Genomic DNA, 72,089 nt, shown 5'->3' with positions numbered 1-72,089 from the left:
AAAGCTAATAGGGAACAAGGCGCTACAAGATTTGAACTCAACCTTGCTTCCCTGAGGAACACAACTGACAATTAGCACAAGGATCAGCATCAAAAAAGAGCAACCCAGCATGAAGCCTGTCTAATTAGTCATATGAACGGAGGGCTTCCCCTCCACTTCCTCAAGGAGCACATGCCTGTCAGATCTGATACAGAGGAGGCAGCTCTCTGCAACATAAGGCCGAAAGGAGGTTGAGAACAGGTAACACCAGCTGAAGAATTTAATTAAACCTTTGCCCAACACCCAATTCTGTATGATTATCCTGGCTTCTGGTGCATTCCCTCCAAAATGTTTTCCAAATGGTGCAGAATAGGGCTGAAAAGGGTAAATACGATTGCCAAGTATGAAAAAAACAACAACACTTGGTTTATTACTCGAACATCTCCAGAACTTGGAGCTGTTATTTTTTTGGGGGGACGATAGCTTTCAAAAATCCCCCAACCTGCATGACTTTTCTATGCTTTTCTAAACAACTTTCCTGGTATTGATGGGCAAAAGCAATAAGTGAGTTACTGGAGATGACAGCGGTGCCGGATCTCAGAATATTTCACTTCAGAAAGACTGCATGTTGCTCATTTTCATTTTTAAAATGCATGCCAAGGATGATAACACTTCTCTGTGTTCTTGGAAAATGTTTCTACCATTAGTTTTTTGTGGGGTTTTCAGGCTATGTGGCCATGTTCTAGAAGAGTTTATTCCTGACGTTTTGCCAGCATCTGTGGCTGGCATCTTCAGAGAATCTGGGAAGAAGGAGACGAATGTCCACTGTGTTGAGTTCATTGGAGGAAAAGTAATACAGAAATGTAACTAACAGCTAACTCATAATAAGCAAAACAAATGAAAGTTTTATTTTAATACTATACAGATATAAATATTGGATTGTATGTTGGTTAATTATAAAATAAAAAAATAAGCAAAACAAATGTACTAAATGATCCACACAGAGAATCTGAAGATGCCAGCCACAGATACTGGCGAAATGTCAGGAATAAACTCTTCTAGAACATGGCCACATAGCCCAAAAAACTCACAAAAAAACTATGGATGGTGGCCATGAAAGCCTTCGACTTCACATTTCTACCATAATTTTGAGCTTTGTGTTTGGATGTCATGTTTTACAAATTTGCACCCAGTTCTTCCCGCTGAAAGCCTGGTGAAAACAGCTGCACTGTAAAGGCAAGTGTGTGGATCATTCTAGAACATTTGTTTTGCTTATTATGAGTTAGCTATTAGTTACATTTCTGTATTACTTTTCCTCCAATGAACTCAACACAGTGGACAGTCATCCCCTTCTTCCCATTTTATTCTCACAACAACCCTGTGAGGTAGGTCAGGTTATGAGAGATCCATGACCCAGGAGCACCCAGTGAATTTCATTGCCTTAGTACTAATCCACATCCCTGAACAGTAGTACTTATGCCATTGCAAAATATATGCGGTTAAATGGCTTGTAATACAATACCTAACTCCAACCTTTTGTTTTATCATATCAGTACACACTACTCTGATTTTTTTTGTTGCATATATGAGTGCCAACATGAGACACAGGAGTACACACCTGATCAGTACATACTAGAAACCTACATCAGACAGTGTGATTGCAATGAAGACATACTTATTTCCTTTTTCATCCTTCTATAAATGAGTTCCTGAACAGACGTATTTCAATCTGGTTTTATAGTGCTTAGGTTAAAAGGTGATTAATTGGGAAAGAATGTCAACAACTGTGGTAGAAGAATATTTCTGGAGTATGGCTCTCAGCATTCCCTCCTAAAGTGTCTATCAGTGAGAGGAAGATAACTGCTTCTGCTCTGAGAAACAATTATCTATAGCAATCATTATTGTTGAGGTGAAGGTTATGGTAGCACATGCATACAGTGACAACTTAATCTGCCTTGTGAGAGTGGTGAGCTTTGTATTTCTGATTATAAAAAGCATGTGGTTAAAACATGTGTTTGCTATTGCTTTAACCACACCACGTAGCAGCTGCTACTACATGGAGTTACCTTTCTCTGGTCATATGCCACCAGAACTGGATGGTTTTTTGGGGGGGTATCACAGCAAATGGCTTAAAACAGTGCTACTCAAAGTGGTGGTCCCTGGATTGATGCTGGTCCTTGAGCTACTGGCTGCTGACTCCTGGCAAGTTCCCAGGAATAAAAGAAGGAATTGTACTCAATGGGCACGTATTTAGTGCCAGTCCCTTGCACACTGGGAAAAAAATGAAATGAAATAATGGTTCCCCACATCAGCTAGCCTGAGAAACACAGACTTAGAAAACTGGGAGTGGTATGGAGAACTATCACCTGACCTATTGGTGAGTGTGGTAAGAACTACATTATAAGTTTTGTGTGTTTCACAACTTAACATTAATGCTGAGATTTTGTTTTTATTGTTGCAGAGGCGTAGGTATTGGGGGGGGGGGGGGGAAAAAAGGAGATTTTGCCCCCCAGTAAAAATTCTTCTTCAGCAAAAGAATTTTTTCTTCACTCCCCAAATTTCTAGTGTTGTAGACAGTGAGACATTAAGAACTGTTCATACATATAACTCATACTTGCTGTGTTCACATTTCCATTGTACCTTTGCCTGTCTCTTTTCTTTAGATGCCTAAAATTTATTTTTAAATGCTCAGTTGAAGTCTTAAGTTACAGTGCCCCCGCCCCTGTTCTGAACACATAAAGAAAATCCTGTGAATGCTCGTGCCCCCATAGCAAACAATGGAGCACATGTTTACGGCATGGTGTGGCACATGTGCCACAGGCATGTGCGCTATTTGTTTAATTGCCATGCAGCTTCAGTGTATGCTTGATGCAGCATATTTTGGGTCCACGTCCACTGCAAGCGCACTGTATTACAAGTTAGAAATTTCAGGATTGAAGGAAAATTTCAAGGGCCGGGGCACAATTATTATGGTGGGGCAAAGCCAACATTTTGCCCTCTGCACATAGTTACACCCCTAGTCTTTTATATAATCAGCAGCGTATTTCAAAAATGTTATTTTCAGAGACACATGGAGCAATTTTTCTATTTTAAAAGTTTTTTTAAAAAATAATTCTAATTTTTGCTAATGCACTACCCTTAAAATTGTGGTTAACATGAATGCTAATGCAGTATAACTTTTTAAAGGAACAGCTACAACTAATGTGGCCATTTTTATCAATTTCACCAAGCTTTACTTCAACAACAAAAATAATTCACCATTTGACGGTAGCTGTCATATGAACGAATGTGGGCACTCTTGTTGTGATCTGAGTGCACATGCCACCTCTGAGGTCCACAGAAACCCTTCCAATGGATAATTATTTTTAAATGGAATCCTCTTAGAATCATAGAGTTGGAAGAGACCCCAAGGGCCATCCAGTCCAACCCCCTGCCATGCAGGAAATCCAAATCAAAGCATCCCTGGCAGATGGCCATCCAGCCTCTGCTTAAAGACCTCCAAGGAAGGAGACTCCACTACACTCCAAGGGAGTGTGTTCCACTGTCGAACTCAAAGATAAAAATAAAATGAAACATAATAAATTGGATCCAGATTTAATGAGACAGATTGATCAAAATCAGTTGGACAAGTAAGACCTACCTAATTTCTGTTGAGTTCAGTGGCATAGTAACTACAGTAAAGCTAGATGCAACTCTATGTCAGAATAAAAACACCGTGGAGTTCTTGTTGGGACTGGATCATATGTGCTCTAAATAAAGCAGCCCCATAGAAATATTAACAGAATAAATCAATCACCTATTGGCCAATTAATGAAAAAACTCTAACCGAAGAACTAGTGAGTACTGGGGCTCACCAACCATTTTTAAAAACAAATTTGTTGAAAAGCCAGCAATCTAAATTTGTCATTGCTTCTGCAACTGCTCTGGATCTGGTCTTTAAAGTGTTGATAAGGCAACTTTATCTCAAAGCTTATATGGTTTTGGGAGACACTGGTGTTTTGTGCCAGCATTAGCAGTTCAAAGAACAGTAAAGGAGGTTGCCAAAAACTGATGACTATATATGGAGGGAATAAAAATGGAATGAAAGACCAAAAACAGTTGAGCAACATTCAAGACAGATTGTTTATCTAAGCCTTGGGGGATTTTTCTGACTACTGTTTTATTGGGATGGGGGAGCGCTCTTCCAAAATAAGTTTTTGCCAATGCTTACAAGACATCATTGGCAGATTAATTTTTAAATTATTATATTTGTATCCTGCCAAAGAACTCAGGATGGGCCCTAACCTCAGCCGTAAGCTCCATGTTTATTCAAACCTTTGTCTCCATGGTCACTCCAAATCTATGTGCAACATTGCCGTGATCTGTACATTGACTGTCAGCAATCCTTCTCCATCTTCAGCTCTGGAATTCTTCATAAATTATAAAAGGCTGTCCATCTGTCTCTCTGTGTATTTCTCCCACATATACACACCACTGATTTCTGGTGAATGAGGTTAGGAATCTCAGATGTGGACATGCTGATCTTAAGATTTTAGGTGTTATGCTAGGGAAGAACAATATGGCTTGCCAAAATACAAAACGGGCCTTTCAGATCTGTCTCATATTATATTATTTCTCTTGCATTCACTAAAGCATAGGCATGGCACTACTGAAACAGCATGCATTGACAAACTTGACAGTAATCACTGAGCTCTGGAAAAAAATGCAAATAGCTAGATCACTGCAGAAAACAATTACCTCTCTTTAAACATTTGGAAGTATTAATCAACCTGCTTTGCCATTTCAATAGCAGCAGGGATCAAACCTGCTCCAACTTGTTCTTTTGACTTGTTCTCCTTTGTATTTGTGCTCCTCATTTGTGGCTTTGCATTGTTTGGTATTTTTCAGACTCACTGGAGTTTTTTCAGCATATCTCCACTCCACCCACATACACACTTTTAGCAACCTTTATTCATAGTACCAAACTGTTGCACCATCAAGTGCTTGTCTGGGATGCCAGCCAGACATGCCTTTCTCCATGCATTGCAACATATTTCCCCTGCCCCTGATCAAGTGTGCTGTGCTTCCCTCCATGTTCAGTCCTCATTGGGTTGTTTGGAGTATGGCCTTCCTCTAATCTGTCCCCCCCCCCCCCCCCCCCCACACCACACATTTTAGGACTTCTGCAAACGTTTGCCCTTTCTCTGAGTCTTTTTTAATCATAGAATCAAGAATCGTAGAGTTGGAAGAGACCGCAAGGGCCATCCAGTCCAACCCCCTGCCATGCAGGAAATCACAATCAAAGCATCCCCGACAGATGGCCATCCAGCCTCCGTTTGAAGACCTCCAAGGAGGGAGACTCCACTACACTCCTAGGAAGTGTGTTCCAATGTCAAACAGCCCTTACTGTCAGGAAGTTCCTCCTAATGTTGAGGTGGAATCTCTTTTCCTGGAGCTTGCATCCATTGCTCCGGGTCCTCTTCCTCATGTACATGTAGGTAGCCAGTCTGGGCTACTTAAGAATCCATACTAGAATAATGAGTTCCCTGCTAGTATATAGAATGTACCCAGTCATTGAAGACAGTACATTAAGCATCCAAAGTAATGAGCTCTGGTCTGGTCAACAATTTTCCTCACCACAGAAAAGGTTTTTCTTCAATTGTGCCACTTTCATTGAGGTTTTGTATTTTTGCAATGTACAGACTTATTTAATGAAGCAGTCTTTTAAAAGCCAGAGAGAGCTAATTAATTAAAACCCATAACAGACTGAGGGACTTAACTGCAAGGCAAGGGAAAAGATTAACAAAGAGATCAGGCATCCCAAACAGGCAACAGCACTTACCTGCCTGCCCAATAAGATAGTAGTAAAAATAGGCTGTAATTCTAAACAGCCTTCCTCAGATGCAAATTCTGCATACATTGATGTGAGTCCCTTTCAACTAAGTGTGTCTAGTGTACAATATTTCATTTTATGTCATTTCACCAAGGTTGTGATCGCCTTGCAACCAAATCATGAGCCAGCTTTCCATTCATTTTAGTGGATCTGGTTTCCAAATGAGTTAGGGAACCGTAGTCAGCCTTCCATCCTTTCGTAGGTCAGTAAAATGAGTACCCAGCTTTTTGCAGGCAATTGGCTTACACATTTTGTAAACTGCTTAGAGAGTGCTGAGTTCACCATGAAGTGGTTTAGAAATGTACTTGCTATTGCTGTTACCCCCAAAGAAATGCGTACAAATTGTCACACATCCGGGGCAGCAGAAAGAAGCTCAGTAGTTATGGGGTAGAGGACATGGCCAGCAAGGAATGGTTAGCAAAAGACTCCTGACAGAAACCTGGGACAGTCACTTCCAGTTTAGACCAGCCTCCCTTCAACTTGGTACACATTCTGCAGCTGCGTTGGACTACAATTCCCATCTTCCTCAGCCAGCATGCTGAGGATAATGGAGATTAATGTCAGACTCATGAGAGTTAATGTGGTGTATACATAATAGGAATAGGACATTTTTGGCCCAATGGGTGTTTTGAACTGTGTGTTTACCTGTGGTTTTGTATAGGAATGAAGAAATACCAGACAGGTCGTGTGAGAGCCAGTCTGGTTAGTGGTTTGAGTGTTGGACTCTGGCTTAGACATGGAAAATCACTGGGTGACTTTGGACAAGTCACACTCTCTCAACCTCAGATAATGGCAATGGCAAACCCCATCTGAAGAAACTTGTCAAGAAAACCACATGATAGGCTCGGGTTAGAGTCACCATAGATCCAAAATGACTTGGAGGCACACAACACCAATTGTAGTGGGTCACATTCCCAAGTGTGGCCACTGGTTCTCTTTTACTTCTGGGCCTACCTCTTCTTTTCTGCCCTCAGCTTCCCCTGCCTGGCCCCTGAGAGTGAGCAGTCACTGGGAAAAGTGGGAATAATTTTCCGGAAGGAGTTACGCTAAGCGCCAAAGCTTTTAGCACATTATCTGCTGGAAAAAGAGCTATAATCTAATTGCCAGCCCAAGGGTCTTAATCCAGTTTTTCTCTCCATCCTTCCCCCTCCAGTCTCTCTTTCTGCCCCTTGGATTTAAAAGGTGGTTTGTTTTCATATGTGTACATCTCATTTGTCCTTTTAAATTGATGTGTGTTTTGACTGATGTGTTTTAACTGATGTTGTTTGTCTGCTAATTGTTGTTGTTCCCACCTCAATCCATGGAGAGTGGCAAGTAAGAAATCATAACCATAATAATAATCTGCATCTTGTGGGGGTGAGTAGAGTGAGAGTGAGATTTTCACATCAGGACCTGGGTCAGTCTCAGACACACTGCTGGGAAGGGGAGGACTACAACTCCCAGAATCCCGCAGCCAGCCCTGCAGCTGGACTCACCAAAAGGACATTCAGCTGTTCACATTCTCAGAGGTGAAAGGAAATTCCAAAGCTGTGCAACACATATTATAGGAACATGGAAACTGAAAAGTATCAATCCGAAAAAGCTAGACACAAACAAAATTGAATGTAAAACGTTGCAATATTTGGGGTGAGCATGCTAAAGTGGGCAGGAATGGGACATTTTAGATAATTACACAGGAAATGAAACTATAAGAAGAAATGGGGTGGCATTAATAAGGAGGAGAGATGTAGCAAAAGCAGTCAAAGGACATAATGTAGTCTGACCAAATCCTATTGATAAGAGTTTATGGAAAATCCAGCAAGATAACCATAATCCAAGTTTATGCTCCAACTACAGAGGCAGAAGAAGTAATTGAAAAAATCTGTTTAGGAGCCCAGAAGGAAATTGATCACACACCAAAACAAGGCTTCTTGTTAAACATAGGCAATTTGAGTGCAAAAGAAGAAAACAGAGCAGAATCAAAGACTGTGGAAAAATTTGGCCTAGGATCAAGTTATGAAGCAGTAGAGCAACTGTACAAAACAGATTTGCACTATTAAGGTTAATTGTTGAGGAGCCAGAAGAACTCTGGGCTGAAGCCAGGGACATTGCAGTTGTTGTTGTTGTTGTTAACTGCCCTTGAGTTGGCCCCAACTCACAGTGAACCTGTGGATGAGACATCTCCATCATCCCCAACCCTCCACTGCTCTGCTTAGGTTCTGCAGATTCAGGCCCATGATCTACCTAATTGGGTCCAGCCATCTGGCATGCGGTCTTTCTCTTTTTCTACTGCCTTCTACCTTTCTTAGCACTGTTGTCTTTTCTAATGAGTCATGCCTTCTCATAATGACATTGTCAGAGAGGAATGCAAAAAGACACTGTCTGTATCCAAAAAGAAAGAAAAGCTTCAATAAATGACAGAGGAAACTCTCCAAGCAATTAAGGACACACAAGGAGCAAAAGCTGACAGAAACAGAGTCAGAATCCTGAATGCAAAAGTCCAGCAACCTATGTGCAGGAATAAAGAGAATTACTCTAATAATCAATGCACAGAAATAGAAGATGACAAATAAAAAGGAACAACAAGAGACCTCCTCCACAAAATCCAAGAAATCAAAGGGAAATTTAAGAGTGGGAATGTTTTACCACCATCAGGGGAACACATTACATTACCCAATGGAAATTATAAAATGATGGAAACAATACACTGAAGAACAATATTAAAAAGATGAAAGGACGAAAGATTTATTCATAGAACTATTTGAAGATGAAGCAACAATTTAGAAAGTGAAGTGGAAGCTGTGCTGAGAGCCTTTAGGAGAAACAAATTACCACAAACTGATGGTATATCAATGGGACTGCTTCAGTCTACAGAGACAGAATCTAATCTAAATCTAATTAACGAATATGGAAAACAATAGAAAGGCTCACACATTGGAAATGCTCAAAATACATTCCAGTCCCCAAGAAAAAGCGGACACCAGGGACTCCAGTAATCAATAGACCATTGCATTAATTTCCCATGCAAGCAAAGTGATGCTCAAAGTATACCAAAAAAAGGACATTTACCATATATAGAGTAAGAAATTCCAGATGTCCAAGCTGAATTCAGTAAAAGAAGAGGCACTAAAGATCATATTGCAAACACAGATTGGGTAATGGAGTGCACCAAAGAATTTCAGAAGAAAATCTGTCTGTGCTTTGTGGATTATAATAAAGCCTTTGAATGTGTAGATTATGAAAATCTATGGATCACTCTAAAAGAAATGGTGTGCTGCAACATTTGGCTGTCCTGAGGTGTAACCTGTATTCAGAACAAGAGGCTACAGTCAGAAAAGGAATGGTTTCCAGTTGGCAAGGCGAGTCAGGAAAGGCTGCATTTTATCACTGTATCTGTTTAAACCTGAACACTGAAGGTATCATATGTAAATCAGGATTAGACACCGAGGAAGAAGGCATGAAAACTGGAGGAAGGAACATCAAAAATTTAAGAGTGTCAGAAGACACCATACTATTAGCAGAAAAGAGCAGATTTGGAACATTAGGGAAGCCAGTCAAGGAAAAAAGTGCAAAGGCAGGTTTACAGCTGAACATTAAGAAAATAAAAGTAATAAGGGCAGATGATTTACATAACTTTAAAGGAGCCCATGAAGACATGGAAATAGTTGAACATTTTCCATATCTTTTCTCAGTCATTAATCAGAATGCAGCCTGTAGTCAAGAAATCAGAAAAAGGCTAGGAGTTGGAAGGGCAGATAGGAAGGAACTAGCCAAGATCCTCAAGTGTCAAGATATATAATTGAATTCTAAGGTTTAGAATTGTCCAAGCCATTGTATTTCCAAATTCTATGTGTGGTTGCGATGTGAATGTTGGCATGTGAAGGAAGCTGATAGGAAGAGACGCAATTCATTTGAAATGTGGTGCTGGAGAAGAATTGTGTATGGCTGGTTTGGATTGCCAAAAAGACAAACCAAAGGGTCCTAGAGCAAAATCAAGCCTAAACTCTGCCTGGAAGCCGAGATGATTAACCTGAGACTGTCCTACTTTGGAGACATCATAAGAAGACATGACTAAAAAAGACTTTCTAGCGTTGGGAAAAGAGGAAGACCACATTCCAGATGGATATACTGTACTCCATGAAGGAAACCAGAGAGCCCTGAGTCTGATGATGATGACTTGGAGCTCTCTTATTCCTGAGGTGGCCACAAGTCAAAGGAGGAAAGGGCAGGAAGGAAGCCAGTTGGGGATGGATCCCCTTGATTATGGGATGACTTTCTCCCTTCCAATAAACAAAGTAAAGAGACCTGGGCTGGTGGGGAGTAGGGGTGTGTGGATGGCGGCCCAGGTTTTTCTCCCCTCTGGATTTTTCTGCCCACATACGCCAAGAGGGACTGCAAGCCTGCCTAGAGATGGGAGGTCTGCGAGGGATGGCTTTACTGCAGACTTGCTAACTGGGGTGGGCCAAATTAATACCGTTATGCTCCTTAGTCGACCTCATGTATAGTCAGGGCGTTTGGGGGCCAATTATGGATTTTGTTGGGTTTTGTACGTCGCGGGTAAAACTAGGCATTGTACAAGGGTGATGAGGAAAATCACCCAAGAAAAGTTCTGGCAGGCATCTGTTTGTTCTCTACGCTGGCTGGCTGCGATAGGAGGAACCATGCTTCTTTTCCATGCTTCCCAGGGACTGACTGATCTCACCTTTTACCATTCTATTCGAGGAAAGGGGATGCTCCTTTTATTCTTATAAGTTAAAGTACAGTACATTGGCCGTGGACCCGTGGATGTTGACCGGTTTTTTGGGTTATTTTGACTAAAATTTTCAGCCTACATGAGTATATACCGTAGGCTACACCTTTGGGCAGCAGTAGGTTTGAATTAAATATCTTATTATTTTTATAGTATTAATATTGATTTAATTATGTCTTCCACCTCTGGCTGGCCCTTCTCGAGAGATGGGTGGCAGAGCGTTGCCTGTCCTTCTCTGCTGCTGCCCAGTTTCTCCTTGGGGGGCCGAGCCGAGAGCGCACGCGGGAGCCTTGCGGTAAGTGTTTGCTGTCTCCTCCTCCTTTTCCTGCCAGCTTTCTTGGGAAAGCCAGGTGGCGCGAGCGCTTGTGCAGGCCCTGTCCTTCTCTCCTCCTCCTCCTCCTCTCCTCCTTCCTCCTCCTCCTCCTCCCGCCTCCTCCGTCCTCCTCCACTGCCCTTCCGGCAGACGGCTTTCTTTGGGGGGGAGTCCCGGTCCTCTGCCAGCAGCCTGGAGGTTACGTCCGTTACCACCTCTGATAATCTTTTGACCCTTTCCTGGCCGGGGCTGCTTGTTTCTGTGACGCGGTGGCTGTGTTGGTTTGTGGCCCGGCTCTGCCTTGCCTTTAGTGTGTCCTGGTGTTTGGCTGCGGATCGCCGTGTGTGCGGCCCCGTTTTTTCTTGGCCCTGCCCGGCTCGCGCGTCGCTGCGGCCCCCTCCTGCCTTGGTGTTGTTCCTCTCTCCCCTTTTCTTTCGATTTCAAGGCTCGCGTCGGCCTTCTCTTCCCCTTCCCTGTCCTCCGATCCCCTCTTCCCCTTTCATCTGCCTTCCACTTTTCGTTACCCGTCTATAAGCATCCCTCTTTGTTCCGCTCCTTGGTATTTGTCGCCCTTCCGCCTTGCCCCCGTCCTTCTTTCTTTGTACTTTTTTTTCTTGTTTGGGCCCCACCCCCCCCTCCAGCAGCCCTGCCGGGCGCGCCGTCCCGTGGGGTCCCCCGCTGCTTCTTCGTGTGGCGCGCCGACTCCCCCTTTGTCGGCTCGCTATGTCCGTGCCGTTGTGTCCCGGCTTGTGGTAGCGCTTGGGTTGCTCTCGGTTGTCCGTTGCCTTGTGGTTCCGCTGGGGTTGGTCTTCTCTTTCGCGCCCGCTGTGCCGTCCGGGCTCGTTTTTGGTTGGGTTTCGTAGATGCTCTTTCTCCTGTGCCGGCTGGCTCCGCTTCGTTTCGTTTCTTCTGGCGGGGGTTTTTTGTCTACGGTCTACTTTTGTGGTGGGTTCCCACCCCTTTGTGTGCTGGGCTCTTTCCTTCCTTCTTTTTCTTTCCGTCTTTTTGGTGGATTTTCTTCTTCTGCATGCGCGCCTCCCGGCCTGTCTGCTGCGCGGTTTTTGTCTCGCCTGCCGTGGCCTTTGCCGCCCGGCTGGGCGCCCGGTTCCGCCTCTTTTCTCCCGTGCCTCTCCTGCTTTGCCCATCCCCCTTCTGTCGCCACTGCGCCCTGCTCGTTGGTCTGTGGTACCGTCGGGCCTTTGGTGCCTGCTGTCGTGTTTGTGCGCCTTGTTTTGTCGGGTTGGGCCCTGGCCTCCCTCAGGATCTCGTCGCGCGGCCCCGTTCGCTGGGTTCTTTTGCGTGTTTTTGTGTCGGGTTTTTTTTTCTTCGGTTGTCGCTGCCCTTTCTTTCGTAGTTTTCTTCTTACCTGGGGGTCGTTCGGCGTTGCGCCTCGAGCGCGGTTGTCTTTTTCTTCTCTCTCTTCTTTCTTTCGCCCTCCTCTCTTTGTCTCCCCTCCTCCTCTCCCTCTCCTCTCTCCCTCCTGTTCTCCCTCTCCATTCTCCCCCTTCTTTTCTTCCCCTTCACTTTTTCTTCCTGCTATTTCCTTTCCCTCTCTCTCTCCTCTTCCCCGTCCCTTTCTTGGCCCCGATGACCCTCTCTTGTTGCCGCTTTGCCTTTGGGGCCCGTCTCTTTGTGCTTGGTTGGGCTCAAGGTATCTGTTTGTTGGTTTTGTGTGCTTTCCTCAGGCCCACGTTCCTGCTGTTTTTTTGTTGTTGTTTTTGCCATGGGCGGCCCGGCTGGTTGCGTGTTGGCTGTGCTTGGCCCTGGGGTGCGTTGTGTGCCCCCCTGGGTGCTTTTGGGCGTCCTCTTCCGTCCGCGGCTGGCCTGCCCCTCTGCCGCCCTTCCACGCCGCCCCTTCTGCCCGTGTTTGCTTCGGTTGGCTTCAGTACCGCCTGGAGGCCCCCCCCCCCTCTGGCTCCGCTTCTCGTTCAGCGGCTCCCGTGGGTTGCGGCCTTGTTTTGCCCGGCTGCTGCCGGTTTTCCGGTTTTGCGGGGCCTGGTTTGGGTCTCAGCGCGTTGCAGACGCAGCTGTCTTTTCCCCATCTGCCTCCTCCGGTTCCCGCGCGCGCTAGCGCTCGGGGGTCCTGGTTGGCTGCGAGGATTCCCGTTGAGCCGCTATCTGCTGGATCCGGCTCGTCCTTGTGGTGCTGTTGTGGTTTGTCGCGCCTTTAGCACCCCCTGCCGACATCGGTTGCCCTTCCTTCCTGCCTGCGGACTCGTGCGTGTCGTTCTGTCGCAGATCGCGGCCCCGTTCGCCCCCCGTTCGGTCCTGGATGGTCTCCCCGGGGTGTTCTGCGTCGTTTTGGGCCTGCCCGTGGGGGGCCCCCCGCCCTTCTCGTCTTCGTTGCGCGCCGGTCCCGCTGTGCGCGCTGCGTTCTTTTCCCGCGTGCTGCGTTCGTTCGTTCCCTCCCTTTCCGCGCCGCCTCCTTGTTGTTGGTGCGGGGTTTCCACGACTCTTTGTCCCCCTGGGGGCCTCGTCGTGGCCTCTTCAGCTAACCCCTTCCGCGTGCTCGCTCATCCTCGTTTGCCCGCCCTTTATTGTTACTGGCTCCCGGTAGTGCCTTTTGGTTGGTTGCTGGCATCCGCAGAGACGCTGGGGCCCACACGGCCCAGCCCCCCGACGCGTCGCCCCCCGGTGTTTTTTCTCGTCGGCGACGTTGATCTGCCCGCCTCCCTTTCCCTGCGGTCTGGGTAATTAATGAGTGCTGATGTTTCCTATCCCCCCCCAATTTGGTTACCGGTATGAAGCATCCAGCGCCTCACTTCATGTGTGTGTGTGTGTGTTGTTTGCTGTGTGACCCCCCCGCTCCCCGCCCTCAAAACTTTTCACATGTGTGTTTGAAGCCGTGTGGGTTTTCCCCGCCCTCGCTCCCCAGTTCTACTTTGGGCGACTCCTGTGTCCTGTGGTTATATGATAATTTCTTCCTCTGCCGTGCTTTTCTAGGATCCCTATTTCCCTATGTACTCATTGTGTTTTCACGCTTTACTTGTCCTCCTCTGTTGTAGTTATACCTTTGTGTGTTTTTTCATTTCAACTTCTCCCTTCCGTGCTGTCGTCCTCTCTATACCCATGGCGCTGGCATTATTTTTCACTCGTTCTTCTGTCGCTTGGCTTCCGTTCTCTTCCCTGTAAGACCCCCGTTGGACTGCTTCCGCCTGGCCCCAGGCTCTGGTCCCTTCTGGGTGGCGTTTTTGTGGTCTTCCTCGCGCGCCCGAGCCCGGGGGCCCCCCTGTTTTGGGGGGTTGGTTTTTTTGTCTTTCGGGGGCCGGGCGCTTTTCCGGGTGGTTTTCTGTGCGGCCTCCCTGTTTTCTCTGCGGTGTGGTCCCTTGTGGGACCGCGGTGTGACGGACTCTCGGAGGAGGAGACCGCTGCGCGCCCTGGGTCTTGTTAAGTTGGACGATTTCAGCATGTGCTCCTGTTCCTCTGTGGCCGCAAGCCCTGGAGGTTCCTTGACAGCGTGCGCTGGCTTAGATAAGGTACATTCTCCAAGAGTGTGGGGCACGATCGGTGTATCTCCGTGTTGCCGTTGGATTGCACGGGATTTTTTTTTTTAATGGCTGGCCTATTTCTAATGGGGTCTCGTTTTTTTTTTCCTTTTAGTGCCCCTTTTGTCCTCACAGCCCAGCAGGGGTGTTATTTGGGGGTTTGTGTTTGGGTGTGTCTATTAAGGGAACTTCAGTTGGCGAGCGACACTACTTGCCGCCCGCGGGATTTTTTTCAGAGGCGACAAGCCGTGCTAACAGGGCGACCCTGGCTGACGTCCTTCCGGGGGCTCCGGGTCGGCTGACTGGTGCTCGGGGGGCCACGGGATGAAGGGCTTGGCTCGCGGGCTGCGAGGCGGGCCTGGCCCCCGTGAGCCCGCCGGCTCCGGGTGCCGGCTCGCGGCGCGAGGCCCGCCGGGCGGGGGCTTCCTGGGGCCCGCAGGGGTTTCCGGGGTGCGCCGGCAGCCTCCGGCGCTGGCGGGCTTCTTCGTGGCTTTTTCTTTTTCTTCTTTTTTTTTTTTTCCTTTTTTCCTTTTCTTTTTGGCGGCCGGTTCTGGGGCGTTGGTGGTGCGGGATTTGCCGCCAGTGCGTCGCCGGGCTGGCTCTGCATATCTTGTTCGCCTGCTCGGGGGCGGTTTGGGGGGGCGGCGCGGGGGCGTCTCACTGCAGCCGGGGTGGGCTTCTTGGGGTCTCGCGTGGTTTCCTTTCGCGTTGTGCGCTGGGTTCCCGTGCCGCTTCTTGGGGCCGTCTGGGTTGTGGGGGGTCCCGGCGGGGGCGGGGCGCGCCTCGGGTTGGTGTCGTTTTTTTGCTTCGTTTTTTGGTTGCTCTCTCGAAAGGAGAACCCTTGTCGTCCCCGCTTCATCTCTTGCGTCTGGCATTTGTCGTTCGCGTTCGGTGCCTCGCTCGCTCGTTTTGGGCGGCTGTCCCGGGCTTTGCCCTCTCGTCTTCCGGCCTGACGTTTTTTGGGCCCCTTTCCCCCGCTGTTCGGGCCCGGTTTCGTCGTTTCCGTGCCTCCTGTATGGCTCCTCTCGGCCGCCCTCGCCTCTGCCTCTTCGTATAGGTGCCTTGCCCCCCCCGGGGCGCGGCGTGATTCCATAAACCCTTGCATTGCAGTCATCATATCCTCTTGCAACATTTTCTATAGTTGTACCCATCTGTCCCTGGAGGTTCTGCTGCATGGCATGCTCCAACCCGCTCCGCAACTGGTGCACCTTTTTTCACACGACTTCACAGGCGTGTGCACAGTCTGTCTTGTGTGTTGTTGCTGCTTGTGTCTGTGACGCTCTTCGATTCTTTTTTGTCCGCGATTTTGTGTGTGTCACCGCCTGCACGTTCCTTGTAAATCACGCACGTGTTAGCCCGTTAACTGCGTTGTCTCTCTCGTTCATGATGACTTATCTCTGTTTTCTCTCCTATTTGCTCTCTCTTCCCTTGTTCATATACCTACTAGTGACAGTTCTGATGTGTCCAGCAATGTGGACATCCCGAAGTGTGATACGCGTTCGATTTTTTTCCACGATGTGTGTGTGTGTGTGGTGAGTGCTGTTTGTTCGTGTAGTGTGTGTGTGGTATTTCAGTGTGTGACGCCACCTTTTTTTTGTTGTGATGCTGGTTTTTGTTGATGGTGTATTAATCTGTATGGAGACTCTTTGCTTGACGAGATAACGCATACACAGGTCGTGTGTGTGTTGTGTGGAACGTGGGTCTAATTAGACGGATCCCCGGCATTCGAGTGCGATTTGGCGAGCAGTAGTACGCCTTCCGATTGTGTGTGTTGTGTTACGCCACCGACACGAACTTTGGACCCCGCGCGCACATGTGCAGTCGCGCGAGTTGTATGGATTATTGTGTGGACGTTATAGCCTCTTTTTTCGGTTTCTGTCTTAGTTCTTTCCTGGTGTGTAGTTGTCCACGCGGCTACAACAGTGTGTGGTTGCCAACATCTCAGGCATATCTTGCAATGACACGAAACTTTTGGAGCGACCGTGACACCCCCATGTATTGGTGGGGCACGGCTCTGGTGTATGTGCCTTGGTGTGTGGGGCCCAGCTTTGTCACTGTGTTCTGTGTATATGTCCGTGAGTATTTTGTATGATATATGGCATACCCACCCAACGCGACATCGGTTTCTGAGTGTGTTTGTGTATGATGTAGTATCATGAGGTCGTCTATGTCCGTTTGTACTTATGTATATGTTTGTGTGTTGCGAGGTGTCTTTCTTTGGTGGGCCACTATTCTATATGTTTTGATTACACAGCTTGGCTGTGTCCACTCTAACTCACCTGTATTTTATGTGGACGATCTTTTTTATGAATTTGTATTATCGCGACTAATGTTGGACACTTTTATGTTTCTTCGGTTTTTATCGTGGCTCGCTATCTGCTCTCCTCAGCATTCTTTATCTATCTATTTCCTATCTGTTACTCATTTAAATATCCCTTTTTACTAACATCCATATTTTCCATAATTAGTACTGACTTTTATATACATTATATCCTCATATATACCTTCACTCTGTTTTGTCTCTCGCTTTTAATATTCTTGTATAATATGTTTTTTTTTCTCTGTTGCTCTATACGCGCCCAACCTACCTCATACAATTTTCTCCCATAATCTACAATAACAACCCACCCTTTATACTTACGTCACAATCCTCCCTACCTTTTAATATATTTACAATCATAGTCAAATCCTATTCTCATAATGTATTTTGATTTCACATCGCAAGTCACTTCCCTTTCTGAGCATCGCACTCTACGTTCTCATTTTATGCGCCCACATCCCTTGCCGCCGCTCAACCACCTTTCCAGGATCACCACACACGCCTAATCTTGCTTTGGATGTTGCTCTTATGTAACTCCAACTCTCTAGTTATTCGCACCATCTCTAGCTTATTTCTTATGCTTCACGATCTCATGTCGCGGTTCTCTTGCACACTCTTTTCTTTCCTCTTGTTACAACATAACCACCCCCCGTCCCACGCAGCTGTTCAGAGTTACCTGTTTTGTGCTCTGATTGTTACCGACGCTCAGCCCTCACAGCATGTGTTCTCTATCCGCGATAACCCCAGTGTCCCCTTATCTTTGTCGACCAGACACAGCGATCACCATGTTCCCACCATTCCCACCACACAGAGTCCCCCCACACAATTCTCTAAGCTCGCACGCAGTTTCCCAAACAGCCATCCTCCTTCCCCGACCGTTGCACAGTCATCTTTTTACAAAAACTCCCCCCCAGAAAGGCTTCCCTTGTTGTTGTGTGTTTGTATTTTATGAGTTTTGAGAGTGGACTAACAGTACTTGATGTCAGACAGATGGCAGTGACACCGACTCGGAACCCGCCCACCCGAGTGTGTGTTGCCCCAATAGCACATATCTTCTTACCGCACCTTTTGAGCATACCCCACGAACACCAACCCACACACCACACAACCTTCTGACCCCCCCACACCGGCACCTCGAACAACAAACAACCCCACACCCCGAACAACTCGCACCCTCACACAAGACCCTGCTAACGCCTCTCCCCCCATCACTACCCTCGTGTGACCGAAAAGGTTTAGAACTACGGTGCATGTTTGTCTAGTTTTATCCCTCGTGGGTCTCGTTTTTGTTTTGTGCTGTTACACTAAAACTACTCCATCTTCTAACACTTTCGTTAGTTTGTTTTTTACTTCTTTATCGTGAAATTCATAAGTCTACATTGTAACCAATTAATCTATTCCAATGTTTCGCTTTCCATCGTTCATTCACCTAAGCCGTCTGACGTGTCTCTAGTCTTCCCAAATGTTTGTACAATCTTAACGAAGGCAGGAGAATCTTCCCCTTTGCAACAAGCCAAAAGCTAACGACTCTGCCTGTTCGGAGGCCAACCGAAATTTCACCCGTTCAACCTTTCAACGCGGCTGTCTTAGCTGCACGAGCCCTTTGGCCTCTGGAGGCACCACCCCGAACGCACCGCCCGAACCCCCACACACCTACGACCCGCATACAACGCCACCATCCCACCACCCCCCCCCCGTCCACCACACCCCAACCGCCTACCCGCCAAACCGACACCCCCAACCGCACCCCGCCCACCCACTATAGCCCACATCCCCCCACAACACGTGGGGTTTTTTTGCCTTGTCTATAATTATTTCTGTTAATTTTTGACACAAAATGTGGTGTGGTGTGTGTGAGCCAACCCAATACGCCTCCACCCTAACCAAGTCAACACGCAGACACCAGACAGAACCATCGCCAACCACCCACAAAAAAAAAAGCCCAAGAGAGTACATACATCTATCCGACACGAAAAAACCAACACACGACACGCAGCCCACACAGCACAGACACCAACAGACCACAGAAAACCTAGCACACAAAAAACGGCACCGCCACTCTACCGCATCACACGCTCCTTAACTCCAAAACCACCACCACAAGCCGTCACCAGAATCTCCCTCATGCCGAACCAAGACCGACTGACGTCTACCACCACTTACAGAAAATACGAACAATCTTCTCACCACGTGCCAGATATGAGGCCTCATTCAGTGGCCTCTGCTTTCGGGTCCACCACGTTATATTTGTTCACACGTCCCCCGTTAATCCCAACTGTTGACCGCAGCCCCACACCCCACCAGTCACGGAACCCCCCCCCCCCCAGCGCCAGTCCAACTCACGCCGGCCCCAGACATGTACTCACGTTCTGCAGGCGGATGGCAGGTCAGAAGATCCGCATTCTAGGGGGGAGGATGGTTGCGCTTGGATCGAGGTCAAAAACCACTGCGGAATAATCCGTTTGAGACCGCTTTAACTGCCCTGGCTCATGCTATGGAATTCTGGGAGTCGGACTTGGCCCGGTCTTCTATTTCAGCCATGCTTCATTGGACAGGACCAAAACTGGCAGGGGCTTTTTCGCCTTTCCACTGTTTGTACTTCAGCACGTTTTATGTATGGATTGATTTCATTTTACGCCGCCTTTCTCCCCCAAGGACCCAAGGCGCCCTCACAAGATTTAAACAACCAAAAAGCCCTTATCGTCCAAAGCATGAGCTCTTCTTTCTGGGGCCGTAACCAAAAGGCCCAAGGACACGTCGCAAGCTTTCGAAGCCACACTTCATTTTGTGATGCCGCCTTTCTCCCCGAAGGGAACCCAAGGGCTCACAAGATTTAATATATAATAATATAATATAATAATAATAAATAATAATAATAATCTTTAAAACCATGAAAATAACCCTGTTAAAATGCCTTTGCCGGGGAAAGCGGCGAAGCCGTGCAGAAATGATCCGGTTTGATTCCAGGGCTATGAATTCTGGGAAGTGTAGTTTTCAGCTGTGGATCTGTGGGATCTGTGGCTATGAGGCCACGTTGTACTCTCTTGAGACCACAGCTTCTCTTTCTTGTTTTCCTGTTTGTTTATTATTATTTTATTATATTATTTTTTTTATTATTGTCTTATAAAATAAACAAACTGGAAAGCAAGAAAGAGAAGCTGTGGTCTCAAGACAAGTACAACTGGCCCTCATTAATCATCAATCACATCCAATCATTAATAAAAACTGGAACCACTGAAAGGCTGTCGTTTCTTTTCAGTCCTATCTGGAATGGCAGACCTCAGTCTGCACTTCCCAGTTCCATAGCCTTCAGCCTGGCATACCCAGATTCCTGGTCAAGAAGGGGACAATCCCGACCATGAGAACCCTTCTTTTCTCATTGTCCAGGGATTAAAATGAAGTGGGTTGTTATAGGCAATGATGAAAAAGTCCTGTCAGACAAGTAGAGAGACAGAGTCTGGGCCATGGAGAAAAGTGACAAAGCTGGGGGAAAATTGGAGTGGGGGGGGAGAGATTATTGGGCCCCACTTTTATTCCTTCCAGAGAGTCCAGCTTTCACATCCTGAGCCGGTCTGATCTTGGAAGCTAAGCAGGACAGCCTTGGTTAGTGTTTGGGTGGGAGACCGTCAGTTGTAGTTGGTTGTGGAGCACAACACTCTCCAGTCCCTGAATGGCCATAGCCTTGAGCCAGGGCAGTTAAGTCGTGTCAAAGTGGGTTATTTCTGCAGTGTGGACGGGGGCCTATCCCTTCCCAAGGGACTAGTTTCTTTGTAAGGCTGCGAAGCCCCAAGCTGCCTCCAGACTGCGAAAATAACCGGTTTGACACCCTTCGACTGCCATGCCTCTAGGCTTTGGGAACTGAAGTTTAGAAAGAGGGAAAGAGAAAAGGCGTGAGGGTTCTTTAGACAAGCTCCTGGAGTAAAAAGTCAATCGCCACACGGACTAGTCCTCCTGTTTTGCTAAAGAGATTGTTCTGAACAAATCAAAAGCCATTTGCTCTTAATTGAAGGGCTCCGGATTCTGGAAAAGAAGGGAATGTGCTCAGGTTTCACTTCTGTATGGACTCATCTGGAGGATGATATTTGTGTATTTTGTATATGTGAATATCTACGTACATGTATGTCTTTGTTTGCCTTCCCGTTGCTTGTCGCTTATGGATAGGACAGAACCAAAACACAAAAAAGCAAATGAACACAAATTGGACATGAGTGTGTTTGATTTTTTCCCCCTTTTCCCTTTTAATTGTTTTTAATTTCCAGTAATAGAGGTCTGTGTGCCTGGAAGCTATGTTGCTGTGTAAAACATAGAAGGTGCTTCGCTTTCACTCTTATTCAGACTGGGGCATACTTTCCTGAATCTAGATTCTGCCATTTTTTTATGGGGGGGGGGGGGGGGAAGCTACTTCTTTCCAAAGGGTGAATGCTTACTTAGGGCCTTAACAGACAGGCCAAAATAAAGCTGCTTTGGGTCACTTTGGAGGTATGCTATTAAATGTGCATGTGTCCAAAGAGGCTGGAAGCCATGCCCAGCCACGCTTGAGTCCTAAGAACTGGAGCACCAGCTTTGGCGCAGCTTTCTGGCCTCTTAAGTGCATGTGCCATTTAAACAGCATACCTTCAAAATGACCCGAAAAACGCTTTATTTGGGCCTGTCTGTTCAGGCCCTTAAATAAAGTGGGAAAGAGAGAGAAGATGCCCAATCGTCCAGCCTCCTTTGAATGTCTTGCTCTTTAGCCATAAGAAGTTGTCCTGCCATGTTGATCAATTTCATGTCTGGGAGAGGCAGGCTTTCTTTTGAGACTGTCCAAAGTCACTTCTGGTTATGGCTTTGTCCTGGATTCCTTCTTTTACTGCCTTTTGGGTGGTCTCTTTCTTTTCTTTTTTTCTCTGATGTGATAACTTGCTTCTTTATGGGGTTATTTTTTCCCCCTCTTGTCCTCCTTTCAGAGCAATTTGTGGAGAAGTCGTCTTGTTCTCAGCCCCTAACTGAATTGCCGGGTTAGAGACCCATGGAGATTTCGGCCGTAGCAGCAGCCCTTCCTCCTGTGTACAGAGCCCTCATCCCCACCACTCCTGTCTCCCCAGCGAAGGATGGCCAAGATCTCATGCAGTCTGGAGACAAGGGCTTTGGGACAAAATTCCATGAACTGGGCACTGAGATGATCATCACAAAATCAGGCGGTAAGATGCTAGACATAACTGGTTGGAAAGTCTTTAGTTCTTTAGTATTTCCATTGCTATGTACCCATTGTTGAACTACAACCCCAGAATCCCCCAGGAGTATGGCCAGTGTCCATGATGGCTGGAGTATTCTAGAGATTGTAGGCCTGTTACAGACTGCCAAATCAAGCTGCTTCGGGTCTCTTTGGAGGTATGCTATTTAATGATGCTGGGTCCTAGAGTCCGGAGTTCGCACCCAAAGCCACCACTCCCTTCCTAAGCACCGGAGTGCAGCTTTGTTGCAGCTTCCGGATTCTTAGGACCCATGCATCATTTAAATAGGCATACCTCCAAAGAGACCCGAAGCGCTTTATTTTGGCAGTCTGTAAACAGGGCCGTTAGTCTTAAGATATGTGTCTGAGGGGTGTGTATGTATAGTTGGGTATTTGACAAGGGACGCAAGATATAGGGCCGCACAGACTGCAGAAATAATCCAGTTTGACAACCGCTTAACTGCCCTGGCTCATGCTAGGGAATTTGGGGGACTGTAGTTTATTGTGGCCCAGAGCTCTCTGACAGAAAAGGTTTTTACAGATGTCTCAGAGACTCTAGTTCCCAAAATCCTCTAGCATTGAGCCAGGCCAGTTGAAGCGGTTTCAAGTTGGACTATTTTCTGCAGTCTGTTTCAGCCCATGAGTTTTAACAGTGCATCCTCTGAAAAGAAAGTGCCGTCAATGGGGCTTACGCTTTCGAGTCTGTTTGTTGTAACCTAAATTGTTTTTCTAATGGAAACTTGAGAGAAGGGGTTGACAAACATAATTCTTGGCATTAACTGAATTTTAAAAATCTGGAAAAGGAAGATTTTACCATGAGTAAGATTCATCCACCTCATGTTTTTACATCTGATTCTGTTTGTCTCCAGTCCATGTTTTCACCCCTTATACCGGGATACAAGATAACACATAACTGAATGTGTGAACTGTCACTCTTGGAAAGCGTTGTGTTTGAGGTATTGTGAGATGATACCAACACGTTTTGTCCTTTGTTGTGTATGGCAGCTGTTGATGTATATGGCCTGCTGTTTCAAAATGCATGAGAATGCTTGATGTTCTCGGATGATGTGAAACATGCACTGTATATCTGCGTGTACTGCGCAAAGATTTGGGGGGTGCCGATGCTATATTTGCTTATTGCAACACATGTTTTATTGTATGTTATCTGCCTTTGCAACTCATAGCGCTGACTGTAAGCATCTATACTTGTAGCTCATTCTCATGATTGTTCTGTAACATAACATAGCTGTCCAGTACAGCTGTGGGGCGAATCTCTTTTATTCCACAGAGTAGCTTTTGACCATTGCTTTGGATGTTTTAATACTTATTTTGTTAGGCGTATTTGACCAGCCTGGGACAGAAGAACAAAAATTATATTTTAACTATGAGCATCTGTAAGAACTGAAAATCTAGCAAAACAACCATTTTTTTTATTAAATCCAAGTGATTTATGAATATGTGAGGTATGTGAGGCATAGCAGAGGCCACCGCACAAGAATGTTGGAAGAAAGCAACAAAAGTGCTGTGGCATTCAACATTAATGCATTTGTACAGCATAGCTTTTGTGGACCAAAGTCCATTTTCGTGAAACGTTTCCTCTGTGCAAGCACAGTGCGCAATATTGTTCACTCAATATCAGTGTGCTGGAGGAATGGGAGGCTTCATAAACCTCCTAACAACCTGGAGTTTATCAAACGGGAGGAATTTCTTTTAAATTCGAATTAAAAGAAAGTGGGGCCAGAACGCATTCACTTTAAAGTCACTAGTTTAGCCACAGTTAATGAATGCGCATTGCGTTCAAACTTGTCTTCCCATTGCCTGAAAATAACATGCCATTGCCTGAATTTGTGTGTGGCAGTTCTATCCGCAATAACGTGTGAAACCACATGATTGTGTTCTGATTTGCCATGGATTATACTTCCAATTTCCCTTGTTGGATAAACTCCCCTGTGAGGCAAATTGTGGTTGGCTTTTTAATAGTCACTAATGCAAAAAAGCAAAAAGAAAGGGGTTCCCTTACATCCTACAGTTTCTAGATGATATGAAACTGAGCAAACTCAGGAGTTACCTACTTTTATGCATCCTTCCCCTTCCAATATTGCTGGAATGAACATGTCAATTATTATTTGGCAGACACATGATGCTTTTATTTGTTGTTTTTATTTTGGGGAGGTTGCCTGCAAAAGATCCTTAACAATCTCTGGCAAGTCTCATGCCCCCTCATTGCTCTGCTGCTGATCATGAGTTGTTCATGGCACAAAAGGGCAGTGCCTTCTTAGATACTTTAATTATGGAAGCTGTTTGCCAAAAGTTGTCTGGCAGATATTCTTGTGATCTAAAACAGAGTCACAAGGTGTGTGGATGATGACACTGACTATTGGGATGGCACGATCCATTCTTACTGTGAGCGGAGAAAACTACTGTACAAGAAAGTCTAAACGCCAAGTAATGAAAGGAGAAGCTGAACAAAATGGGTGTTGTTCCTTGAAGCCATTGCTCTATTTAGAAATGCTTCAAAGTAAGTTTTGCAATTGGGCGCTCCAGATCCAGCTTTCCTATGCTGTTTTACCCACAGGAAAGCTGGTGTTTGCCATAGGGTTATCAAACTCAGTGGAGAGCCCTAACACATGGAAAACATGAGACCAGGCTTACGTACACGATTTATTCATGTTCTGACTCAATATCAAAGCATCATAGGTATATGATGATAAAGTGTTTGAACCAGCATAATGTAGTGGTTTGCGTATTGAACTATGACTCTGGAGACCAGGGTTTGATAAGCTGGAAATGACTGACGGCACATAACAACAACAGCAACAAAGACAATATACATGGACAAAATCAATAAATTGTTATAGTAAATACCCAGTTGTTGCTTAATCGATACATGGATCCAGATAACACTCCTGAAAAGTACACTTCTGACATGGGGAAAAACTGCATTTTGCAGCACATAAGATAAATATTTTGTCAGTTGAAAGATGCTGGGGTTTTCCTACAACCTCTTGCACTCTGTGTGTGTGTCACATGTTACGATGGTTAGGCGACTGTCATAAACCCTTACTGATGGTGCTGTAAACATTAGTGAGGAGAGATTAAAATCCTTTCCAGCATTGCATTGTGATTGTAATCATTTTTTGTTCTTCTCAGCTGTCTCACTTAAACATAGGAAAATGTAAATATTTTAAAACATATAGAATTGAACAGTAGCAAGGTGTTTCATTCTCTGTTACAGTCTGACTGACATATGACATGCGACCGATATGCCTGGACTACAACTTCCATCCCCAGCTGGTGGAGATAGTGGGAACTGTAGTCGAAATCAGGATCGTGCCATTGACTCAGGCCCCATTCCCACTGCGCGGGTTTGCTCTGAAGGAACTGGAAGATTTGGCGGGGGCCCTCCCGAATTCTCCTCTCCTCTTCCTTCCGACCATCCCCTCCCTCTGGAGCTGCCCTGGCTTCCTTCCTCCTCCTCCTCCAGACTTTCTCCCACTCCCCCCCCCCCCCCCCGCACCCTCTGACAGACCTTTGCAGCCCTCATCACCCTGTTTCCCCTTTTTGCCTCTTCACCTTTCCTGCATTCCCCCTTTTCCTTTTTGGCTCTTTCCTCCTCCTTCCTCTCCTCCTCCCTCGATGAGGGGGCTCTGACCTCTGCCCACCCTCTGACCTTAATCCCTCCCTCAATTTGACCCGATCATGGTCGAGGGCAAGTTTATATTTCACGGAACTCGGGTCTTTTCAGAAAAGATGGATTTTAGCCCGAATCTTGATAGCCCGTGCTAAGGGGCATTTCCTTGTTCAAGCCTCGACATGGATTGTGACAGAATCGGGCCCGATATGAACTTCATGTGGAAGAATCGATTTCAAAACTGGGTTAAAAGGTAGTATGAATGGCCTCTCACATAGCAAGCTGTTCTCATTGGAGCATATCTATACAGTGACTCCCATGCTGTCATAGTGGAGAACCTAAGTATGCCTATGGTTACCCATGTGCCACTATAGTTCCCAGAAATCTTGATCATGGGCCATGTTAGGTGGGGGTTCTGGGAGTTGTAGCTCACCAACATCTGGAGACCCATGCTTAGGAGTTTTGATGTCATGCAATATTCTCCCTGGATTCCCTGAGAACCACATATGGCAATTAATCCACAGTGGGAACACCCACCCTCTCTATTATACACTTAAAAATGTTTAAAATACAGAGTGGTTTCAGCCAGTGTGTATGATAGGGAGATATGGCTTGTTTTAAATATCCCCAAACAGAGAAATACAGGCATGTTTGGAATTTCCCTGTCTTCCTCTGGTGGCTCTACTAAATGTCTGTTTCTGATCAGGTTCAAAAGGGCTATTTTCTCTGGTCTCGTATTTATATATTCATCATCTCGTTTGCTTCTGTCTCTTTCAGAAGAATGTTTCCAACCATCAGGGTTTCCTTTTCGGGAGTGGATCCAGAAGCAAAGTTCATTGTGCTTATGGATATAGTTCCAGTAGACAATAAGAGATACAGATATGCCTACCACAGATCTTCATGGCTGGTCGCTGGCAAAGCCGACCCACCTCTGCCTGCAAGGTCAGTACATTTGCAAGCAACATCCACAGAGCTCTATTTCACTAATCCACAAAATATCTGCCTCCAGTCTTTCATACCACATCGTACAAACTGACAGGAAAACAACCTAAAGATTTGTGCAGAACTTGGAAGTGACTAGTTCCCCCCATTGACGGTATAAATGCATTACATTATGACTGCTAGTAAGGAATAACTATTTCAGTTTAACTACAACTTTTATATTTATGGGTGTGTGTGTGTGTGTGTGTGTGTGTAAGCTTATGCTGGCATGGTTCAACCACTGACTTTCTTTGTGCTGCTGTCTTGTTGTGAGAGTGGAGATGACAATGTGGTGGGTGCAAGATGAATGCATTTTAAATCATAGTTCAGTGGCTTCTAGAACTCAAGTTGTTTTTAATAAAAGCAATTTTGTTTTTTTTTATGAGCAAATAAAAAAATAATTACTTTTAAAAATGAAATAATAATGGTAACTAACTATTGTTGGGGAAGTTGGAGTGATAACTGCAACTAATTACTTAGTAAAAATAATGTTCCAAACTCTAGTTTTGTATACAGTGGACCCTTGTTATCCGCTGGGGTTTGGTTCCAAGATCCCCCATGGATAACAAAATCTGTGGATGCTCAAGTCCCATTAAATATAATGACATCGCAAAATGGTGTCCCTTATAAAAATTGGAAAATCAAGATTTGATATTTGAAATGTATACTTTTTTGAACATTTTCAAACTGTGGATGCTTAAACCCATGTATAAAAAATCTGTGTATAAGAAGGGCCAGCTGTATAGCAATGAGCATGGCACAGCCAAATATAAGTAGGTTTAATGGGAAAGTTATACATATCTTGAAACTCTCTGTTCATGACACAGCCACACTTAAACAGATCTTTAACTAGAAGAAGCATAGGGAATCTTTGCTTCTCTGATGTTTTGGACTTCATCTCCCAGAAGCCCAAACCAACATGGGTAAGGATTTGTGGGAACTGTAGTTGAAAACATTTGGAGGGCCATAAGTTCTCCATCCCCATGTTTGTTCAGAAAACTGAAGAATTCGCTTCTTCTCCCATTATATATATATATATACCTTTGCATGTCTTTTGCATCTAAAGCAGGGACTGGAAATGTATGGCCCTCCAAATGTTAATGGATTTAATCTCCCATCATCCCTCACCACCGGTTATGCTGCCTAACAAGGCTGATAGCAGTTGCAGTCTAACAATATATATAGTCTAACAATATCTTGTCATCTCATCACCATACCCACAAGTTTTGCATTTCTCTTGCTAATTGCACATAGAACCTGCTCATTCATAGCTATAAAGGTTTCTTCCTAGGCCCTTTGCTCCATGTATCTAATGAAGCAGACTTAAGCCTATGGACGCTTATGATATCATTTTCTTTCAGTTTCTCTCAAAGATACTACAAGATCCTTTTGCACACTAACATCTAAAGGGCCACACATTCTCCACCCAGGGTTTAAACAGAAGTTTTTAAAAATGCATACATTTCTACTTCTTGCTGCAGTTCTTTCCATTTTCTCATTTCAGAGAAATCCAAACATGTTTAGCCAAGTGCAAGCCAAAAAAAATATTAGATTACAACTTGATGTCATTTATAAAACAACATAACTTTGTCAACTGACAGCTAACCCATGATTTTTGTTTACCCACCATAGTCGATTAATGGTTGATTTGCAATGCAAGATGATGTCAGCTGGAGGTGCATGCTTTTCAGCTCCAGTGCTATCACAACATCTGTATAATACATGAGGGGAGGGAGACATAGATAATATTGCTTAGATTGGTTATTTCCTGTTAGCTGAGTTTGGAATTACATTCAGCAAAGCATCTCCCCTCCCCCCAGAAAAAAAGTGCTATTTTCTCCAAGACCAATTCCAGTTTTAGGTCTCTCCATCCTCCTAGTGTTGATGCCAGGAACACTATGCAGTCCAAATGTTACTTTCCTAGCTCCCAGACCCTGCAACTCTGACATACCATGAATCCTCTCCCCAACTTATGTAGCCTACATTCTGTCCTGACTCTGGCATCTCTGCCCTTTTGCTCAAGAATGAGAGATGGAAGAGTCAGGAGGGCTCTGACACTTGCACAACCCACTCAGTGAACTACATCCCTTCTCATTTCCTTGGATGCCCTGCTTAGTTATTGAGGATGCACAGAGAGGGTTGTACCATCTCCAATGAGTCTGACACCAGTGCAGGCTGAGTAGCGAGGCTAGCTTCAAGGAAGACCCTTAAATTGACCATTCATAGGTCCTAGTTGGTAAGTGCCAGACATACTGAGATGCATCAAGGTGAAAATGGGATTTGTGAACTGCCAATGTTTCTCTCCTCAGAAAGAAGAGGGTGGTAGTGGGAATCTATTCCTCTTATAACCAGTTTTAAGTGCAATGTATATAGTGTTTATTTAATAAAAAATATTTTGAGAAAAAAATTAATAAAAAATATTTTGAGAAAATCTTCACTTATGCCGCCGTAAACCTTCCTGTAATAATAAAGCTGCATTTGTAAACTCACAATTTCAGTTTATTTTAAATATTATATTCTCATTGTTTAAAAGTATCCTACCCAAAAGTTCAGAGAAGAGAGAAAGTTACAACAAAACTGTAATTAAGAATCAATATTTAACTCAACACATACATAACGTTTGGGAGGAAGAGGAGGAGCAGTGATTAGGGCCTGTAAGAGGTTTATCAGACTAGCGAGATCCCGTGGAAAAACGGGATTTAAACTAGAGTTAAATTAAATTTGAATTTAAACAGAACCCACAAATTTGGGAAGTTTATCACACCGAATTTCTGCTAAAGTGAAATGACGTGAAGTTAAACTGAAGTGAAAGTGGAGAAAAACACCATCTTTTTACTTTCATAATTTCCCGAAAGTAAAAAGCTGCCATTTTTCTCTGGTTTAACTTCAGTTTAGCTTTGCGTTATTTCACGTTAACAGCAATGTCATGGGATAAACTTCAGGCATTTCCATGTTTTCTCTAATTTAACTCTCATTTAAATCCCATTTTCCCGTGGGATCTTGCTAATGTGATAAACCCCTATGTCTTGCATCTGTCCTCGAGTATCTCTTGGGCTCTCCCTCTGGGGGTCCTTCCCCATTGTTTAAGAACTACTGGAATAGTGGCTTGAAGGTTAGACTAGAACTCAGTGGGACCAGTGTTGAAATCCCGCTCAGCCCTGAAAACTCAATGGGTGATTTTGGGCAAGACACTCTCTCTCAGTTTAAGTGGAAATCATGACAAACCTGTGAATAAATCTTGCCTGGAAAACCCTATGATAGGGTTACTATAAGTCCACTTGAGGGCATATAACAAAAAATCAGGCTTTGGATTTAAGAGATTTACATTCCCCTTAAAAACACCTTAAATGTTGGTGATGTTTCAGAAGCTACTTGAAAAATGCTATTGTCAAATAACAACAACTCTACATAAAGCAATATCTGTGGACTGATTCACCTGACTAAAAATATATATCTCTTTTTGCACTCCTGTTTGCTCTGTAATGAAGTGATCATCTGATTGTTATGTCATGCAAATCTATTTTCAGTGCAGTGAATGAAGTGAGCAGCCATTTTCCTATTCCCCTCATTGTTCTCTGGGGATGTAATTTGGTGATGAAATAAAGCATTCTGCACTGGATTTAACATGCTCAGGTTCATGTTAATTAGGATTCTGTGAATTGGTTCTGACTGCTTCTACCTTGCATCTACTTTTGATATATCTTTCCAGATGAAGCACTTGAATTTTATGGCTTTCTTCAGTTGAATCCAAATTCAGTTATACTGTTAAAATCATAAGATTTTAAAATGATATATACTTTAAAAGAGAAAAAAGAGTGAGAGGGGAAAGAGATATGATATCATTGTGGGTCAGGCATATAAGTTAATATAAACTGACTGTATGTCCAATAAATTTTCCCTTAGAATTGTCATCTGTAGTTGTTCATCAGATTAAACAGAAAGATCCTCTGAACACTGAAGAATGGATGGTGAATATATGTCTTTCCATTTATCCATAGTCTCTTACTGCAGTAAGGTCATTCTGGATCCAGCCCTGTTGAACAACAGTTAAGTTCCAGTTCAGATTTCATCATATTGAGGAAACGACTTATGGAAATCCTTGGGGTTTAAGTTCGTTGTGACAAAGGCTGCATCAACGCTGCAGAAATTATCCAGTTTGATACTTTAACTGCTGTGGTTCAATGCTATGGAATTCTGGGAATTGTAGTTTGTGGTGGCACCAAAGCTTTCTGGTAGGGTAGACTAAATGTCTCACAAATCTACAGCTCCCAGATTTCCATAGCATTGAGCCATGGCAGTTAAAGTGGTGTCAAAATGAATTATTTCTGTAGTATGGATGCAGCCTTAATTTCTATGGATTTCAATACATCTTCAAATATTGTGAAAATGTGGGTGTGATTACATTATATGTATACATGGATCCCCCTCTTATTTAGAGCATACCAGGCAGTATGCCAATAAAATTCTCAATATAATAGAGAATAGTAAAATAATAGTCAGATTAGAGGTGGAGGAATGCATTCAAAATGAGGGTGAACATTTAACACAGTAGTTGTTCTAGCATGATCTATACAAGATTCAGGACAGGATAAAATGAGTCACTTTGCTTTAAAAATTATTCACGTGAGATGCATTGGATCGGTATCTTGGAATGGACCTTCTTGGTTGTGGCACCCAGAAATTTGAATGTTCACTGGAGAGAGATGTTCGCTTGTAAGGCAATGAAGGCTTTTTAAAAAAAGAGTTCTGCATTTTGTTATAATTTACTGGCATTTTGAAGAATTGCTTTGTTTCAGTGCACTCTGCTAGTTTACTTTTTAGTTTGAAGCTTTCTGTTTGGAATATATATATATATAATTTGTATGAGTTCATTGTATATAAACCACCTTGTAATTAGAATAAAAAGTGAGAACTAAATATAATTACAGACGAGTATAAAGCAGTTTTTAAAGATATATTTCTCAGATTTAGATATAGCATTTTTCTGCTGATGCACTCAAAGTAGTCCACATTTCCTAGTAATGATTTACAGTCTAAGAGACATAGTTAATCCACTTTATTCACACACTCATTTTTCATTTACATTCTGTTCAAAGCAGTTCATAGCAAAGTTAGGGGAAAATGCATTCTTATCTATGTTAAAAAAAAATCTGAACACGTTGTTGTTGTTGTTGTCCATCATATAAAACCTCAGTGTACATGTACAATGTACCTTCAAAAGTATGTAATAGAACATTAATACCAAAATTCAAGAAGAGTAACATCCAAACAACAGACTTTGGAAGATGGCTAGGAATCTAGGATGGCTCCCTCCTTACTCTCCTTCTGCCAACAACTGAAAACTTGCCTATTCCAAACAGCGGAGTTTATCACACAGGAGGAATTTCTCTTAATTTCGAATGAAAAGAAAGTGGGGTCAGAATGCATTCACGTGAATTCGAATTGCATTCAAACTGACTTCCCATTGCCTGAAAATAGCTTGCCATTGCCCAAAATTGCGTGTGGTAGTCTATCATGCAATAACATGAAACCCCATGATTGCGTTCAGACTGACTTCCCATTGCCCGAAATTGCATGTGGTAGTCTATCATGCAGTAATGTTAAACCCCATGATTGCGTTCGGATTGCCATTGGATTATACTTCCAATTTCCCTTGTCTGACAAACTCCAGCTTTTAGGAACTGACTGTAATGGGATTTTAATAGTGTGCTGTTTTGTTGTGTTTTATGTCCTATGTTCTGTTGAATGTTTTAAATGTTTTAATAGATGGTTTAATTGCTTTTTAAAATAACTTATGTATTTTTACTTGATGTTTTTGTATGCTTTAAATCTGGCCTGGTTTTAAAATTCTCTAGGCTGCCCGTAGTCCCATTATTGAGAAATGAATGAATGGATGGATGATGATGATGACTCCAATGATATCTAAAACAAAGTGAAACACCCTTTGGCCTTATCAGTACCAGTATGTGAGTGTGGCATGTCAAAGAATAAAAGGCCAGAATGACTGGGGATGATGGAGGTTTCAGCCTAATTCATCTCGAGGCCACCAGCCTTAAATAGGCTGACTTACCAAAAAAGAGTACAAGATGCAATAATTCTTGCAGGGGATGTGCTAGTTTTATTCCTATGTACCTTTAGAGTAAAACCCTATACACTGAGACCAGGGAAGCCAAGCAGACCACCCTGGTTTACTATCCTCTGGAATAATTAGGTTGGAAAAAACCTTTCCTTTCACACCAACAAGATTCCCCCCCCCCCCGGCTTGATTTTTACATGGGGTGCATGGGGTGGGGTCAGGGACTGAAAGGAAAATGTTTATCCTTACCTCTTCATGTGCTCTGAACCCCACACCCATCATCCTCACAATACATATTTACTCAGAAATACAATAGAATGACCAAATGAGGCTCACTCCCTGGTAAGCGTATATAGGATTTCATCCCTAAACAGACAAAGGATGGTCTTTAAAAACTGTACAAATACATTAAGCCACTTTTGTTAGAAGAGAAATAAATCATCTACTAGGAGGGTCTCTTGCAGACTAAATGGGAACTCTCTCGGTGGCTTAAACAGTAAGTATGGAGCTCTAATAATAAGCTCTAGTGGTTTTAGATCTTTTCATAACCACCATCTGGTTTGTAAGTCCCTTATAGTCAAGCTACATATCCATTTGTATGTTTAAAGGTAGGTGTTGAAATGATAATATATATGTCATGTGTTTTGCAAGACTGAGTCAAATGACACTAAATTGTTGATCTCAAAAAAGCATACACATACACTTATGTAAGTGATTTTCAGAAAGAAAGAAAGGGAGAGAGAAAGAGAGAAAAATGGAGGGTGGGGAAATCATGGATATAGATAAGCCTTGGTGACATTTATACCCCCAGGCTCTCCCCACGTCATTTCTATACAGAAACAACTTTCAGCACTACTACTGCTGCCGCTGAAATTAATGAGGATTAGCCAATATCATTTGAAAGCATTTCCATTCATAAACCTTCACTATGGGTGACCATAAAATCCTTCCTTTCCTGTTGTCAGTGCAAAGCAACATGGTTTTTTTTCTTGCCGTGAATGCACACAGCAGCATTCCTTGGGTAGGGGAAAAAATCCCTATTCTCAAACTTTTCAAGGGTTCCCAGGAACAGAATACTGTTTAGTTTAAATGGCTTTACTAACCAGACCAAAAGTTTGAAAGACACACAAGCCTTGTGAGTTCTAGCTTGTTGATAAATCTTCTGGCTGTGGAGCACATTTTTGTTTCTTTAACATTGGTACCGAGTGTTGATTAGCTCCTGTGACAATATGAAACATGCTTTGCTATTCAGCGGTTCCAAAATATCATTCTGAACATCTGGTTTGATAGTGTGCAAAATTCCAGCAGAGTGTGAAATACCTATGTGATCAGTGGTAGGTAAAAGGATATTTACTCTGTCCTACTGTTTCCATTCTGTTATATGCATGTTTTTGTAGGTGTCTGTTATGCATTTTATATTTATACTGCCTTTGATCCAAAAAGCTCAAAGTGATGTACACTTTGTACTCCCATATTTATGTTCGCAACACTCTTGTGAGATAGGGTACGGTGAGAGAGTGTGATTGTTCCAGATTTGTCCATCAAGCTTCACGGCTGGGTGGGGCTTTGCACCTGGAACCCCTCATTGTACCTCCAGGATTCAGCTTTCCCAACTTTGTGCTGCCCAGATCCCTGATTATTGGATATAGCGGTGGGGTTTAAGCCTACGTTTTGTCCTAACCACTAGATGACATTGGCTTTCAAGGCATATTTATATGAGCCAGTCTTCTTTGTTATTTTAAACTCTGCTCAGGATAGCTGCTAGGACAGGCTGTCACTGCGTTTCATTCTGACAAAGAGGTAGCAGCCTGCTTATTACTAATCTACAATGGAAATGTTAAGCATCAGCTAATGAAATAAAACTATGCTTGAGGTTACAGAAGAGATGGCAGGCCCAGAAAATAAAAATAAACATTTATTCATGATACAGGCCAGTAAGTGACGTATCTGGTTTAGATATCTCTTATGTCAATCATATTTATTTGGTACTATCCACTGATTCTGGCAGCATTTACTTTTAAGCAGGTTTGCCTGGGGTTATGTCATTTCTTCATTTCATGCATGCATAATGAACTGGAATACCTCCCCACAGATAAGGATGCACAAGGTTAACACCTTCGCTGTAGATATGGATGCTATAATTCTTCACAGGACAAACTTACATCATCAACATCATCTTATTTATTTATATACTGCCTTTGTCTCAGTTTGGGACTAAAGGCAATTTACATTACTTACAACAAACATAGTTAAAAATTAACAGCATACAAAAGTTAAAAAGCAATTAAACCTTTATAAAATTTGAAACCAGTTAAAACAAATTAAACAACACCAATAACAACAATGAAAAGCCCAGCACAGCATATAGGCCTGTTTCCACTGAAGAAGCAATTCTTAAAGGCCTGCTGGCAAAAGAAAAGGAAAAAAAAGAGGGTTTTCAACTACATTGTGTTAATCTAGCCACGCTAACATGGCTGAAACTCTTTAATTGGTATATATTATTACAACTAATTTTATCATTAATATATTGATTTAATTTGTATACTTTTTTATTTCAACATTCTTAAACTTCAAGCAGGCTATGACTTTTAATCATGGTGATCATAATTACTAGTGCAGTGAGGTATAATTGTAGGTGAAAGAGGTTTATGAGGCCCTCATATTTTGAAATGTCTTTTCTTGGAGCTTTGCTCTAATTTCATAATTAAGGAACTGGAAATCATATTCTCTTAGGGGCAGGAGTTAAAACATAAGGTTTTGGTCCAAGAAGAAATTATCTCTTACTAACTCAGTTTTGGTATGAAATTCTTTGCCTGAAGTTTGAAGAAATGGAAGGCCTATATAAAAGAGGTTGAACTACATAGCTGTTCTGTGTGTATGTGCACACACATATGTGTACATCAAGGACAGGGAAAGTATCTATAAAATGGAGTCAAGAAGGACCAGGAGACATCAAAGGAAATGGCTCCACTAATAGTTGTCAAGAGTGTTAGCAAAGTATGCTTTGGCAGCTTCATGTATGCATATTTGGCCCCTTCTGTAATACCGGATTATTTTAAAAGCTTTCATTTCCTGGGGAAAAAAAATCATACTCTGCCTGCTTTTTGTTTAAATAAGAAAGTTATTAAAGAAGTCATCTTTATTAAGAGAAATGTACTGAAATAGAAAGGTAACAAGTTCTAGTTGTAACTAACAGAGAAGCTTATCGCACACATTATTTTCCCCATTATGGGAACAGGAAGGGGATGCTCGGGGCAGCACACAACTGAGAAAAAAATGGATTTTATTGCACAGCAAATCATCCTTAAAATGGCCCTCTTCTGTCCCCTGGCCCCAAGCTGGCCCCATTCAGTACATCAAATTTTCAGGTCGGAAGACTTCCAGGCAAGCAAAATGATGCACCTCAGCACTGAATGGGGACAGCTTGGCGCCAGGGGATGGAACGGGGCCATTTTGAGGATGATTTGCTGTGCAATAAAATGCGTTTTTTCTCAGTCACGTGCACCCCTGAGCATCCTCTTCCCGTTCCCATAATGGGGAAAATAATGTGTGCGATAAGCTTCTTATTTGGGCTGAAGCAGTAGGAAGACATGGCTGTCTCCTGTTCACAAAATAAAGCCAAGTTATCTGCATATTATGAGTCGACTTGAAGGCACGTAACAATGCCCAGACACACGACACATTGAAAGGAAAAGATATGCAAAAATTTGATATGGCATGAACCAAACTATAAAGTTTTCTGATCAGTTCTTGGTCCCTTCTCCTGCTCCACTGTAGATTAGACATTTTGGATTGCCTAAATTTAGTGGGCCAAACAGCAATACAAACTGGGCTATGCCTGACAGTTTCAGCTGCTGAAGTTGTCTGGCTACTTTGGTAGAAAAGGAAAACCCATGGTTACGGATTGATTGACACTGATGGACCCTGTGTCTGTTGGCTTTCCAGGCTGTACGTGCATCCGGACTCTCCATTTACAGGGGAACAATTGCTGAAGCAGATGGTGTCCTTTGAAAAAGTGAAGCTAACAAACAACGAGCTTGATCAGCACGGTCATGTGAGTAGCCGGCCCTATGGAAAGGGAAAACAATGTTAACTCTCTTAGGAAATGACACCTGCTGGGACACCTGTTTGAACTGGACATAGTATGCCCAAAGCCTCAATTTCTGTTGGGGTGTTGCTGTTATTTTTAGATAACAGTTAAAAGGTAGTGAAATTTCATTGGTAGGGTGGGGTGTTATCCCGAGCTAGGAAGAAACATCCTGCTTCTTGAACGGTGGAAGTAGGTATTGCAAAACTAAGCAATACAGATAGTTCGGACTCTAGTCGCTAGGCTTCTGGGATCTGATTTTATTTTTATTTTTTGTAAAAAAAAAAATTCTCAGTTAAAAGTTCACTTCTGATACAAAACATAATAGTCTGTGTGTCTGTGTGAGGCCCAGATCAGGTTAGTTGGATTTGTGTCCCACTGAATGTGATTAAAAATTGTCATGATTCCTATAATTCCATTATTTTTAGCAGAAACTTTGTGCATCTAATGTCTAGACCGAACTGTGACTTGGTGTATACATATGCATATGTGCACACACATACATAAATTAAAATTAATTTCTGCCCAGTGTCATAATGGGGGGGAAAGTGTACATGGCATGTGTGTGATACACCATGTTTTTATTTTGCAGCTCCAAATAAGGCTTTAAATCCAATTGGTGTTAATTTTACCATGGCATCTGTGTGATGGATGTAAAACTTTTATTTCTAAGACATGGATAAAAGTGTTTTATTTTGTTTAGTTAAAGTAGTAGCAATAGCTGAACAAGCATGTCATGAAGACAGTAATAGGACAAAAGATGTACTGTATTGTTGTTCTCCAGCCGGTAGAAGCTAACCAAATGGCCCAGGGCAGAGCATTCACTATAAAGTGTGGCATTTTGGTTTTGATTGTTGTGTTTATGATGCATTATTTTCTACAGTCATCCATAGGCTTTGATTAGGATTAATATAAGACTATAAAAAGTAGCATATAAAGACAACCTACCCCCATCCTTAAAGACTCTAAAAATATGTTCAGAAACAAACAAAAAGCTACGGAAGAATTTCAGTAATGTGCTCTCCATGAAATCCATCTACTGTTGCTGTGATGATAGTACTAGTGCTGGTTTTGGTCTACAAAACCTTAAAGTAGCTTTTGGTCAACATGCCTGCAATAGTAGCTCCTTACATATGCACCTTCTTGGAATTTGAGACCATCAACAGAGTCCCTGTTGTGTATTTCACCTCTCTATGAGAGATCTGATAAGACACAGGGCTTGTCTACCTCAGAAAAGTGCCCGTGGCTTCACAAAGGACAGAGACTTCCTGGATCACAAGAGTATCATAGATTCATACAGACCACAAGATGCAGGGCCATCCAGCCCATTCCATGAAGGAATACACAATTTAAGCACTCCTGATAGATGGCCATCCAGTCTTTGTTTAAAAACCTCAAAAGAAGGGGACTGCACCATACTCCGAGGCAGTGCATTCCACTGTCAAATAGCTCTTATTGTCGGGAAATTCTTCCTAATGTTAAGGTAGAATCTTTTTTCCTGTAATTTTCCTCCATTGTCATAGTCTCTGGAGCAGGAGAAAACAAGCTTGCTCCATCTTCAGTATGACACCACTTCAAAGAGGAGTCACATTACTGCTGCTAATGGAGTTTAAATTTTACTATCCCAACATGACCAAGAGGTGAGTGGCTTCTGCCTGAATTGAGAGCCCTCTAAACCAAGTGAACTACAACAGAAAGATCTGTTAAAAAAATGTAGGACTTTGAATCTAATATCACTTCTCTTCTCCTGTATGATTTTAAAATACCTTTTGCCAGATAAAGAAGCCAGTGGGGCTTCAAAAGCTTGCATGATGTATTTTGTACATTTTAGTTGTCCAATTTTGTGTATTTTGTCATTTACTTTTTACAAGCAGAAGTACTCAGCTTTCACCACTCTGAAACCTCTTTGTCCTTGTCTTGTACTCCCCCCCACATCCACCTCAGTGGCCTTTTCTTCTGCTCACCCACCATTACAAATTCCATTTTTTGCCCCCTACACTCACCTCAATCTCTCATGGAGCAAAGTGTTCTTTTTCTCTTCTTTCCCATTCAGGTATTCTTTCTCTTCCAACATTCACCCACTCCAGTGGTCTTTCACTTGGCTCTTTCTCATCCCTCCCTCCCTCCACTCATATGATCACAGAGTTGGAAGAGACCACAAGGGCTATCCAGTCCAACCCCCCTGCCATGCAGGAATACACAACCAAAGTACCCCCAACAGACAGCCATCCACTCTCTGTTTAAAAACCTCGAAAAAAGGAGGTTCCACCACTTTCTGAGACAGTGTTGAACAGTTCTTACCATCAGAAAGTTCTTCCTAATGTTTAGGTAGAATCACTTTTCTTATAGTTTGAATCCATTGCTCCATGTCCTAGTCTCTGGAGCAGCAGAAAACAAACTCCATCCTCAAAATGATATCCCTTCAGATATTTAAACATGATCATCAAGTCACCCCTTAAGCTACTCTTCTCCAGGTTAAACATGCCCAGCTCCCTAAGCCGCTCCTCATAGGGCATGGTTTCCATTTTGGTCTTCTCTTTTGTGTTCTCACTGATCTTTTGCTCCATCTACTCTGGTGCTTGTTTAGTCTTTTCCTGTTTCTTCTTCCCTTCTTTTACCTCTCCTGGACCTCTCCCCAATCTACTCTGTCTCTTGAATTTTCTGAAGAGTTTGGGAACTCTGTCTATAGAAGAAAGTAGCAATTTGCTTGGCATGCCATTTCCCCTCCTTCCTGGTGAAATTAATATGCCAAGCCTGACTACAGATTCCTCTAGCATGGATAGAGAACTCTGACAAATACAGTATTGACTGGAAATGATACTGCAAGCTACAGACAGATTTAAACTAATTAAAACTAATTAATTTTGTTTAATTAACAAACAACTTTGGAATGCGAAACTCTTAGTATTTCCTTAGTATCCATGACAGGTTTCAGGTGCTTAAGCTGCATTGAGTTATGACAGACATAGATACATATGCAGACCTCTACCCACTCTCTCCTTTATTAATACAGATGAGATTATAGGGTGTTGCTGTAGAAAAATGTATATACTTAATGCACAGAACTCATTGTGAAAACAGCTGAGAGATACCAAGAATGCCAGAAAGGTTGGTAGGAATGCTGTTGGCTAAAAGTGAGAACTGACAGTCTTTCTCCTCCCCATTCTCCCCTCCAGATAATCTTGAATTCAATGCACAAATACCAGCCGAGGGTGCATATCATCAAGAAGAAAGACCATACAGCCTCTCTGCTTAACCTGAAATCTGAAGAATTCAGGACATTTATTTTTCCAGAGACAGTGTTTACTGCTGTCACTGCCTACCAGAACCAATTGGTGAGTGTTTGCAGACAATTTGATAAGTCTTGTCAAGTCAATTTGTCCTTTTATAAAGGCAATGCAGTGAAGCATGAATACAATGACCAAGTCATGGAACTTAGGGCTTGGAGTGAGTGAGGGGGCTTAGAAAAGTTACCATTTGGACTACCAGAGATCCAATGTGGTGCAGTGGTTTGAATGTTGAGTTATGACTTTGGAGACAAGGGTTTGAATCCCTACTGAGTCATGGAAACTAACTGGGTGACCTTGTGCAAGTCATACTTGCTCAGCCTCAGAGGAAGGGAAAAGCAAACCCCTTCTCTGAATACATCTTGAAACCCACCCGAATACATCTTGCAATATATATATATATCCAAAAACAACTCAAGATAGATTCACTTTAGGATCACAATAAGTTGGAAACAACTTGAAGGCACACAACAACAAGAACAACTCATGAAATCAGCCATCCAGCTGGCTCTGGAATTTTGGGAACCGTTCTCCAAAGGGTAACTTTTCCAAGCTCTTTTTTGTTTTGTTTTGGAAATTGAGTGGGTGTGAGGATATTATTATTATTCCCTGCTTTCCCCTCAAAAAATGAGATCCAAAATTGGGCTAATACAGCTAAGAGCAGGGAAGCCAGGGATGGAATTGTGAGTTTCTTTAAAGGATCTCTCTGTCTTTCCCCATCCATACTTTGAGCATTGTTGGCAATTTGTCACAGTACAGCTAATGGGTGAACACACTTTATAGAGGTGTATGTGTCCAAAACAAACACTCATGGGTTAGGGAATTAGATTATGCTCACAGGTAAGAGCCAGGTAGGCGTGGTGACTAAGCTGTGGGGAATATTTTCTCTATGTATACATGTTCCAAGGGCAATCAGAACTTCAGAGGTGGGTTTCCAGATTAAACAGTTTTATGTAAAAGCAGGAAAACACACACACACACACCCCTAGTAATATAAAAGGCGTTAGCATGGAATATAATTGAGGCCGTTCTAACAGAAATACTGCAATTGCATGGATCCTGGTTCTAGTCCATATTGAGGGGATGTCAGAGAGAGAAAGATGGCTCAACAACTCTCTTCACCCTTGTGACTGGCAAGTGTTAGAGGAGCTTCTCCAATCAGCCAATATTCAGGATGCAAATGGAATAAGCTAATGGGGTGGGCAAAATGACTCAGTATTTATACACAAAGTTCCTCATTGTGGGAAACGCAACGAGTTTGATCTGACCAAAAGGGTCTTTCAAATGGGTCACATTGGCTTTGATATGTTTTCACACCCACCTCCTTCTGATATGTCTGGCAAACAGGCACCCATGGCAGCTCCTGTCTGCTACGTGAGAGATCTGTCCTGTAGTAATGGCTTCCACATTCAGGGCCATGGTAGGTCACCTATCATATTATGATTTTGATATTAAAAGAGGAAGAATAGGTTTCAGAACCACCTTGTATACTAATAGATAGCACTGAAACTAGTACTGTATATACCATTATTAATCTGTTAAAATTGCTCACTAACAGGTTGCCTTTATTTTAAAGAGAAATGACCACAACAACCATATATGAGATATGCTCCTAATCCTATTGGAGCCCTTCAACAGGTTCCTGCTGAAAATCACCCCTCTGCTGCTTTTGGTTGCAAGTAGCAGTTGCAAGGGGTGCATTTTGGCAGGAAATTGGAACAGGCCCCTCTTTGGAGTGGGGTTATGCTTTGGATTAGATTTCCCCTTGTTGTTTTCCAGAAGCCATGCAAACCAGCAGGTTCTGGGACATTGGGGGGGAATTCTGGCCACTGTTCTGGCTTTGCCTTCTTTGGATCTCTCAACTTTCCTTCATTGGGTTTGTCTGGAAGCACCAATTATTTCTGCTGTTGTGTCACAGGAGAATGACTCAGCCTTGGGGGAAGCTGCCTACTGCAACTCAACCTTAATCATTGCTCTGAGTGTCTTCTCTTCAGGCCAGAGGGACACCCAGACTACCTACCCATGAAGAAAAGCATCAGGTGGCAGGGCATTTTTTCTTCAAAATGCACACACACACACACACACACACACACACACAGGAGTAGGACTATGGTTCTGGAGACCAGGGTTTGATTCTCTGCTTGGCCATGAAACCCACTAGGTGACATTGGGCAAGTCACTCCGCCTCAGGGGAAGGCAAAGGTAAACAACCTCTGAATAAATCATGCCAAGAAAATCCCATGATAGGTTTGCCTTAGGGTTGCCAGAAGTCAGAAATGACATGAAGGCATTCAACTACAAAGGCAACCAGTGGCTCTCTGGCAGTTCCCAGGCTCCATCGCTCATCTGTCCCAACCTGCACAATCTGCAAACTTTTAAACTATAGTCCAACAATATATGAAGAACCATAGGTTGCCCATGCATTTTTACTCATATTAAACCTTTGTGGGAAGAGTTATAAGTGAAAATTGTGTCTCCAACTGTAATTTGGAAGTATGTGGCTTAACTGTCAGAAACAGGGTTAGAAACATGTCTGAAACATGAATTTTGACAGCATCCAACATCTCACCTTCAAAAGATGCTGTTCTAACCAAATGGGAAAGTCTCAATAGCATATTAATCATGCAATTATTTTCTCCAAAATATCCATATTTCATATTGGTTTACTACCATTAAAATTAACCATATAGACTTGCCTTATAATGAGTCAGATCAATGCCTCAGTGGCCCAGTAGCAAGCAAGAAGCTGAGTGGTTAGAAGAGAGGTAGTCAAAACATACCCTACCTATTATAGGCAACCCCTCCTATACATTTCTGTGGTCCTTCACTCCCCAGACCTCCTTTGCAAAAAGGCTTGGGGGGGGGGGGCGGAGCAGATTGAGATGTTCTCCTAGAGGCCTCAACTAGTGGCACTTCCCCCTTAAAATGGGATGCAAGACCCACAATATCTCCCCCTCCCAAAATTAGAAGTAGACAAGTGGTGAATGCCATTGTTTTTCAAAGTGGATAGGGTAGGTTTTTGTTTGTTTGTTTGCTTCTCAACATTTTAAGAAGCTTTCTAACCAGGAAACAGTTTTACAGTTGTACAACAGCATGGCTTTATAGCATCTCAGTGACACCCTTTGGATGAAGAACTTTTCCTTTTGTAAAACCTCAAAATATCTTTCTGACAGCCTTCTTAATCCATGTCAGAAAAATCTTTCTCTCATCCTGGACAAAGTGCATAGATCCCTGCCATTTGGGAAGGTGTTACTGGAGACTCACAAGAGCACTGCTTTTATCTGAAAGAGGCCCGCTTTCCCAACACTATGGAAATACAGACAAGTCTGAGTTTTCAGATGAAACAGACAGAGAGGTAGCATGTGTGATCCAAACTAAGCTGCAGGGGGGGGGGGGGGGGGGGGGGGTTTGCAACCATGACAGCATGTTTGGCACACTGGTGCAGGTGAGTGGTATCACTAGGTGCCACTAGGGGAAGGCAGATTTCTGGGTCTTTTGTACACTATTTCTAGAGTCTGACAGGGATGGCCCATAGTGACAGGAATGCTGCTGCCACCACTCTGCAGATTTTACTACTTGAGGTGGCTTCCTCACTCTGTTTGATGTTAGGGTCTGCCCTGCTATCAAAGATAGGCGTGTGTGAGAGTGCATGTGTGTGCGTGTACATATTTACTTGCTTTTGTTGCAGTTGTATGCCTTCAAACAGTTTCCAATGTTTGGTGACCCTAAGGCAAACTATCATGGAGTGTTCTTGGCAAGATTTGACTTGCCCATATTAACCCAGTGGGTTTCTCAGGCTGAGCAGGGATTTGAACCTTGGTTTCCAGAGTCCAACACTCAAACTTCTATGTCACACTGGCTCTTACTTTTAAAAAATCCCACTTTACCACTAAAAAAGACAGCACGCAAGTTGGCTAATTACCATGTTGAATTAAAAACAAATCAAATGATAATTTTTTTCAAACCATGTCAATAATCAGTAATCAGTAAGGAAACATTTTCTTTATGCAGTGTTATTTTGGGCATATGGATTACATCTAGAGGGTTGATATAAGAACAGAAGCTTGACTCCACATTTTGATTTATCCTGTACTAGATTGGGATGAATATATATTTCAACATATACTACCCATAGCTCAAAATGTTCACCTTGATTCCCAGTTTTGGGAACATGGCAAGATTTTAATGAATAAATAATAATAACAAATAAAAAGGTTCTTGAGTTTTATTTTTAAAGGAAACTTACTATATGGTAGTATTTCCATGTAGTAAATTCCTTTGCAAAGTGGGATTCAAAAATCCTCAGATCAATGAATTCATATGCTAAAGATATGGAGAAATTAATTCATCTAAAGTTCTCTAAATCAGTATTATATAAATTAATTGTTCAAATTAAAAATAGCACTGATCTACCCAGTAGCTATGCACACTGATTTCCCAGTTCAGATTAATGTCTAAATATGGAATCAGGCATTTGGCCTATTCAGACTAATGCTGTTTGCTTTGATAAAGCAATTTTAGAAAGCACTGATCTGATTCTCCAGCACATACTGTAAATTGTGCTGAATTTCCCAGTGGAACTTTTCTAGAAATCCTAGAGATGGATGCTGTCGTATTACGTATGACTAATGAAAATGGAACTGCTTTTATTTTTACCATTTCTTTCAGTGCTGGGTTTAAGGAGGATGATTACATTTCTGCAGGTTATTAGATAAGGGCTAAATACATTACACTTTCAACAAACTATCTCACATTTAAGATTTAAAGGTCATGCATTTGTTTAAACAGTCAAGCCACTGCAAGAGAGTTGAATTGTAGGTCGCATTTCATTTTGACAAGCTTTCTTGGAGATGCCCTTATGAGAGAGCCAGTATAAGATACAATTTGGAGGTTATGTTGACTATTTAAAAAGGTGGATTTCAGCATTACTCAACAATACTTATCAAACCTGTTTCCCATTATGATGTCACACTGGATATCATTATAAAAATAAAACTGTATTTAATTTTCCACAGTAAATTGGTAGGAATTTTTATTTCATAACACTTCATTTTGCCCCTCTTTAGAGCTAATCTAATAATTGGGCAGCTGTTGAAATGTTCGTAAATATCAAATTGCTGACAGCCATTCAAACCATTTCCCACACTGGCTGTCTTCTGGATGATTATTAAAATGTCCCATTGCAGAATGGATTATTTCTTTGGCCCGGTACATACCTTTATGAATGTCCAGGCTGGCGGCGGCCTATTTCCCTCTGGAGGGAAGCTGCAGCCGTCAAACCGTGCAGCTGCAGCTTCCCTCCGGAGTAAAAAGAACCCGGTGTTTCTGGGTTCTTTTTAAGACACTGGAGTGATGTTGTGAGTGCACCACTGGCACACTCGCAACGTAAGCAATGTGTGGCGATGTGCAGATGCTGCGTGTTGCTTACGTCACAATGGCGGCGCCTATATACATGGGATGCTGCCATTAGTCCACCGCCACTTCGTACTAGGGTTAGGGACCATGTGATTGGTGCATGGTCCCTAACCCTAGTACAGTGGTACCCCGGGATACGAATGCGCCGGGTTACGAATTTTTCGGGATACGAAAAAATCCCATAGGGATTTATTGCTTCGGCTTACGAAGGTTTCTTCGGGTTACGAAAAAACCGCGGCGCTATTTTCCGCCACCGGAGGGCAGCAGAGAGCTATTTTTCCATTAGCGCCTATGGGAATTCGGCTTACGAAGGTATTTCGGGTTACGAAATTAACCGCGGAACGAATTAATTTCGTAACCCGGGGTACCACTGTATCGCTGCCGCCATGCCCCTTTCGGCCCATCTGTCTCAGGCCTTTAATACCAGTGGGGAGCACATTTGGAAATGCTTCTTGAAACTACTTTGGGAATGGGTGTTCCATATATAAGTGGTCTTAAAAATGAGGATATTACAGTTTTATTCCATTTTTATTGGACAAGATATTTCAACCCATCATTCTGTTAACATCACCACAGAAAAACCATATCTGGCCATTTTGGATTTGTTAACCTGATTTCATTTCTTATTGTCACAGAGATGTTGGAGACTAACCATGCTTTACTGTATTTCAGTAGCTCAAGTTTCAGTTACGTTATATCCAGGATCGTAGCAGAAGGAAGAAAGCGTTGCTGTTATTTGAGAGCTTGAAAAAGTTACTTTTTGGATGACAAAATTACTTTTTGGATGCTAGAATCTCTAAGACAGCATGGCCAGTATTGCCCATTCTGGGTGGGAAATTCTGGGAGTTATCATTCAAAAAATTACTTTACCAACCTTTGCTTTAAACTTTAAAAGCTTCATAATACCCCTTGGCTATTTTAGACTGTACAATACTGAGTCTTCATTTTTTAAAAAAAGGAAAGCAGCTTGAGAACATTTGTTTACAGACTTATTGAGACTTTCAGCTTTGCTTGAAATTCCATGAATGTTTTACTTGAGCAGAATTTTTCACAGGACCTATGAACTGGATATGGGAAAGTTAGCAGGAAAGGATTAACATGTTAATATGCTAAAAATTGAATTGAATTAAATTTACATTCAAAAAGGATTTTGAACAATTATGCTAATTATAAAGAGAGCTTAATGGTACATTACTACATAAAAGCCTTACCCAAATAAAGGTGAGAGATCCTTTCTATGGTTACTACCCCATCATCTCTGTATTTACTTTTGTGAGAATAAGACATCTACACCCCTGGGGAGGTGGTCCCTTTTTGCTTTCCATTTCTCTCTTCTTTTATAATTTCATCTCCATACACTCCCCTTTTTTAGTTTATTGATTTTCACTGGATTCCAGTCCGAAGATTATAAGATTCAGAACTCAGTTTTCTGAAACCAATGAGGAACCTTTATGTAGTATCAACTATAAGACAGTTGTTTCTACTGCTTGTTGGTTTAAAATATTGGACTATCATACTCTAAACTAGGACTAAAAGAAACCAAGATTTCTGTAACCATTGCACTTATTAAGATACTTGAAATTAAAAATTAGGCACACAGACATGTATGATCTCTTAACCATTTTATTTTCAACTATATTTTAATAACTATAGGGCGAAACAGACAGGTGAAAAGGGGCCGCTTAGAGCAGATGCCTGACTCCAATCCAGTCCAGTCAGATTCAGCCCTGAAAAGGAGCAGATAAGGTCCGCTCCTTTTGGAGACAGAAAAAAGCCACCCTTTCCCCTGAAAGAGCCAACTCTGGGGCCAGTGGCCTATAAACACCATGCCCCCAAGCAGGAAAGAAGCCGACCAGCGCATAATCATTGATCTTGCTTCTGTATGGCTTGGGGATATGGTGTGTCTAAACACCATATCCCCAAGCAGCCCCAAGCTGGCCAAAACAGTCCGTCTGTTTCGGCCCTATATTATTTTAAATCTGCATTCAGATGGTGGACTATATTTATTACTGCCCCAAAATCCTCCTGAAATTCCTTTGTCGGAGAAAAGTACTTCTTTGGAGAAATGTGTATTTACTTATTATTTACATTTTACCACTATTTCTACTAAGAGTTGAGTCAGGGTTGCCGAATTAGGCTCAAAAATTATTTTTGATTAGCCCTTGTATTCAGATAATTCATTTCATGAATTAAACACTCTTTAATATGTTTATGCAAATACATCTTTGTGAACCGTTTCTCAGCTTTGATAAATTTTACAACTTTCTTGTATTTGTAGAACTGAATTTTTTTTTTTGAATGCTTGAATAGATGAATCTTTAAGACAAAAAATGTTGTGTAAAGTAGAGGAGAAAACTGTCTGATCTATATTTCCTATGGATTTCAAGTGTTTCTAAATTTTGTTGAAGTCCTTCGAATTTTATAAAGAAATGTCTATTTTCGGTAATACTGATCCTTTATTGTAATTAGAAGTTGGTGAGGATGGAGATAGGTTTCTGTAACAACTGTCTTCAAAAGGTCCTTACCCAGTTAATTCCAGTGGAAGTACTCTTGAATAAGTGGTTTTAGTCTAGTGATTTAAACCTTATAATTATCCAAACCTGTGGGAATAAGGAAAAATAAGAAGAATTCGGTAAAAACCTATGAGAATTAGGCTTTGTGTAAAAAGTCAACCGGTCTTTGTAAAATGTCTTAGCTCTGGACCCAGTGTGGCAAAATAGTTTGAGTGTTGGATTAAGACTCTGGAGATCAGGGTTTGAATCCCGGCTCAGCCATGGAATCCTGCTGGGTGACCTTGGGCAAATCACATTCTCTCAGCCTCAAGGAAAGGCAATGGCAAACTTCCTTTAAAGAAACTTGCCAAGAAAAGGCCATGATAGGCAGCCTTAGGGTTGCCATAGGTTGGAAACTACTTGAAAGCACACATCACTCACCACTCTGTAGCATTATAACTCATTGAATTGATTAATAATATAATTTTGGAGAAACATCCATGCTGAAATTCCCAACTTAAGTCAATCACTTTATTTAAAATAAATGTAATTATGTCATAACCTAATAGATTTTAATTACTTAGGGCCTGAACAGACAGGCCAAAATAAAGCTGCTTCAGGTCACTTTGCAGGTATCCTGTTTAAGTGACACATGCATCTTAAGAGCCCAGAAGCTGTGCCAAAGCTGTGTTCCAGTCCTTAGGACTGGAGCATGGCTTTGGCACAGCTTCCGGCCTCTTCAGCTGGAATCAGATTTAAATACACATATAGGGGATGTGGTGGCTTAGTGGTTAAGACACCAATTGTAACAATCAGAAAATCAGAAGGTTGGCAGTTCGAGGCCCAACTGCTGCATGATGGGGTGAGCTCTTGTCACTAGTCTCAGCTTCTGCCAACCTAGCAGTTCGAATGCATGCAAATGCAAGTAGATAAATAGGTAATACTTTGGTGGGAAGGCAACAGCGTTCGGTGCAATCATGCTGGCCACATGACTACCTTAGTAGTCCTCGAACAACACTGGCTCTTTGGCTTAATATTGGAGATGAGCACCATCCCTACGGTCAGTAATGACTAGTCATTCATGTCAAGGGACTACCTTTACTTTTTACCTTTTTAGAGCGGTTTCACTGAAATCAACAGGCCTTAAATTTGTCTACTTTAAGTCTGGATCTGACCATCAATGGTATCATATTTGGAACCCAAAGGAGCGTACAATGTAAGTTACGACAGAATAGCTAAAACAATATGTAATACAAAAGTTTAAAAAGCATTACACAACCAGTCTAAACAAACATTAATTTAAAACAATCAACAATGCATTCAACATATATTAACACATATTAAGAAATAAAACAACTCTACTGAACTTCCTTCTGTCCCAGGCTGAAGGCCTGTTTAAATAGCAATAGCAAGTACATTTCTATACCGCTTATCAGTGCACTTAAGCACTTCCTAAGCGGTTTACAATCTAATTGCCCCCAACAGTCTGGGTATTCATTTTAGTGACCTTGGAAGGATGCAAGTCTGAGTTGAGCTTGAGCCCTTTCGCTGGTATTGAACTCACAAACCATAAGTAAGTGGCTGCAGTATAGGCATTTAACCACTGTGCCACCTGGGCAGGTCTATGCCTGCTGTTGAAAAGAGAGTAGAGAGGAACTGATCTAGCCTTCCTTGAAAGAAGCTCCATAACCTAGAGAAGGCTCCTTCCTGTGTCCTCACCAGACAAGCCTGTGAGGGTGGTGAGAAAGCCCTTCCCTGAAGATACTAAGGCCCAGGACAGATGGGCCAAAAGCAGCGTGTTGCCACAGATACTAGGGTTCCGGAGCATGCAGCATCCACATGCTCTGGAACCCTAGCATGTGATTGCGGTGGCTTCATGGTGGCCTCCCATCCATACAGGGGCCACCATGATGCTGCCGCCACTGTTCAGCAACCAGGCATCGCTGGCAGGAAGTGGCGTCATGGCGGCGCCCTTTCCTACTTCCGTGTTGCAAAAAAGAAGCCACTTTAGGCAGCTCTTTTTTTGTGGTTCATCTGTGCTGCAGCATGGGGATGCTTACAGGAGCGGCACGGAGCCTCCCGTATGTACTGCCCCTGTGATTCCAACAGAGTCATAAATGTAGGTAATGGCTTTCAGATAGTCTGGACCTAGATTGTATTTGGCTTTGGAGGTAATAACCAGCCCTTCAAATTGTGCCTGGAAATGCACTGGTAGTCAGTGAAACTGTTTCAGTAAGAGAGTTATATGCTTGTTATAACTAGCCCTGGTGAGCCATCCACCTGTAGGATTTTGGATCTGCTGAATTTCTGGAACAGTTTCCAAAGTCAGCCCCGTTTAGAGTGCAGTACAGTAATCCAAGTGAGATATAATCAAGGAATGTAATCAATCAGCTATATTTCTGGAGTCTCCAAGCTAATAGTGACAGTCAAACCTTATCACAAAACTAGCAGGAAGGAAGTGGTATAAATTGCCAATCTACTTCTGAAATGAGATTAATTTTGCAGAAACTCATTGGGAGACTTGGTACATATGGATTAATTTGAATCTCACATTATAAGTTGTATGACTTTCTCATCTTCTTTTTTCCAGATAACCAAGCTGAAAATTGACAGTAACCCTTTTGCTAAAGGATTCAGGGACTCTTCCAGACTCACTGATATAGAGAGGTAATGGGACTTTTTGTTTATTTTTTTGTTCAGATAAGATAATGGGGAATTGGCTTGGAAAGCTTTCTTTTAGTTCTTGTGTAGCTGTGAATTTGACAGTTACTGTATATACTCATGTATACGTCTAGAAATTACAGTATAGTAAAAAAATTGACCCAAAAACCCTGAGTCGACTTATCCACGGGTCATTGTAAGTACTGTACTTTAACTCTTATCAAAAGGGAACCATCCCCTGATGAAAGGCAAAAGTGTAATCGTCCTGAAAGCACTGACCTCTCTCTGCTCTCTCATCCATCCAGCCTTTAGCGGATAGAATTTTGTTAAGTTCTTTGGCATCATTTTCCTTTGCTTCATCCTATAGATTCTTTGTCACATGTCCCTAAATTTTACCCTCGACTTATATATGGGTCATATCAAAATCCATAATTTTCGCCCCAAAACCTGCCCTCAACTTATACATGAGGTCGACTTATAGTCAAGTATATACGGTATGTTATATCTAAGAGGCCTCAAGTTCTTTATAAACAGTTTGGAGCTAGAGCTACTTCAGAGTATTAATTACGCTTTCAGATTACTCTAATTATGCTTATCTTCCTTCCCTACCTTTTCAAATTGGTTATTCCTGACTCTTCAAATATACATGCAAGTTTTTGTAGGAAATAAATGGCACCATGGCACTGGGTGGCACACTGGTGCAGGACACCACTGCAAACCACTACACCATGCTGGCTCCTAGGATATGATACATAACAATGTATATAATGAATTGCAACTGGAAGTTGATAGGAAGCTGGTGTAGGTGTAAGATCACTGTTATGATGTACCCTATGTACTTGGAATGAGAATATGTTTATTGGAATTTTTTTCTTGGCATGCCTTTTTGCATTTATAATGAGTGACTGAAGGTAACCATTTTATCACAGGTCTTAGATGTGCAGAAAAGCTTCCTTATAAGCAGAATAATATCTGGCAACTGGCTCAATATCATCCCTTTAACCAGCCATTTCTGTTCCAAGAGCAGATCCCATTTGCTCCTCCAACCCAATTTCCCAGTTAAGGCAAGAATGAGTAACAGAATCCTTGTGGATCCTATATGGTTTCCCCAAGGCTTTTTTGCTGGTGTAACTGTGTTACCTGCCTTCTATTAAAATGTCAATAACAAAAGTCAATGGCACTACACAAAACCATGCTATCAGTTGTTTTCTCTTTCCTCCCTCTAACATTCTCTGTCTTTTCTTCTTCCACTGAGGTTATCAATGCAGAGAATACCAACATAGAGAACTGCCACAATTATTCCTGAAATTTGGTGGCACTTGGAACAGCTATGGCAAATTTAGCAGTGGTGCAGTCCCAGATGGGCACTGAGGGATCATAGTAGCCTCCAGATCCCAGAAAGTTCCCCACCCATGTCCTAGGCAATCACCTTAACTGTATTTGAAAAGACTACATCATATTATTTATTATTTTCCAAAACTTAACTTGTTGTCAAATGCCATCAAATCAGCTTCAGTTTATGGCAACTCTATGAATGAGAGACCTCCAAGTTAACCTGACATCAATAGCCCTGCTCAGGTTTTGAAGACTGAGGGCTGTGGCTTGTTTGATTGAGTCTATCTATACAGAATGCAGTCTTTCTCTTTTTCTATTGCCTTCTACCTTACCAAGCATTATTGTCTTTTCTAGGAAGTCATGTCTTCTCATGATATGTCAGAAGTACATAAGTGTCAGTTTAGTCATCATGGCTTCTAAGGAGAGTTCATGCTTAATTTGCTCTATCCATTGAACTTTTCTCCAGCATCACATTTCAATTGTGTTGATTTTCTTCCTATCAGTTTTCTTTACTGTCTAGCTTTCACAACTATACGTAGAAATTGCATGGTCAATCGTAATTTAGTGGATACCAATGGGACTGACCTCCAGTCAGTCTACTGCTTCATTTCTTGATCCTAGGCCAAATTTTCCTACAGTCTGATTCTGCTCTGTTTCCTATTTTTGCATTCCAATCATTCATCACTTTCCCGTGGACTCCAGCATAGAATCTTTCAATTTCTTTTTCTTCTGCCTCTTTAGTAGGAGCATACATTTGGATTAAGGTTACATTGATGGGTTTTCTTTGAAGTCTTATTGACATGATTTGGTCACTTTGCATTATATCCTTTGACTGCTTTTGCATTACAACAAATGCCACCCCATTTTTTCTTAGATTTTCATTTCCTGAGTAAAACGGTTATCTGAACCAATATGTCCCATTGGTATCCCTTTTAGCTTGCTCATCCCAAGTACTGCAATATTTATACATTCCATTTATTTCTTTTCTTTTCTTTTTTTACTATTTCTAGCTTCTACTGATTCATGCCTCCCACTTTCCACGTTCCTATAATATGTGTTGTGCAGCTTTGGACTTTCCTTTCATCTCTGAGCATGTCAAAAGCTGATCATCCTTTTGACTTGAATCTGGTTGTGTCATCAGCCACAGCTCTACTCATGGTTATCCTCTGCTGTACCCCAGTAGCTCTCTGAGTGCCATCCAACCTGCAAGCTTCATCTTTGGCACTATTGTTTCATCATAGGGTTTTCATGGTAAAAGGAGGTCTGCTGTGCCTCCCTTTGAGGAGTACAGTACTAACAAGCATTAGCTATGGTGCCATTGTCATTGTCTCTAAGATATCCTCTGCCAGTGTCACCTCCTATTGCTGCTACTGCCTAGTAGCTGCTAGGCACATTTAGTCTGGTTCCTCAGCAAAAGCCTGTCTGACATGAGAGACCCTACCAGCAGCATTCCTCTTGCCTCACAGGAGCACACAACCATAGTGTAACAGAAAGTTAGTGTCATTGGTGGGATTTCAGACTGTAAAGAAAACCCTATGAATTCATTAACACCTATTTTCAGTGAACCACTAAATTACGATTTAAGGTTCTGTTACATGACTTTGGAAGTCCATTTTGTATGCCAGTTCAGCTGGTAAATTGAGCAGTTTCCTCTAAATGAAACATCTTACTCGTATTGTTAGAATGTTGAGGGGTTACCACTCAGTAAGTGACTGTTTTCACCCGTTTGTTAGCTTCATCTTCATCAACCTGAGGATTTTTCTCAAGTGATAGATTAATTAAATTGGACATGTATGCATGCTGACTTTCCTAATCTTTCCAGTAACAACATTGGCTTCTTGTGGGCAACTATAATGCTCTGTAGAAATTCTGGAGGTTAGAAAATTAAATTATACCACTAATAATAATATAATAATAATAATAAGTCTGCTATAAAGATAAATATGTCAGCCTGGGAGGTGCAAAGTGGTAGAAAAGGTATTTTCAGTGTACAGTATATTTTATATGCATCAAAAGCCTGCAATATCAGTAATTTCATTGAACGGTGGAGCTTGAAGACAAACTCACAAATATAATAGAGTCTCAAATGCCACTCCTGGAAACAAACAATATTATCAGTTCTATTTACATGCCTCACTGCATATTGCTTGCCAGTGCACATTCGCACCTTCTTGAAAGGTGTATATTTGATTAGCCCTTGTAATCATATAATCCATTTTATGAATAGGCTTCCTAAGGCAGACATAATTTTGTGTGTGAATGGTTTGAGAGACATTAACATGCTCAGCCATCCTTTGTAAAGCATGCAAGCAAACTCTTTTTCACCACAGACTGAGAGTCTCTGGAGTGACCTAAATAGTGAGAATGTGGGACAAAGCTTTGGATTTAATTTTCAGATATTTAAGTTTCCTTTCCCCCGCCCTAACTAGCCTTTAGGGAGGGAAGCAAATCAGATCAATTGATCTTTAGAGACCTAAAGAAATTAAATTAGGCTGGAGTCAGTTACTGCACTAAACCACCTAGTAATTGGATTGCTCCTTGTAACAGCTTCTTTCTGCAACCATATAGGCTGGGCTTCCTTACAGTATAACTGAGAGAAAAACACATCTTTTTATGACATGATGACAGACATTGCACTTTCCTACCCTAATTGAATATAGTTTTTATGAATACATGACTCTAACAATTTTGAAATTCCCATTTCAGATTTACAGTCTCTGTCAGGACCTAATGTGAACTGAGGCTCAAATCCAGAGTCTGTGAACTTAGTCTGTTTAACAACAGAATCCTAAAGCACATTAAGTAATAATGAGACTGCTCCTGAACATACAAAGTCCTTTACTTTCATCACTGAGTAACGTATAACTTGTAGATGAACATCTTGGCTTGATGGGCCAGATCAGACAGCATGGCCTCCACTGAAGGTCTAGCCCAGTACCTCTGGTCTTCAACATTTAAAACTTTGTTTGCTATATTTAGCAGCCTTATCGAACCTAGTATCTTGCAGATGTGTCATAGCCCACGGTGGAAATGTTGGCCACCATATCTGGAAGGTGGTGAGAGGAGAATGGTAGACAAATAGGAATGTCAATATTTGAGGACTGACTAGATTTATTGTTGTGTCCTCTTCTAAGGCTGTTCAAGTAATTTGTCTCTGATGCTTTTTGCAGCTGCGCAGTTCTGCCAACGGGTGTGAATATGAAACTGGGGATTTAGTAAGACATTACTGCCCCCTTCCCCCATGTAATGAAACACATTTCCTAGGCGAAACACTGCCTAGCAATGAATAAGAAGCTGGCCATTCCTCAATTTCTAGGCCAACAACTGCCAAATCATATCTCCATACCTGTTTCCCTTTGCTGAGCACTGAATTGCTAAACAAATTGGAATTACTGTATATACTTGTGTACAAGTTGACCTCATGTATAAGTCAAGGGAAGGTTTCAGGGTCAAAATCCTGGATTTTGATATGTCCCGTGGGTAAGTCAAGGGTAAAACTTAGAGGGCTATAAGGAAGAATGGAAAGGGGGCAATACCACTTCCATCCCTCCCTCTCCTTTTCTGGGCCTCTCCCAACTGATTCCCAGATGCTGGGGGATAGGTTTTAACATTAGATTGAGAAAAGAAGCAAGTGGATCAGCATTCTGCATCCAGGAGAATGTGTTGGATACCTGTTTCCATCATCTCCAGCTAGTGTGACCAGTGACTATGCTGGCTGGGAACTAATCCAACATAACTTGTTTGGGAAAGACTGCTGTGGATAGTTGTAACATGGCATTCAGAGAAAAATCTGAAAGATGAGATGGCAAGGTAATTTATCTCAGTCAGTGATTCCTGGTGGGTCCAGAAGCTCCAGTGTATATGGAGTACCTTTGTCTGCAAAAGATTCTCAACTAATTTTAAAGGAGTGAAAATGCTGTTTATGCATAGAAATAAATGCCTAGAGTGAATTGAAAATCTGCTTGTGCAGGAGCTGTATGTTTGTACCAGGATGCATGTGGGGCTCTGGCTCAAAAACAAAGATTTCTAGCAAAAATGAGAAGAAAATTCTGTAGCCATTGTGACTGACCTTCACAATTGTTTATACTAGATGGCATTATCAGAGTTTATGTTCTGAGAAAAACTGAATTAATTATCAGAGGCAAGGGATATCTGATGGTAAGCAGTCTCAAAGCTTTTCTGAGATTAAAGCAGAACTGTGTCATTATGCACAAAATGACTGGCTCAATAGGTATCATTTTTAAAAAAATGGGCATATATCCTATATAGAAACACCCCAAATTGAATTGCTGTCTCAAATTGCCACTGACATATTTTTATAGGGGAGAATTGTAATAGGAAATATATTGATCTGTCTGTTGGTAATTTATAGAATTATGTCTATCAGCTTAGAGAAAAGACCATGGCAGGGGCTGCCAGTTAACAACTGCATCTTTTAGCTAAAGGTCCTATCTTGAAATGTTCAAAAAGAAATCTTGCTTCACCAAAACTGATAGCAATGCTTCTGTTCACAACTATGGTCAGATATAATCAGTACTGGTGTTGATCAGCTATTTGGAAGGGAAGCTGGATTTAGTTCCCTTTTAGAAGTGAACAGCCCAGTCTCAGAAAAGTTTGTCTTTTGGGTTACAGCTCCCAGAATTCTCCAAACAGTTGCCATGCTGGCGGATTCTAGGTGTTGAAGTCCAAGAGGTATCCTTTCCATGCTCTGTGAGCAAGCTGACTGAGATTGTTGCTGACTGTATGAGTTGGACTACCAACATACAACTTCAGAGACTGCTTCGCAAGTGTCAACTCAATGTACAGCTTCTTTGGGTTGGGCAACATTTTGAAACAATTTCACACAAATTGCCATGTTCTCAGTATGGAATATGAGAGCAGGGCCAGCCCAAGGAGTCTACAGAGGAGACAAAAATGGTGCCACCTTCCCCATTCTGCTTACAACCATGAACTAGGCTGCCAATTGAATGCTGGCAATAGGAAAGTGTCTAACACACACCTCTGACGCCTGATGGCAGCCAGTCAAAAGGGGGATAGGACAGGTCTGTGGTCAGTCAAGGCTGATGGCTCTGAGATCGGTAGAATGATGAATATGCTCTGAATTTTAATCTGGGCTTTAACAGCTGTACAAGGGACTGAACCTATTTGGAAGTTCAAATTAAAACTCAGAGCAAATTTATATTTCTTAACACTGGATCCCACAGCCTCCACAGCCACCTGGAAAAAGAAGAGGAAGGAACGTTGCCATTCTTGGATGTTCTGGTCATCTGCAAATTGAACCAAAATTTGGGCCACACAGTATACAGAAAACCTACACGCAGAGACAGATACCTGCACAAGAACTCCAACTATCACCCAGAGCGAAAAAGAAGCACAATAAAAACATTGGTGGACCAGGCAAAAAAGATCTGTGAACTCCACTTCCTGGAAGTTGAATTGAAGCACCTAGACTGGGCTCTAGAGGCTAATGGTTATTCCAGCTCAGACATCAGAAGGGCTGCCAGACCCAGCAAAACCCAGAGGAGTGAAGACAAACAACCACCCAAAGGGGGGCATTTTACCATATATCAAAGAAGTCACAGACAGAATAGGGAAACTGGTGAGGAAACGCAACCTCCATATGGTTTACAAACTGATCAAGAAAATCCAGCAAATGCTGCTCTCAGTGAAGGACAGGAGAGACCCTCTCACAGCTACAGGAATTTACCACATACAATGCAGCTGTGGACAAGTCTACATAGGTACTACCAAATGCAGTGTGCAAACATGAACCAAGAAACATGAGAGACACCGCAGACTGGATCAGCCAGAAAAATCAGCAGTAACAGAACATGTTATAAATCATCCTAGGCATAACATTCTGAACCATGCCAACAACTATCAGGTCAGAATGCACAAGGAAATCATTGAAATCCACAAGCACCTGGACAACGTCAACAGGAAAGAAAAATGCCTTAAAGTTAGCAAAGTTTGGCTACCTGAAAAACATTAAAATCAAGACCCAGTAAATACAAATGAAAACCACCCAGGGCCAGGGATTTTTCTAGCATCTCTAATTAAACAGATACAAATCCTCTTTGCATATCCTCCCACCCTGAGGCCCTGCCATTCCACAACAGAACAATACACAGATTAACATGGAAATCACTCCTCCCAACCCAGGGTCACACAGTGTGTGTTTGTATGTGTGTATCCCACTCACTTCTATGCCAGCATCCTCTGAAGATGCCAGCCACAGATGCTGGCAAAGCATCAGAAACAAATTCTTCTAGAACATGGCCACATAGCCCCAAAAAACCTACAAAAAATTATAGACCAAGCAGAATTAATGGAAAGTATATGCAGATCAGGACCAGGAGAGGGCCAGAAAACAGACCAGGTGGCACTTGTGTACTTTACCCATCTGCCCCATTCCTTGCCCCAAAGCCTGAAATTTACTTTATGACTGTATGTGCCTTCAAGTCACTTTTTAACCTATGGCAACCACATGAATCTGAATTTTCTTAGGCAAGGAATACTCACAGGTGGTTGTGACAGTTACTTCATCTGATATATAGCCTATAGACCTGGTATTCATTGGCAGTCTTTCATCCAAGTAGTAACCATAGCTGACCCGGCTAGCTTCCAAGATCACACAGGATCTGGTGCCTTTAGGGAATTTAAGCCATTGAGTTTTTTCCAGGTCGCTTTTCTTAACAGAAAATGATAAGTCCCATAAAACCCAGCAGGAAAGTGATGTCTCCTGTTTCATTTCTGCTTTAGAGAAATCCTAGAATTCCTGGCCATGTTGGCTGGAGGATTTAGGGAGTTGTAGTGCCTGAAGGTTACTTTTCCTAGTTCTGTGTACAATGATCTTCTTTCCATGCCCAATGGATACTTTTAAGGCTTGAGAAACAGGGAAATATCAATGGCATATGAGGGTCCAGGTGAGGTTGGCCCTGCTTCTGGCAGGTTGCAAGTTGGGCTGTCTTTGCCTCAGTCATGCTAATGATGATTCACAAGGAAGAGTGAGTTTTTAGTCTTGCAGACAGAACGCTCTAAATGATTCTCCCCTAGCATGGAGGCTGGGGAAAAAGAGAAGTTGCATTTAAAATTAGAATGGAGCTAATGAGCATTTCCTGACAGATGTTCCCATTTCTTCCTCCATGGGGATGGCACAAAGTTCCTACTCAGGCCTTTTGGAAATGAACAGAGGTAGGTTTGGGATAAAGTTCTGAAGTCTGTCCTAGATTAGAGAATGGCAAGTGAAGGCCCCAGTGCCAAATCTAATCTCCTAAGAATTGCTGTTTGGCTTCTTATATATACTGTTTATATCTATACACACAGTTACAGTGCAGGAAGTCAACTGTAGTACCAGATGTGCTGGTAATACAGTCTGATAGACTGTGAAAGGAGAAGATGCTACTTTCATGAACATGTAACTGAACAGGCATGAGGTCAAAGTGAGAAACTGTGGCTCATCAGATGTTGTTGGACTGATGTCAACCCTAGACAGCATGGGCAATGGGTAGGAGACTCTGGTAGCTGAAGTCCAACAGTAGGCCACAGTTTACTAGCCCTTTGCTAAATGTTAGCACAGTTCTGTTTGAGAGTACTTTTGGACCCAGCAATACCTTTGGAAGGCAAGGCAGATGCTGTGGCCAGGAGTGTCTTGTCCTGCCTTGGATGGTGCACCAGCTGTGACCTTTCCTAGCGAAGGCAGATCTCAAAACAGCATTTCATACCTTGATTACATTCCAATTAGACTATGCAATGCAATGTGTAGGTCTACCTTGAATAGTGTTCGGAAGCTATAACTACAGTGGTACCCCGGGTTACGAAATTAATCCGTTCCGCGGAGCCCTTCGTAACCCGAAAGATTTCGCAACCCGAAAAAGCCATAGGCGCTAGCGCTAAAAGCCGCGATTTCGTGCGAAAAAGCGCCGAAAAGCACCAAAATTTTTTTTCGTAAGCCGGAAAAAAAAACGTAACCCGGAACAGTTTTTTCCTATGGGATTTTTTCGTATCCCGGGAATTTCGTAAGGCGGTGCTTTCGTATCCCGGGGTACCACTGTATTACTCAGGTTCTATGTATAATAATAAAATGGATTATAATTTCTTAAGAACTATCCCTCATCTTGACTTCAGGCTTTTTGCAGTCTATCTTATGTCAGGGTTACAAATTGCTAAGACTGCTGCACTCTAAAACCCTTGGCCAATATGAGCTTAATTTATCATGTTGTCCTGCTTCTACTCTTGTTCATTTACACAAAATAATGCTTTTTTTTCTCCTTTTGCCAGATTAGAGGAAAGAGGCATTCAAATCCATAATTGTAACCAATGTGTGCTCTCGCTCTCCCTCCCTCCCTCTCTCCCTTCCTCCCTCTCTCCTTTTTCTCCTCTCTCTGTCTTCCCCATCCTCCTCCATCTCCTCTTCCCTTGTAAGATTTTCTGGGAGATAACTCTGATATGGCCACTGTCTTCAATCACTTAAAAGGCAATAATTCAATTATATTCTCCTCTCAGTAGCAACTGCCATTGCTTTCTGTCCACTTCCAGTCCCCACAAGTAAATTACTTTGATAAAATCCCCCCACTCCTTACCCTCATTTCCCCCCAAGACACTAATATGTTATGATACCAGTGATATTCCAAGGACAAAACAATTCTCAGTCCTTTAGTATGACAAAGGGGGAGATTGTTGTGATGCTTTTTTGTATTTTTTGATCATTCCCTTTATCCTTTTTTAAAACAATGCTCTGCATTACTGAAATACAGTTCACTTTTAGCTAATCCGAATTACCAAAAGACATCTCCAGAAGGGATCCCTACCAAATGCTTGGTTTAAACAGCTTCAATTAACAGGATTTTCTATGTGAGCAAGGGCAGACAGCCCATTTGGCAGTGCATCAGGTCAGATTGGTCTTGGGGGAATTCTGCTAGCTAAAATGGCTTTGTTCTTAAATAGATTAGATCACTAAATAACTCCAACTCACTTCTGCTTCTTAAAAGCTGTATTTGTGAAAAGGTGTTTGTTTCCCATTTGACACACAGTATTTCATTCAGAGAACTCTCTCCAGAGTCCATTTCTTTGGCCTAGAGATTCATTGGTCTCTGACCTGCATACATGAGAAAACGCTTTTCTCAATAAGAATTTATTTGGTAAGAAAATTCATCCAGAGTGGACGCCCACCAATTCTGCAAAGCTTTTTAAAGAGCGGGGGCTTTTTAGTGGTAGCCCCAGTTTTATAGAACTCTCACTTTGAAGAGGATCACCAGAGGCCAGTTACACAGGTCTTAGGAAACACTGTAGAGCACTTGACTTATTTTTGGCATTGTTATCTAACTGATAACAATGTCTGATGCTACTAGCTTGGAAACCTATATAAGGTATAAGTCAACCTCATGTATAAGTCGAAACCAGGTTTTGGGGCCAAAATCATGGATTTTGATATGACCCATGGATGTCGAGGGTAAAACTTAGGGGCATGTAACAAAGGATGTAAAGGACAAAACAAAACAAAACTACACTAAAGAACTAGCAGGGATTAATTTCTTTAACTTTATAACTTTCCACAAATTTTATATTTTACAAATCTTTGAGTGTAGGTTTGATCATGTAGTAAAGCCCTGCTGAAACCACTTTTTAAAAAATGATTCATTGCAAAGCAACGTCATGAGATCCTATTTAATATAAGAATTTTCTTTACATTGAATTGATAGGAACAGTTTGATAAAGAATGGGATGTATATAGTCATGCTACAACATCCTCAGGATAAGTTTTTAATTGGAAGTATATTTCAGTGAAACCAATAACATGCTTCAAAGTGGATGAGTTATTACAGTTTAAAAGTTGCACACCGGTTGGCCCTGCAGAAATCACCAGGACTACAGTCACAAAAGAAATGAATAAACAACCCCAAAGGCTATTGTTGATAAGTTTCCAGGAAGGTTTTCAGTACTTAATATTTTAACTTTATAACTTTGCCTGATTTTCAGCCCCCAAAAATTGACAAATATAGACAAATATTTATTCAAATCCTTCAGAGCCTGATTCCTCATTACTAGAATGATTGAATAAATAGTGGAACTGTTCTTCAGTGACATTGTTGGCATAAATGTTGTCTGTGCTGTCGCAATCCATTGCATCATTGTCTGATGCTGATTCATTTTTGTCTTCATAGATGGCATCATTTTCTGTATTATCCATAGCATTGCTAAAGCTACATTTTAGGAATGATTTTTTCACCATTTCTGGTGGAATTGAATCCCAACCGTCCTTTACACATTTGAATCTAGTATTATAAGGTTCCCTTCTTTTGTTAATTTTGCTTGACCAGAAAACATCCATTATTGTCACATACTGCGCAGTCATGCCTAGAAAAGCTTGGTGATACAAATGTCCTATAGCAGCAACATTGATGTTAGGCTGCCTGTAATCACTGCTAATGTAGTCTTCATTTTCTTTGTTTCATCCTTAATATCCTGAGTGACATGTGCACGGAACATATCCCACACCAGTAGTGAAGGGCATGAGCTTAATCCCGCACCTGGTCAGTTACCTCACACATTGCGCAGCCACCATTTAGTGCCCTCCTCATCCATTTGACCTTTAGGGTGAACACAAACAGTCATGTCTGATGGAATTTTTAAGTTCTTTGGCATTGTGAAGTCGAAGGCTTACATGGCTGGCGGCCATAGTTTTTTGTGTGTTTTTCGGGCTATGTGGCCATTTTCTAGAAGAGTTTCTTCATGCTGGTGAAACGTCAGGAAGAAACTCTTCTTTGGCATTGTTTTTCTTTTTTAATATTATTACAGGGCACAGCTTTGTGCCATGTGTCAGACACGATAGGATGACTGTGAAATGGGTCTTTTCGTGATCAGTCGTTTTCACAACTATGTCTTTTCACCAATGCTTGCTACAGTATATCAAAAGTTGTTGGGGTGTCATCCATATTACCAGTTTTAACCATATCAATGTCATGCTTTTGTCTCTGCTTTTATAATACTGTATATATTCACGTATAAGTCTAGAAATTTTAGTCAAAAATTGACCCAAAAATCCCAGGTCGACTTATCCATGGGTCAAATGTAAATATTATACTTTAACTCTTATTAAAAAGGGAACAATCCCCTGGTATGAGGCAAGAGTGCAATCTGTTTTAGAAGCACTGACCTCCCTCTACTCTCTTTTCCATCCAGCCTTTAGTATGAGTTAAAACAGTTATGCCTGCCATCATTTTGCAGGTTCTTTGGCATTGTTTTCCTTTGCTTCATCATTTAGATCCATTGTTACATGCCCCTAAGTTTTACCCTCGACTTATCCAAGGGTCATATCAAAATCCACAATTTTGCCTCCAAAACCAGACCTCAACTTATACATGAAGTCGACTTATAGTTGAGTATATACGGTAAATCTACAGAATGAAATGAGCTTTTCATCTAACTCTTTAGTCAACTTCTGTGAGATATTTGCTGGCGAAGGCACAATCTATAGGTGTTCATGAACCGCATCCACCAACCAGCTGATGCTCTGAACTGTGCAATGCCTTCAGTCACTGAATACAGTCCATATTTGCAGATTTGATATTTGCGGATTTGATTATTCACAGATTTCATTAATATGTTCTCTCTAGGACTGTCTAGGTCCTCCAGTGCAACTCTGTGGCCAACTTTAACTAAAAGTTGCTCTGAAGGACCTAGAGATTCATAGAGAGAATACTCTACTAGGCATTTGTAGCTCCTCCAGCGCCGTTCCATGGTCAGTGTATGTTGGACATTGACCATAGAGTTTGATAAGGACTTAAATAAATCTTGTGTTCATGATGTCATTAGCAAGTGTGCTTGCTCAAAAATTAAATACCAGTACCTCATAGGCCCATTCTCCTCAGGAATGCTACTGTGTGTGCATGTATGCACTTGTAATCCTCTCCATCCTAGCTAAGGCCCAAGAAAGACCAACGCTTTGCACCAGCCTGGGGCCAAAAGTAGGGCTTGGGAGAGCGGAGTGTCCGCACACTCCCAAACCCTTCCATGCGCCACGAGTGCCATTTTGGCGTGCCACCATTTACACGACGTGCACGATGGTGATGTGGCTCATGCGCTGTGTCAGAATGGTGTGGTGCTTGAGGGACGTCACATTGGATCCCGGGTGGCGCAGTGGTTAAATGCCTGTACTGCAGCCATTCACTTGAAACCACAAGGTTGCGAGTTCAAGACCAGCAAAAGGGCCCAAGCTCAACTCAGGCTTGCATCCTTCCGAGGTTGCTAAAATGAGTACCCAGACTGTTGGGGGCAAATTAGCTTACTTGCTGTTCACCGCTATGATCTTTGGAATAGCGGTATATAAATAAAACAAATTATTATTTATTATTACAGTGCCGCTCCAGGGCATGGTTGCCGCCCCATTTGGTTGGCGTGGGCACGATCCAGGGGAGAAAGGGGCAGCCTCTTCCACCCCTTTTTCCCCAATCTGTATAGGCCCTAAGTTATTGGTGAGCCCTCCAATACATGTTCTTCCCTCCAATACTGCACAGATGTCTCTCTCTCTCTCTCTCTCTCTCTGTGCGTGTATGCAGTAGTGGATTTTCACCAGTATCATGGCTGAGGAAAGAAGGCTTACATTTATCTACCTTGTCTACTGAATTCTGGAGTACAGTGCCCCTTCCCTATGTGGTATTTCATTTTTTTAAACTCATGATGGTTTCACTAATCCCATTATTGTCATGTTTTGTTAGACGCGAAGTTTGTCACTGATTTATTTGGTTTCAGCCTGGAAGTACATTTGCTGATATAATAATAATAATAATAATAATAATAATAATAATAATAATAATAATAATAATAATAATAATGATGGCTTCTGTTTATAAGAGTGGAGCTTTCTGAGAATACAGTTATCTGGTTGTTGTTGTTGTTGTTTAAAACTTGAAAGAAAATTAAAAGGAACATATGAAAGTGCCAGTAGTCCCAAAGGGTCATGCCCATGTTACCATTTTACTCCAGCCACGAGGATTACAGCAGATTGAAAGATTGGAAGATCATAGAGGTACTACTTTGTGGTGTGGATATATAGCAGCTTCATTTATATACCACTTCATACTGCACTGAGCAGTCTCTAAGTGGTTTACAACTGTAAGCTAATTACCCCGTCAAGCTAGGTACTCATTTTAGCAATTCAGAAGGATGCAAGGCTGAGTTGACCTTGAGCCCCTGGCTGGGATTGAACTCACAACCTTGTGAGTGGCTGCAGTATAGCTATCTTTCAGGTGGTTGCTGATGCTGCATGTTGTTATTTTTTTTATATAGAGAAAGTGTCGAGAGCCTTATTCAAAAGCATTCTTATGCACGATCTCCCATCAGAACCTATGGGGCTGAAGATGAAGTTCTTGGAGATGAAAGCCAAACAACACAAAGCAGGGGTAAGTGATGGTCTGGTCTGGAAAGTGCCAGCATTGAAAACTGCAGTGCCAATCCAAACACATATGCAACTTCTATGGCAATCCTGGGACTGTGTCAGTCCTCAGTGATGATGACACCTTTTAGTGGAATGCTTGAAAATGAGCCCATGAACTCTGGCCCTTTTGTGTTCAAACATTTTTCACTTTTGCTGTTCACAACCTAGAACTGGTGTCCAAAATTGCCAATCAGATAGCTGCTGCATAGACAAGCTGGGTTTGACAGCATTTTTCAAAATAGTCCTTTGATTATTCCTACAGGGACATTTTCACTGATGTTATATTGCATTATTTTCCTTTTCTGGCTTGCAGCATATACAGTCATGTGACAAAGATTTGTTCCATTTGCTACACATCTGAAAATAACCTGCCTTTGCCCTCTAACCTCATTCCATGTTGCTATTATAGATGTGTCAATTCTATCTACTAGTTGTCTGGATTTACTTGCTTTTGTTTGTTCCAATTACATTTAGAGCCTGCCTTTTATCCAGTTTGCTTATGCTAGCATAGAGTTCTCATCTGTATCCACTTCATTCTTGTGACAACTCTGTGAAATAGGTTGGACTCAATGAGAGTGACTGGCCCAAGGTGACCCAGTGAGTTTCATAATTCAGTGGAAATTAGAATCTGGCTTTCCCAAACCCATGGCTAACATTTGGGGTTGGCTAACCTGAGAATTTGAAATTCAGCTTCTGCCAGCTTTAGCTAGCATAGTCAATGGGGAATGATAATGAGAGTTGGTATCCAACAGCATTTGGAGGGCTAGAAGTTTATACCTTCTAGATCAGTGATGTCCAAACTCTGGCCCTCCAGGTGTTTTGGACATCAGCTCCCAAAATCCCAAACCATTGGCCAAGGTGGCTGAGGCTTCTGGGAGCTGAAGTCCAAAACACCTGGAGGGCCAGAGTTTGGACCTCACTGACCTAGATGTACCAATTCAGCAGAGATACTCTATGTTAATCCTCTGTCATCCCACACTTTCAGCTACTTTTAAAATGTCCCAATTTCCTTCTCTTTCTCCTTTCCCTCTTTATCCTCAGCTTACTACACTTGCTGAAAATGGAGTTCAAAGTGTAAAGATCATTTGCACTTAATTGAGTCAGCAAGGGGGAGGGGAAGGACATAATAATAATAATAATAATAATAATAATAATAATAATAATAATAATTTATATCCTGCCTCTCTGTGCAACACAACCGGGGTAGCTTAAACATTAAAACAATACAATCTCATCCCAAAATCCCACTCCCCAAATCTTGCCCTTCCCTGGAGAGTCAGGTGAAAGCAAACTGCTGCAGCCTCTCCTAGCTTCTCTGTTATTTCTCATAAATACCTTCTCATAAATATCTTCTCATAAATACCTTTTGCAATTTTGGCCACAGTCTGATGTTACTTAGCCAGATGTGTCATGATTGTTATCTGTGAAGTGTTCAATGGTGTGGAAATTGCCCATTCTTTCTCCAACCATGGAGCCTCACTAGCTTTTAAAGACCTTTTTTCCTCCTAATGGTAAAAGTTTCATTTTTTTTCTTTTTTTCCCTCTTGACCTGTTTTTCAGGATCTGCTTTTACCACATCTGACAACTTGTCCCTCAGTTCCTGGGTTTCATCATCATCCAGTTTTCCTGGATTCCAGCATCCACAGTCTTTGACTGCCCTTGGTTCCAGCACTACATCCATAGCCACTCCTATTCCACACCCAATGCAAGGATCTCTGCCTCCATACAGCCGGCTGGGGATGCCACTGACACCTTCTGCCATTGCCACTTCAATGCAGGGAACTGGCCCAACATTCCCTTCATTTCACATGCCTCGGTACCACCATTACTTTCAGCAGGGGCCTTATGCAGCAATCCAGGGACTGCGTCACTCCTCAGCGGTAATGACGCCTTTTGTATGACTGACCCTTAGATGAGAGGAGCCGAGACTTGGAACAGAAGCAATGACAGACTTGATGAAAAAACGAATAGAGGAACAGTAGAGTAAATCCTAAGAAAACCATCTTGCATAAAACTTTGGAGTTAGATTTCTCCTCTGAGGGATCAGGAATTACGTGAAGCATGGAGTGTCTCAGAGGTTTAAGGATGATACAGCCAAAGGAACTCCAGATGTTGAAAAGTCTGTAATTAAATATTGAATACTTGGAAGGTGCATCATAACCACTAGATAAGAGGCTGTGTTCACATAGCTGTGTATAGTTGTACTGTGTATAGATTTCTCCAGAGCTTGGGAAAGTTACTTGAGAAAGTTCCCAGAGCCTGGGAAAGTTAACTGCAACTTCAGAATTCCTGCAGCCATTAGGGCTGAGAGATTCCAAGAGTCGTAGTTCAAAAGGCAACTTGTCCAGGCTCCAAATTTCCCCTCCCTACAAAGGCAAAAGAGACAATATTGTGCAAATAACTTCATTGCTTTATATCAATAATGGGGGAAAGTGTTTGGTTTTGAACATGTTTGAGCTACTTCAGCATTAAGTTCACTATGAAAATAATGGGAAAATACTATCCATCCTTTCCTCCCCACTATTTAATTCATTTATTTTAAATACTGTCCCCAGTTCACCAAGAACACTGGACACAATGCACTGGCATTTCTCCTGCTCAGTTCTTGTGGAAAAGAGTGCCAGATGGAAAAGGAGAATACCTGCTCTTGGACAACTTTTTCATTGGTTGTGGAGAAGATAGTCCCACACCAACATTTCTTTGATCTCAGCCAGAAAGCAAAATGCCCCTCTTTTTTGTAACCTTTAGATTTGAAATTAAGAAGTGCCATTAGAAAATCACACCATAATGTTTTTTGATAAATGTTCCCTATATTCCTTGGAGTAGCAATTTAAAAACTGGTTTTCAAATTGCTTGCAATGACTTGTTAATTTGAAATATGAAAGAGCTCCATGTGCCATTCTCACACATTCAACATAGTAGGTTCTATAACAACAACAAAATGACACGTGCAGTTGTTCTTCCACATTTGCAGCTTTGGCTTTGGTGGAATTATTTACAGATCTGGTTAATATGTTATCTCTAGAAATCTTTAGGTGCTCCAGCACAACTCTGCCATAGAGTCACACTGGAGAACCTAGAGATTCTTAGAGCAAACACTTCTCTTCAGCACAATTCTATGGTCATCTTCTGCAAGATGGTAACCATAGAGTAGCATTGGAGGACCTAGAAATTCCTAGAGAGTTGTTCTCTCATTTTTTAAAAATAAACTTTTTTTATTATTTAAGGTTTTTCCACTTTCACGGGAGTCCTCCACCCCTTACTCCAGCAAATGTGAAGGGCCCACTGTATTTGCTTAAGGTTAGAAGATTGAGGGTTAAGACAAACAACTTGTGGCTTTCCAGCTGTTGCAGAACTGCAGTTTCTGTCAGTCCTCAACAGCAGAGCCAATGATAAGGACCGATGGAAACAGCAGTTCAACAACATGAGAGGACCACCTCTGAAACAGAAAGATAATAGAAGCTAACCAGCAATAGCCAATTAAAACCACCAGATGGAAACATAAGATGCACTTTTAATATGGAAAGATCCCAAAGAATAGAAAGCTACTGTATATAACAAAGATGAATCAATGCTGCCTACACTGTTATTTAAATTGTAGCCTTCAATGGGGCCAGGGAATGTGTGGTGCTCCAGTGTTGTTGGACTGTAACATCAGCTTTAGCCAGCATAGCCAACGTGAGGGATAAGGAGAATTGCAGTTCACCACCTGGAGGGTCACAAGTTGCACACACTTGTTAGACTTCTGACCATTGCAGCTTTTAGTCACAGAAAGAGGAGACAAGTTTCTATCTTCCTATGGTTTCAGAAACAACTGGTGTAAGGAAAAGGCCAGATTTAAAAGAATTGAAGCAACATTTCAAAAGAATCCATACATTCAGTTCTAACAAGGTTTAGTACTTGTTTAATGGACCAATCATATTTACATATTTGAGGATCATCACTCCATAATAAAACAGAAACAAAATCAAAATGTTCATCCAATTGTCTGGATCACCAGAGGAACAGCAACATTTGATGGTGATCTTAAGCCCCATCATTTGGAAGTAGTTCAGTGAAATAAGTGTGTCTGTATTTTCTTCAGATAAATGCAGTTGGTGGTTATCTGCTGCATCAGAGCTGCCACTGTTGAATGGTTTCATCCTAAATTTAATACCTATTGATTTATGTAGAACTTAGGTGCACTTGATTTGTTCTGGAGTAAGACCACTGTATGGAAATCAACACTAGGTTAGTCAAAATAAGATCTGCAGCTGAAGACTTTGTGGGTACAATGCATATTTTGAACTCTATCTAAATGGTGGTTGCCTTGTTGCTTCAGAAGGTCTTATGCGCTTCATCCCTATTGCATATGCTGAACATTATCTAACTAAAGAACATGGAGAAGCCATTCCTCAAGCAGTGTTACATGTACATATCCAAGCACTGAAACCATTGCATCATGAAATGCGTTTATTGTTTGGGGTAGACAAATGCTTTCGTTTCAATTATTCAAACTTCTTTGTATTGTGAATTCATTTTTGTTGTTGTTTTGCTTACCTCCGCTTATTGCAGTAAGTATGGTTTTGATATTTCCCATTTCCTAATAAGGAAATAAGGATTTTATTTACAATAGTGATAAACTGTCTGATTTCAATTTCTGGTTTTAAATGTTGGACTTTTTTTAAAACCAAGGCAGAAAATAAAGATGGTAACTTATAAATAACTTTTTAAAAAGGATATTGGACAAGAAATACAGATTCCTGTATTTTAGCTCTGGCACATTTAAAATAAGCATTTATTGTCTTTAACAAGTGAAGAAATATGAAGATAGTGTTTCTTTAAGTACAGGGAAACACAAAACTGGACATAGTCTCTCTTAACAGAATGTATTGCTGTTCTCTTGTTTGCTGTGTAAATTGTTTTAATGAATTGTGTGAGCACATTCACCACGTAATGATGTGTGTACGTATGGGGAGGGGAAAGCAAAATGTTTTATGAGAAAAGGAGTGGATAAATTAGGAAAAACCATCCAATTAAAGAATCTTTTTAAGTGCAATATATTTATTTCTGCCAGAAATATAATATCAACATTATGTGACATTTGAAGCACTAAATGTGATTTGTAAACAGCTTAAAATAATTATATATATATCACAAAGTTGTACATAAGTGCAAATATGGACATTCATTTTCTTTCATTAAAATATTGGAATTTTTAAATATATGTATTTATTAGTTGAAAGTTAATCAATCATAGAATCTTAGAGCTGGGAGAGACTCCAAATACTGTCCAGTCCAAGCCTCTGCCATGCAGGAATACACAGTGAAAGCATCCTCGACATCACCATCAAGCCTTTGTTTAAAAACCTCCAAAGAAGGAGACTTCACCAATATAAGACAGAGTCAATTTGAAGGCATATAACAACAACAAACATTAATGGGAAAACACCTGGACAAATTTTCCAGAGCTTGTCAATTACGTCATGAGACATAGCCTGTCCTTCAAAGAAGTCAAGGCAGAAAGAAGGGGGGGGGGGGGGGAATGAAGAGAGAAAAAACTGGCAGAGCTGGTCTTTTTGCAGTGAGGATTTTAACCCATAGGGACTGGAAACATAAGTTCATCTCATCATGTTTTAAAACTTAATACATCTGAATGGGAGTGAGTGAGAAATTCATTTGGTTTTAATTTCAATGTGAGATTACCCAATTCACATTTCCCACCATCTAAGGTGAACCTGTGAATTTGCTTTCATACATTTATTCAGCCCTGAGCTTTTCATGTGATTTACAAACTAGTCACCCTGGTCTGGAAAAACATATTCAGACATACAGTATGTACTTGTGTATAAGTAACTCTCGTGCATAAGTACAAGTATGTATTTGTGTATAAATAAGTCACGTGCAAAAAATTATGTTTTTTGAAATGACCCATGGTTACGTCAAGGGTAAAACATAGGTGCATGTAATAAAGCATTTAAAGGTTGTAGCTAAGGAAAACAATGCCAAACAACTTACAAAAGTGCTACTTTGATGGAGAACACCAAAGACTTGCTATTTTTCCTGTCAGGGATTCAAAAAGGCTAGAAGCAGAGCAATGGTGAAGAGAGTAGAGGGAGTGGATGCTTCTTTTAGGATCTTCCAGGATAAGATCTCACCTTTTATCACCCTACTCAGAGAAGGGGATGGTCCTTTAAAAGAAAAGAGTTACGGTACAATATATTGACCAGGTGTTAGCAGCCTGATATTAAGATCCAAAGGTAACCAGTGTGGGAGGGTCTGTGTTCCGTTACCTTGCCCTGAGGACTTGTGATATGATGCACCAGGTCCCGAAATTCACAAAAATCCACTCCCCACTCAAACTGGAAGTGCCTATATGTCTACTTCTGGTTTCATTTTTTTAGTATCGACCTTTTGTAACATGAAACCATAGCTCTTGTAGAAAAAGTTAAGTTTTCGATACAAAATATGTTTTAGGACATCACACCTGCCCACTTCTGATTTACATGTACGTAATGTTCATTTGCTTTTCTTGACTGCACTACTTTGTGTTGTATTGAAGGACACTTGAATCTCTTATGTTTTCAGAGCAACACAAATGGGCCTCACTGAGGACGGAGGTGGAAGACAAGTCCTTACAAACAAGAAGTGGGGCAAGAGCTGTAAGGTAGGAGCAAAGGATGATGGCAGCAGGAGGTCTCAGCCCTGTCTCCACTACAGGAGACATGGGGGGAAACAGACCGGAGGAAGGGGCAACTTGAAACCACCCCTTCTGAAACTGGTCATATATACTAGTCAAG

General features: G+C 42.0%; 1 protein-coding gene across 1 annotated transcript; it reads left to right on the top strand.

The window, feature by feature from the left end:
* The first annotated feature begins 12,480 nt into the window (after positions 1-12,480).
* On the top strand, positions 12,481-70,512 carry LOC121933051 (T-box transcription factor TBX20-like). The gene is given in 11 exon segments (XM_042472266.1): positions 12,481-12,544; positions 21,645-21,689; positions 21,692-21,736; positions 21,739-21,825; positions 21,828-21,876; positions 26,316-26,483; positions 36,544-36,652; positions 39,862-40,020; positions 50,470-50,546; positions 65,163-65,275; positions 66,871-70,512. Coding segments are annotated over 11 exon segments (1,257 nt in total). The 3' UTR covers positions 67,212-70,512.
* Positions 70,513-72,089: the final 1,577 nt, after the last annotated feature.

Source organism: Sceloporus undulatus, chromosome 6 (assembly GCF_019175285.1).
Source record: "Sceloporus undulatus isolate JIND9_A2432 ecotype Alabama chromosome 6, SceUnd_v1.1, whole genome shotgun sequence".
Lineage (NCBI taxonomy): Eukaryota > Metazoa > Chordata > Lepidosauria > Squamata > Phrynosomatidae > Sceloporus > Sceloporus undulatus.
The sequence above is the reverse complement of the archived record's forward strand: the minus strand, read 5'-3'. Positions and strand labels throughout refer to the sequence as shown.